The following is a 60948-nucleotide window of genomic DNA, read 5'->3' on the forward strand; positions in this document are numbered from 1 at the left end:
CAAAAAATGAGAAATTTTCCTGCGTTTTCCCCCCCGCTCAAAAAAAAAAAAAAAAAAAATGGGAAGGGAAAAGTGGGAAAGGAAAATCTGGATGGATTTGGAGAGGGTGGAAGAAAAACTGGGAGTGGTGGAAAAAAAATGGGAATTTGGGAGAAAAAAAAGGGAAATCTGGGATGAATTTAGAGAGGCAGGAACGGAGGAAGGGAAGCTGGGACGTAAAAAAAAAAGTGGGAATTTGGGGAAAAAAAAGCAAAATTGAGTGAACTTTTGGGGGAGATTGGAGGATTCCCGGGTGAGGTTAAAAACTGGGAATTTGGGATTAAAAAAAAAAAAACCCAAAAAAACCCAGAAATGGGATGAGAGACAGGAATGATGGGAGGGAACTTGGGAAGCTCCCCAGGTTTTTGGGGTTTTTTTTTTATTATTATTATTATTTTTTTAGGATTTAAAAAATTTGGGAATTTGGGACAAACCCGGCCCTGGCGTTTTCGCCGTCGATTGAACGGAGCCCAGCCCTTCCCAGCAGGGAATTTTGGGGAAAATTCTCCAAAAAAAAAAAAAACAAAACAAAAAAAACAAAAAAAAAAAAAAAAAAAAAACCAAAAAAAAAACGAACAAAAAAAAAAACTTCTTGGAACAGCAGGAAAAGCAGCTTTAAGGAAGGGGAAATTCCTGGAATTCTGCTGCTCCAGGGCATTAAAAAAAAAAAAAAAAAAAAAAACAAAAACCGGGAATGACAAAAAAAAAAAAAAACACAAAAAAAAAAAAGCTCAAAAAAAGCTACCTCAGGTGCGATTACCTCAGCTGTGGAATATTCTGATTTTTGGGTTGTTTTCACTTTATTTTGTTTTGTTTTTTTTTATTTTCGGGGCTTTTCGCTGATATTTTATATAAGAGGTGCTAACGGGGAAGATTTTATTTTTTTAATGAAAAAGAGGAAAAAAAAAAAAAAAAAAGAGAGAATTTTTTTTTTTTGGAATTTTTTCTTTTTTTTTTTTTTTTTTAATGGAAGAATCCAGGCGTTCCGGAGAGAACGCCGGGAATTCTGGACCTAGTGGAAAAGATGGCAGCAGCTTCCTTATTTTTGATTTTTTTTTTTTTTAAATACATTTTTTTTCGATATTTTGGATGGAATTTTGGGGCCCTTTCCCAACCACTTGAGGAATTTCAGCTCTCAGGCGTCGTCGCTCTCCAAAAAAAAAAAAAAAAAAAAAATTAAAAAAAAAAATCCGGGAAAATTCCAAATTCGATTTTCCCAGCAGGAAAAACTTGAATTTTTTCCTTTTTTTTTTTTTTTTTTTCCCTTTTTTTTTTTTTAATTTTTATTTTTATTCCCCAGGGATTTCAAGGAATAAAAAACCAAACCCGAACCCGGCACTGGCTGAGAGGATTTTCCCAATCGGATCCAGCCAAATCCATGGATTTTTTTTGGGAATTTTTTTCCACTCCTGGGCAGTGTTTTCTATGCAAAGTGGGGTAAAAAAAACAAAAGTTTTTTTTTTTTTTGTGCTGGTTTTGTTTTCACACTCTGAAGCCATAAAGAGGTTTTTTGTTTTGTTTTGTTTTGTTTTGGTTTTTTTTCTGTATTTGATAGAAAATTCCTAAAGATCCCAGAATCCCAGGACGATCCCGACCTTCCCGGAATTCCAGGGGGGTGGTTTCGATCCATCTTCTCCACTATGGTGCTGTGAAATTAAAAAAAAATAAAATTTAAAAATAAAATTACAAAAAAAAAAAAAAAAACCACAAAAAACTGCAAAAAATAAATTTATTTTAAAATAGTTGTTTTTTTTTTTTTTTTTTGCCTCCGTTTTACCGAGGGAAAAAAAAAAAAATTAATTAAAGGAAGAAGTTAATTTTAAAAAGTTAATTTAAAAAATAAAAAAGGAAAATTTTAAAAAAAGGGAAAATAATTTTTTTTAAAAGGAAAAAAAAAATAAAAAAGGAAAAGAAAATTTTAAAAAAAGGGAAAATAATTTTTTTTAAAAGAAAAAAAAATAAAAAAGGAAAAGAAAATTTTAAAAAAAGGGAAAATAATTTTTTTTAAAAGGAAAAAAAGAATTTTTTTAAAAAAAGGAAAAAAAGATTTTTTTTTAAAAAAAGGAAAAAGTAATTTTTAAAAAAAAGGAAAAAGTAATTTAAAAAAAAAAGGAAAAAAAATATTTAAAAAAGGAAAAAATATTTTTTAAAAAAGGAAAAAGCTTAAAAAATATTTTAAAAAATCATTTTTAAAGACGGATGAGGAGAGAGATAAATTAATGAATGAATTCCTTCGTTAGGTGGGAGCCAATTTTTTATTCCCTACAAACGCACAGGGAGGAGGGAGGGGAGAATTCCCGACAGGAATCGGCCTCTGCCTCCTCCAGAGCCTTCACAGGGTGACTCTTGGGGAAATCCCTTCTTTTGGGTCAAATCCCATTTTTTTGGTGAAATCCCAAAAAATTAATTTTTTTTTTTTTTTTTTTGTGTTAAATCCTATTTTCTTTTAGAGAAATCCCGATTTCCCTGGTAAAATTCCTCTTTATTTTGGGTGAAATCCCAATTTCTTTTTCTGCTGAAATCCCTTTTTTTTTTGGTTGAAATCCCATTTTTTTCCCTTTTTGTTTTTTTCAGCCCTGTAGGAAAAATCCAAATTTTCCACGAAACATTCAACAAAAAATAACCCAAAAATGCCAATTTTGGTGCTGTTTTCCCCCAATCCCATCACCTCATCCCGAATATTTGGGATTGGGGAATGTGGGATCCCCCCCCCCGGGCAGGGGGGCAGATTCCCAAAATTTTTTGGGGTGAAAGGAGCCGGATTTGGGCCCCCCTGGGGGCGTTTTCCTTGGAATTTTCACCAGAAAAAAAGTTTGGAATACTTGAAACTCCGATTCCCAACCTCGGCAATCCCAAACTTTTCCCATCCCAGCGCTAAAAACGGGGAATAACAATTCCCAAATCCCTTTTTTTGGGATCTCTGGGAAGGTCTGGAGGTAAAATTCCAATAATTCAGGGAATCTTTGGTGCTTTTCCCACCCTTTTCCCGTTCCCGGGTCCCGTTGGCGCTGTCGGAATTCCCAGGGGAATTCCCCTTGTGTTTTCCAGAGGGAAATTGAATCGATTTGAATTGATTTGAATTTTTTGATTGAATTGAATCCAAGAGATTTGTGGGAAGGAAGAGACCTCGGAGCATCTCCCGCTTTTGTCTGGAAAAAGATGGAAAATCGGGAGGGGGCAGGAAAATGGGAGAGAGGCCTGGAATGGAAAACTGGGAAAAATTCCCAACAAACCAGCAGGAAAACGGGAATGAGACGGATCCGGACTGGGATGGAAGAAAAAAAAAACAGGAAAAAATTCCCAAAGAACAGCAGGAAAATGGGATTGAGACGATCCAGACTGGGATGGAAAAAAAAAAAAACCAGGAAAAAATTCCCAAAGAACAGCAGGAAAATGGGATTGAGACGATCCAGACTGGGATGGAAAAAAAAAACAGGAAAAAATTCCCAAAGAACAGCAGGAAAACGGGAATGAGACGGATCCAGACTGGGATGGGAAAAAAAAAAACGGAAAAAATTCCCAAAGAACAGCAGGAAAACGGGAATGAGACGGATCCAGACTGGGATGGGAAAAAAAAAAAACGGAAAAAATTCCCAGCCCCACAGGAGCTCCTCCATCTGTGCCAAGAAATTGAGGGAAAAGCAAAATTTAAGGAAAAGCAGAATTCAGGGATGAGCGTGTCCGGCAGCTCCGGGGATTTTTATTTTAGTGGGAATAATTTGGGATTGTTTTATTCCTTGGGATTTTCCCCTTTCCAGGAACAAGGGAATCCTGGAATTTCCTTGTCCATGGAATTAGGAGGATTTGGGAAGGAGGTAAAGGAATTTCGGGAAGCTGGCGGAGCAGAGCCTTTCCCTGTGCCTCAGTTTCCCTGTGTAGGGAATTTCGGGATTCTCGCCTTGGATCTGCTGGAATGAGCCTTGGGAAAAGCTGGATTTAAAGGGATCGGAGCCTCCTTCCACCACCCAGCCGGAAAAAAAACGGGGAAAAATGGATCCCAAATCCCAAAATCCCAGTGGAATTTTTGTCTTCTGAGCTCCGGCGCCTTCCCGGAATTCCCTGGATTTGGATGAAGGGCATGGAGTGGATTCCTGGAATCCCACAGGAGCAAAATCCTGAAGAAATGACGGAAAAAGGAACTTCCTCCCCACTGGATTTTCCGTTCCTTGGGAATTCCCAGGGATTTGGGGTCGGGTTTGGTTTTGGTTTTTTTTGGTTTTTTTTTTTTAGGGCAGAAAAAAGGAAAAAATTCCTCCCCCGAAAAAGAGGAAAAGAAAAAGCAGGAACAGCTCAGCAGTGCCTGGAAGAAAGAGGGATTTTTGGAATTCTCTGCTCCCAAACTTTTGGGGTTTTTTGGGGATTTTTGGGGGTTTTCAAACTCCGAGGAAATGGCTCCGGAATGGGATTTGCTCCAAGACTTTTCCTTAATTTAATTCCCTTGGTTTTCCCTGCCTATCCCTGCTGCTCCACCCAATTTTTATTTGTTTTGTTTTTTGGGATATTGTGGGAATTTTCCCAGAAAACTGTGGAATTTTTTTTTTTTTTTCATTTATGTAGGATTGATTTCCTTGGCTCATTCCCAATCCCTTTTTTTTTTTTTCCCCTGTCACCATTTGTTTTTTTCCGGATGGAATCTCGATGATCCCAGGAAATCCCTTTGCTCCCGGGATGGATCCTGGGACGTTTTTTCCCGGGATTTGGTTCTGGATTCTCTCCGGGAATGGCGGTGCTGAAGCTTGGTTGGATTTTTCCACGTGAATCCTGGAAACCTTGGAATAACGCTTGGAATTCCTTGGGAATTCCTCCAGGGAGAAGAATCCCCCCCATTCCCTGACCCAGATTTTCTCTGTGTTTTATTGGGATTTTATCCCAGGTTTCCTCGCGGAGATTCCGGAGCGGAACCATCCGGAGGCTTTTCCATCCTGAATTTTTTTTCCTGGCTTTTTTTTTTTTTTTTTTTTTTTTTGGGAAGTGCTTCCAGCTGGGATCACACACCTGGAACTACCTCAGAGCCGCAGGGATCTTCCCGCTGGAGGCAGAATTTTGGGATCGCTCCGAGGAAGAGGAGGAGGAGTCGTGGGGAAGCTCTGGAACATTCCAGGAGGGTGGTGGGGTGGGAGAATTCCCGAGAATTCCTTGGAAAAATCCGGCTGACCGCAGCGCCTGCTCCACCCTTATCCACGGGCCGGAATTCCTGGTTTTTGTTTTTTTTTTTTTTTTTTTTTTTTTTTTTGTGGGAGTGGAATTCCCAGGAGCTCTTGGATGCTCTTCCCAAAATCATGGAAATGTTTGAGCCGGGCTGGGATGTTCTGCGGGATTTTGGGAATGCTCTGATGGACCCCGCTGGGTTTGGGAAGTTCTCCCGGACCGTGAGGATTTGGGGATGCTCCAGAAGAACCTGTGGATGATTTCTGGGATGGTTTTGTGGATCCCGGGTTTGGGATGAATTCCTGGATCCCGGCACTGGGATGGTTTTTGGGGATCCCGAGATTTCAATGAATTTTTGGGATCCCAGGATTGGGATGAATTTTTGGGATCCCGGGAATGGGATGAATTTTTGGGATCCTGGAATCGGGATCGTTCTTGGGGCAGGGAATTTTCAGGGTGGGAAGAGCTGATCCAGAGCAGGGAACGCCTCTCCCATGGCTGATCCCAAGAAATCCACGGGATTGACCAGAGCCAGGCGGGAATTCATCCCGAAGAATCCGCGATCGTCGCCGAATTCCGTCGGCTCCTCCAGCATCCAGAATTCCATGGAATTCCAGGCGGAAATCCGGCCTTAACCTGTTCCAGAGACGCCTCTCGGGGTGAATTAAATCCCGGGAAAACCACAGAACCGGGAATCCATCCTTAAAAATCCACGCTGGGCCCCGAATTCCATCGGCGTCACCTTGGGATCCCGAATTCCTCGGAATTCCGGGAGGAAGCTCGGCCTTAACCCGCGAGACCTTTTGGGAAGAGGGGGTGAAATCCCAGGAAACCGGGGGAGAGGGAAGCGGGAGATGATTCCGAGAGCCCCGGAACGCGCGGCGCCCACGGAGCCGGGAACGACCCCGGGAGCGATCCCGGGAATCCTCACCCCCCCCCCCAGGCCCGATCCCAAATTTTTTTTATCTACCTCTTAGCCGTAGGTGACTCTAGGTAGGGGCGACTCCCCGGGCGCGTAGTTTTAGGGAGAAAAGGAAAATTAAATTTAAAAAAAAAAAAAAAAAAATTTAAAAGTTAAAAAAAAAAAAAAAGTTGGAAAAAAAACAAAAATTAAAATTTACACTTTTTTTTTTTTTCTCCAAAGAAAAATGTTCTTTAAAAAAAAAAGAAAAAAAAATAGGATTTAAAAAAAAAAAAAAAATAGGATTTACGGGATTGCTTTTCCAGGTTTTTGAGTCCTCGGAAGCTCCAGACCTCACCAGTCCCAGATTTGGGCTGTGACTGATTTTATTTTTTTATTTTATTTTTTATTTTGATTTTTATTTTATTTTTTATTTTAATTTTTATTTTTAATACTCGATTTTTTTATTATTTTTTTTTTGGTTGTTGTTGTTGTTTTCCTCCTTCCCTTCATCCTCCTCTCTCCTCCGGCCTCCCCGCAGGTCTGGGGGAATCCAAGTTGATAATTTTGGGGTTTTTTTTTCTATTTTTCCAATGGTTTTGGGTTTTTCTTTCGGGGTGATGGCAGCAGGGAGGGAGGGAGGGGTGGAGCTGAATTTTGGGAGCATCCAAAGGTTCTGCTTTTCCCAGGGAAATTCAGGCTCTTTATGTAAAAATTGTGATTTCTGGGATGTGGTTTTGCCTTTTTTTTTGAGTTGTTTTCACCCTTTTTTCCCCCTTCTTACCTCTCCCGATTCACGTCCTTTTTTTTTTTTTTAATATTTTTTTTTGCCACAAATCGCTTTATTTCCACTGTTTCGTTGTGAAAAATAAAAGAGAAAAAAAACACAGAAAGAAGCAAAAAAAAAAAAAATACGAGTGTTTGTGTGGATTTGTGGGATTGGGGAAAAAAGGGGGAAGTGAGGAATTGGTGGGGGAGAAAAAAAATAACGGGGAAATTTAAAATTAAAATTTAAAAGGAAAGAGGAAGAGAGGGGAAAATGGAGGAAAAATAAATGGGGGAAAAGGAAAAATTAAAGGGGAAATGGGGAGGAAGAAATAAAGGGGAAAACAGGAGGAGCAGAGGAAAAAAATCGAGAAATGGGGAAAAGTTAAAGGAGAAATGGAAAAATAGGGGAAATAAAGGGAAAATAGATACATAAAATAGGGAAATAAAGGGGACTAGAGGGAAAATGAGTAAAGGGGGAGCGGGGAGGAAAAAGAAAGTGAGGGGAAATTCAATAAAAATAGATATATAAAATAGGGAAATAGAGAAAGAAAGGGGGGATAAAGAAAGGGGAATGGAAGAAAAATGAGATGGATAAATGGAAGATGGAGTGGAAAAGAAAGAAGGTGGGAAATAGATGAAACAGAGAAAGAAAGGGGGGAAATAACGGGAAAACTCCAAAGGAATAAAGGCAGAAATAAGGAAAAAAACACAAAATTGAAGGCGGAAATCGGAGGGCCGGGCACGAGGCTGCCGGCGCCGGAGCTCGGGGCTGTCCCAGAGGGAAATCCGGGGTTTCGGGGGGATTTTAGAGCCGGGAACATCCCGGGATTCCCGGAATTCCCGGAATTCCTGATGAACGTCCCGGACTATTTCCCGCGGGCGGAGGGATAGGGTGGGCGCGCGGCGCCTCTCGCTACACCCAGCGGTCCCATGGTGTAATGGTTAGCACTCTGGACTTTGAATCCAGCGATCCGAGTTCAAATCTCGGTGGGACCTCGCGTTTCTTTTTGCCCGCAGCCTCCGCCGCTCCGGGCCCGAGCAGGGAAGAGGAAAGGAGCGGAGGAGGATGAGAGGCTGCGGGGGCCGCACCGTGAGGACCGGGCCCGCACCGGTGCCCGTCCCGCTCCATTTTCTGCGCGGCCGCCGGCGCCTCACGGCGCAGGCGCGGGGAAAAGGTCCCGGATGAGAGCCGGAGGGCGCTCTCCGAGGTCCGTCGCTGATTGGTTGAGCGGGCTGTCACTCTGGAAACCCTGCGTTTCTATTGGTTGTCCTCGAGCCTCACCCCGCCTTCTACAGGCGCGGCCCGGGCCCTGAGGGGAGAATCGCCGTCTCTGTTTTCTACTGCTGATTGGCTGTTCGGACTGTCACTCTAATAATATCGATTTTTATTGCCTGAGAACGTTCCTTGCACCGCCTCCTCCTTCAGCAATGCTGAACCCCCCCGGAGAAGGTTCCCGCTCTCCGGTTCCCATCGTTGATTGGCTGCGCCTTCTGTCACTCCCGCAGCATCGCGTTTCTATTGGCTGCAATCCTGCTTTGTACCACCTCCCACTTCACAATCCGTTTCCCCGGGAGCCGCTCGGCGCTCTCCGTTCTCCAGCGCCGATTGGCTGAGAGGGACGTCACTCTGCCAATCCCACCCTGCTATTGGCTGGGAGCTGCCTTTGCCTCGCCTCCCCCTCAGCAGCCCGGAACCCTCATGGCGGTTCGGAACCCTCATGGCGGTTCGGAGCCCTCACGACGCTGAGCGGCCCGTGCGGCCCTGCCCTAAGCTGCTGCTGTGCCGGCATTGTCCCGAATCCCCTCCGAGGCAGCTTAGCCGGCTCTGCCCCGGCTCTGACGCACGTTCGCAGGCGTTTAACGTCGATTAACGGCTCAATCCCCTCAGGCCGCGGCCCGGTTCTCGGATGGATTAAGGGCAGCTCAGGCCCCGGTGGAGCCGATCACCTCAAGGCCATGATACGAATATAGGATTTTTATTTTTATTTTAACCTAAATAGCCTGAAATTGTCATGGAGCGGTGGCCAGGAGAAGAAGCAAACCCCGAATTAATTATGGAGCATCTTACAGTCAGCTCCATCACCCACCCCCCCAAAAAAAAAAAAAAAAAAACAACCCACCAACTTCATCGAAAAATTGGATTCTGCTTTCCCAAAACGACCCCAGCAGAACCATAAAAAACTACACCAAAAAGCAGGATTCAGCCCCACTGTGCATCCAAGTTTTAGAGTAAAAAGAAAAAAAAAAAAAGGATGTATTAAAAAAATAATGCATCCATCCCAAGCCGACATTTGGGACTGTGAGCTGCTACTCACAGCTTTTATTTGCTTTTAAAGCAAATTAAAAGTGGCTTTTATTTGCTACTGCAGCTGTAGCAAATAAAGGCCACTTTAGAGCAAAGATAAAGCCCCTAAATTCTATTTTTTTTGGAGAGTATTTCCTGCAAGAAACGGAGGCCGTGGCGGTGCTGGCGGGTTTATTGAGCATCTGCGAGATAAAAACAAAACCACCTCGATCTGGGATATTTGGGGAGAGCAGGGAGGGGGTTCTGGCTGCAGGGGAGTGGGAGGACTCCCTACTTGAGGAAAATCCACTTTTTTCTGTCTTTTCTTCCCATTTTTAGGGTGCCCGAAGTGCCTTTGCCTTGTGTGAGCAGAGATCCAGCAGGCTCCAGGTGGGAACCAGGGGGATTTCCTGGGATTTAAACTGGTCTGGGAGAAGAGGAAGAGTGGGAGAGGGTTGTTCCTCTGGGATGGGGACAGCCCACAGCAAGGGCAGCGCCCTGAAGGACTCCAAAATTCCAGTTGCTGTTGCTGCTTCTCTTGTGGCGTTCATGGTCTTGGAGCAGTTTTTATGGAGCTGGAATGGATTTTTAAAAAAGCAAAAAGGCTCCAAACAGCAAACCCCGCTGAATTCAGGTGCTGGCTCTACCCTGGGTTTTTTTAAATTAAGATAAATTAAATTTATCCTAATTAAAAAAAAAAAAAAAAGAAACAACAACAACAAAAAAAACCCCTTTGGGAGCAGGTTTGTAGTGCTCCAGGGATGGCTCCAGGTGACACCACAGCCACAAGCTGATTTTCCAGGAGTTTTCCAGAGGAGGAAGCGAGACAGGAGGAGGAGGTGGGATGGTGGTGGTGGCATCTCCCTCCTTCCCGAGCTGATCCCAGGTGGAATCCCGAGGGAAGGGAGCGCTCTGGGATCTTGGGGATCAGGGGAACAAAGCTCAGAGCCCGGAGCAGGTGGGAATTCCAGGCTCGGGGGGTTCAGAGCAGACACAGCTCAGTGTTTCCACCATCCCCCTCTTGCTCAGGCTGTTAAAAATGCAGAAGTTTTGGGTTGGTCTTTTTTTATTTTTTGCTCGTGGGAAAGCAAAGCTCAGCTGCGAGCTCCGGCCGCAGCTCAGCCCCCGAGGGGGGTGGGGTTGGTTTTGGTTTTTTGTTTTGTTTTGCTTTGTTCGTGGTTTTTTGGTTGTTTTTTTTTTTTTATTCTTCTTCCTTCTTTTTCTCCTTTTGCTGCCCTCTAACTGCTCTAGGGTTTGGTCAGGCTGGAGGGGAAGCCGACAGTCCTGGGATGGGAGAGGGGGTCAGCTGATGGTGCAGCCTCCCTTCTCCTTGAAGGGGTTCTTGTCCTCGGGCACGCCCTTGAGCAGCGGGTCCTCGCCCGCCATGGACTCGATGTACTCCTTGATCTCCTTGCCTGTCTTGGAGACCTGCCAGGGACACGGATGGGACACTGGGATCGGTGCAGGCCCGGAGAGGGGAACACCCTGCTGGGATGGGGCATCCCAAACCACCCCTGGGCTGTGCCAAAACCATCCCTGGGGTGTCCCAGACCATCCCTGGGGTGCGCCAAAGCACCCCTAGGGCACCCAAACCATCCCTGGGACATCCCAAACCACCAAACCACCCCTTGGCTGTGCCAGAGTATCCCAGATAACCCTGGGGTGCCCCAAACCATCCCTGGGGTGCCCCAAACCATCCCTGGGACATCCCAAATTAACCCTGGAGTATGTCAAAACCATCCCTGGGGCATCCCAAACCATCCCTGGGGCACCCAAAACCACCCCTGGGCTGTGCCAGAGCATCCCTGGACTATCCCAAACCATCCCTGGGACAAATAACCCCTGTCCCGAAAGATCTGTGTCCCAAATAACCCCTGAGGTGTCCCAAAGGACCCCGGGGGTGCCGTGGGTCCCAAAGCCCCTCTCAGGTGCCCGGGTGCTGCCAGGGGTGCAGTGAGGAGCTCAGGGAGGAGCTCAGGGAGGAACTCACCATTTGCCTCTCGTTCTTCACCTCCTTCTTCAGCTGGTCCAGCTCCATCTTCAGCAGCTCCTTCTCGGTCATGTCCTGAGCCATCCTGCCCTGGAACTGAGGGAACAGGTGACTCTTGGGATTATGGCTGTGTGCCAATGGGATTGGAACGCCACCCCGCAGTGTCCCTGAGCAGTGTCTGGGAACATCTCCCCGGCTTTTCTAAGGAATTGAACCCATTCCGGTTTTCATTTCCTCCAGGATTTTACAGCACGGCTCCTCCACCACCCTGAACTCCACTATTCCCACACCCCTGGAAGTTTCTGGCACAGTGGAGGTTAGGCAAACCCAACTCCTTTTTACCAAAAAAAAAAAAAATAAATAAAACCAAAACCCCTATGTCACAAGTTCCCCGTTGACACCAGGTGATCCCCGAGGAACCATAAAACGTGGGGAAAGCCATTCCCGATGCCAAAATCCCCCCGGGAGGCAGCAGAGCACTCACCTGGGGGGGCCGGGGGGGTGCTCAGAGCCCCATGCGAGGGGAGAGCTGCTCCTGCTGCTGCTGCCCGGCGCTCTGCCTGCAGCTGATGTCTTTGCTCCCTAAGCTCATAATGGACTCAGGAGCCTAAGCCGGTCAGGTGTTGGTGGAATTAGCCCCAAAGTCGGGCTAATCGCCCTGGGGAGGGGCCCGCGGCAGGAAGGGTGGGTGGGGTCCGGCCGGGACAGCCGGGGAGCCCCCCGGGCTCTGCTGAGCCTGGGACGTGTCCAGGTCCTGAGCCCTGGGAAAGGTCCCTGGGAATGATCCTGGGAATGATCCCTGGGAATGAACTCTGGGAGTGATTCCTGGGAATGAACTCTGGGAATGAACTCTGGGAGTGATCCCTGGGAATGATCCCTGGGAATGAACTTTGGGAGTGATCCCTGGGAATGAACTCTGGGTGTGATTCCTGGGAATGAACTCTGGGAGTGATCCCTGGGAGTGAACTCTGGGAGTGATCCCTGGGAATGATCCCTGGGAATGAACTCTGGGAGTGATTCCTGGGAATGAACTCTGGGAGTGATCCCTGGGAATGAACTCTGGGAGTGATCCCTGGGAATGAACTCTGGGAGTGATCCCTGGGAGTGATTCCTGGGAGTGATCCCTGGGAATGATCCCTGGGAATGAACTTTGGGAGTGATCCCTGGGAATGAACTCTGGGTGTGATTCCTGGGAATGAACTCTGGGAGTGATCCCTGGGAGTGAACTCTGGGAGTGATCCCTGGGAGTGAACTCTGGGAGTGATCCCTGGGAATGATCCCTGGGAATGAACTCTGGGAGTGATTCCTGGGAATGAACTCTGGGAGTGATCCCTGGGAATGAACTCTGGGAGTGATCCCTGGGAGTGATTCCTGGGAATGATCCCTGGGAATGATCCTGGGAATGGTTCTGGGAATGATCCTGGGAATGACTCCTGGGAATGATCCTGGGAATGATTCCTGGGAGTGATGCCTGGGAATCGTCCTGGACATGATCTCTGGGAATGAACTCTGGGAATGACCCCAGGAATGACCCCTGGAGGGTGGCAGCAGCTTCTCCCCAGTTTGGGAAGGGAACCGTCCCGAGGGGAGCTCTGGGAGCAGCGGGAGCAGCTCGGTGCCGGTGCCGAGGGTGCGGCGAGCGGCAGCGGAGGAAATCCATCCCTTCCCTCGGGCCTGGGCTTAGAGCGGGCTCAGGACGGGCTCAGGAAAGCCCGGCCCAGCCTCAGGGACTCTCCCGTGCAGCCAAGGAGGCACCTGGGGGAGGAGCAGCAGCAGGACAGGGTGGAGAGGCTTTCCAAGCACCGGGGAAGTGGGAATTTCCTGCGGCCTCGCCCGCGGGGGTGTGAAACGTCCTTAGCCAAGGACGCGCTGTCCCCGCTGTCCCCTCGGGGCTCACCGGGCGCGTCCCGCTGTGCCCTGAGCGCTGCCAGCTCCGGGAGAGCCTGCACGGGGCTGTTCCCGGGAGGGGCACCTGGCACCGGGAGCATCCCAGAACATTCCCTTCCCTTCCCTTCCCTCTGCCGGGCGCGCGGCCAAGGGCAGCGGGAACTCCGTGGGTTCCTGGATGTGCCAGAGCCTGGCTCGGCCCCAAGCCCCGGGATGGCAGCGGTGGCTCCTGGATGCTAGGCACAGGTGGCAGAGATGGAGGGCAGGATGGTTTTGGGGTCGGGATCCTTGTGGGGTCAGGATGATTTCAGGGTCAGGATGATTTTGGGGTCGCTCCCCGGCCCTGCGGCCCCGGTTCCCGTGACTCACATCCTTCCACAGCCCAGGGCTGCCCTCACACCCGTCCCTCGTGGGGCCGGGGCCCCTCGGCTTGTCCCGGGCAGGGCGGGGTGTCCGTGCTGGGGACGGGGACACGGCGGCGCCCGCGGGCCCTGCGTCAGCACCGCCGGCAGCCTCAAATCGCGGCAGCGGGGAGGAAGTGGGAGCCGAGCCCGGAGAGATGTCGGAGCTGGAGCGGCTGAGGCTGAGCGACATCCCCGAGGGTCGGCAGCTGCTGCGACAGCAGCACGACAACCTGCTGCGGGTGGCCGAGTACTGCCACGGCAACTACCTGCAGGTCAGGGCACGGCGCTGGGCTGGGGTGATGCGAGCCCTGCTGGGTGTCCCTGAGGGGTGGCTGATGGGGCTGGGGTGATGCGAGCCCTGCTGGGTGTCCCTGAGGGGTGGCTGATGGGGCTGGGGTGATGCGAGCCCTGCTGGGTGTCCCTGAGGGGTGGCTGATGGGGCTGGGGTGATGCGAGCCCTGCTGGGTGTCCCTGAGGGGTGGCTGATGGGGCTGGGGTGATGCGAGCCCTGCTGGGTGCTCCCAAGGAGCTTTTTTATTTTTTGTAGCTTTTGCCCTGCTAACCCCGAGCATCCCTGCTGGCTCCCAGCCTGGCTGCCCCGGCCACCCTCTGCTGTGTTTGGGTTCTGCTCTTGCTCCCCAGCGGCCCTGGCAGCGGGTTTGGGGTGGAGGGAAGGTTCTCCAGGGCGTTGGTGCCTCTGGAGAAGCCTTGGGAGAGAGCTGGGGACAGCAGCGTGTCCTGGGTTGTCACAGGGGTTGGGAGGTGGCACCTGGCAGGGCCTGCACACTCATGGATGCTGGTGCACCCCTCCTCCTCCTCCTCCTCCTGCCTGGCTCACTGAGGGACAGGGATCAGGAGAAGGAGAATGCTGTTCTGGCTCCTCGTGTGCCCCACCAGGGCTGTGGCCGTGACCCCTGCCAGCCCCAAGGCCCGGAGCCACCGGGGCAGAACAGAGGGGAAATGAGCTGAGCTATTCTGAGAGCTGAGACAGCTCCCAGCACAGCTGCCGGCACCACCAGGTGTCCCACACGTGGCCTCCTGCTGTCCCCGGAGGCTGAGCTGGGCACTCGGTGACCTCCGGGAGCATCATTCCCGGCAGGAATGCCGATGAATCCCTGCACCCTCCCTCCTCGCTAGCACAGCCAGGGGAAGTCTGAGACATTTGGAAAGCAGAAGGAACAGTCTGTGGTGGCAGGGCCTCGTCTCACGGTCCCCTTTGTCCCCTGCAGGCCAGCGACAAGAGGAAGGCTCTGGAGGAGACGATGGCTCTGAGCACACAGTCCCTGGCCAGTGTCACCTACCAGGTCAGCAGCCTGGCCACCGCCTTCCTGCGCCTGCTGGACCTGCAGGCGGCTCAGCTGCGCCAGGTGGAGGCTGACATCACCTGCGTGGCACAGGTGAGGCCGTGCCGCGGGGCTGGGCTCTGGGAAAGGGGGGTTGGAGACCCCACAACCACTCTTGGAGGGGCTGGGGAGGAATCGCTCTCGGGGGTGTTTTCCTGTCACACCTACAAATCCCAGAGTGTCCCGAAATCCCGGAGTGTTGGCCTGGGGTCACACTGTCCCCGTGCTGGGGCCTGGCCTCGTCTTCCCGGAGTTCGGGGACACTGCTGCAGAGTCCCGTGGCCACCTGGCCTTTTCCTGGCACTCAGAAGCCACCTGGAGCCTGGCCAGCCACAGGAGGGGACAGGCCCACTCTAGAAGCAGCAGGAAAAGGGCTCAAGGGGGTGCCTGAGCCCCTGACACCCCCCTGCCACAGCCATCCCCCCATTCCTTGCCTTGGGTGACATCAAAGCCATGGGGGCTGTGACAGGGGCAGAGCGGGATCTGCCCTTGAGCAATCCCAATGCTCTCCTCCCTCCCGGGCGGGGACACAGGGCTGGTGGCACCTGGGGGAGAGGGGAGAGCCCCGGGCTGGGGCTCTGGGGACAGTGTCACCTCCACAGAGAGTGGACATCCACAAGGAGAAGGTGTCACGGCGTGAGATCGGAGCACTCACCGTCACCAAGAGGTTCCCAAACAGCCAGAGGGTCGTGGCCCCCCCAGAGCCCCCCGTGCTGGAGCCCTATTACAGGAAACCCCTCAACTTCAGTGTCCTGGATGGCATAGGCCATGGGGTCAAGGTCAGCTGGGGTCCCACAGTGGGCTTTGGGTGACATTTCTTGGTCCCTAATGTCCCAAATATCCCAAATGTTCCCAGCATCCCCAGTATCCCCATCCCCAGTATCCCCAGTATCCTCAATATCCCCAGTGTCCCCATTATCCTCAGTGTCCCCAGTGTCCCCAGCACTGCCCTGAGGATGCAGGGGTGGCCCAGACCCCCCCCCTCCATGGAGAAGTGGGGTCTGTCTGTCTGTCTGTCTGTCTGTGCCCTGCAGCCCACTCAGCTTTGGGGCCCTCCACCCCACAAGAGGGGTTTGGAAGCCCCACAGCCCCATGGAGCCTTTCCCAGCTCCGAAAGGTGCCCACAAAAGGGGTTTGGAGGCCTCCCAGCCCCACAGAACCTCCCCCAGTCCGGAAACCCCCACGGGAGGGTTCAGAGGCCTCCCAGCCCCAGCAGGGCCAGGGGAAGTGGTGGCGCGGTGGCCGCTGTTCCCACGGTGCCGGTGGCCGCCCCCGCAGCCCCGGGAGCTCCGGGGGCTCCTTCAGCTCCTGCTCTGCTCCCCTGAGCCCCGGGGCTGAGCCCGTGGAGAGGGAGGGAGAGAGGGAGGGAGGGGGTGTCACAGCCGTGGGGTGCCTGGAGATGTGGGGCAGGGATGTCACCCTCCCGTGTCCCTGTGTCCCCGTGTCCCCGTGTCTGTCTGTCTGTCCCCCTGTTCGTGTGTCCCCGTGCCACAGGACACCAGCACACAGCTGTCCCGCACGGGCACCCTGGCTCGGAGAAGCACCAAATGCTCCTCGGCACAGCCCGCGGGGACACTGGGGTGAGACGGGACACGGGGCGTGGGGTGGCCCTGCCGCGTCACCGAGGGGTGGTGGCACGGGGTGTGGGTTCTGTGGGGGTCCCACTGATCCCAGTGATCCCAATCCACTGATCCCATTGATCCCACTGACCCCCATCCCATCCCATCCCATCCCATCCCATCCCATCCCATCCCATCCCATCCCATCCCATGATCCCACTGATCCCACTGATCCCACCGATCCCATCCCTTCAGGAGGAGCAGCCGTGTCCCCGAGCCCATCCAGCCTCCCGTGGTTCCCGAGGGAAAGCTCTCAGCCACCTCCAGCTCCTCACTGGGGTCCCTCAGGTACCAGGGGGCCCCAGCAGCTCCTGGTGCTCGGCACTTTCAGGGGGCAGTGAAGGGTTTTGGGGCATTTGATGGGATTGGGACAGGGGTTGGGATGGAATGGGACAGGGGGTGGGAGGGAACGGGACAAGGATGGGGAAGGGTTTGCACATCTTCAGTCTCGTGCCACACGGTGCCACCTTGTCCTGGCACGGGGCAATGTCTGTGCTCAGGGTGGGCACAGAGCCAGCCCTGACACTGATGCTCCTCCACCGCAGCTCCAGCAGGGCCCCGGCAGCTCCTGGGGAAGGAATTCCTGCCCCTCCACCCCCTCCAGGGCCACCCCCTCCAGGGCCACCCCCGCCTGCCGCTGCCATCCCACCTCCACCACCCCTCCCTGGGCACCTGGCCGTGCCCCCAGCGCCCCTCCTGCCCCCAGGTGAGTGCTCGTTGCTCCAGGAGGGGTCACAGGGACATGGGGGGAGCTGCTTGTGACCCCTCCCCATCCATTTTTGGGGTTGTCATCCCCTTCATCCCTCACCCCTTCGGGGGTTTTGGCAGCCCCCGATGATCTGGAGCTGCTGCCACCACCCCCAGCTGCGCCTGAATTTGGGGACCTGGCCCTGCCACCACCCCCAGCTGCTCCTGAATTTGGGGACCTGCCCCTGCCACCACCCCCAGCCTCAGAGGATCCCCCATGGGCTCCCCAGAGCTACCTGGAGAAAGGTACCCAAAATCCCAAACCCCTGGATCTGCACCCTTGGCACGCCCAGCGCTGCGGTGGCCGCTCCTGTCCCCTCCTCCTGTCCCCTCCTGTCCCCTGGGCGGGCTCCATGTGTCCTGTCCCCCCTCCCGCAGTGGTGGCCCTGTGGCCCTACACGCCACAGAAGGACAACGAGCTGTCCCTGGAGCCGGGCGCGCTCCTGTTCGTCACCCGCCGCTTCTCGGACGGCTGGTGCGAGGGAGTGATGGAGCAGCACTCGGGATTCTTCCCCGGGAATTACGTGGAGCCTTTCTGAGCCTGCCCCGCTCCCCGCACCTCGGGATTTCCTTGGAATTCCGGCTTTGGCAGCGCAGGGAATGCGCGGGGCTGCGCGGGGCTGGCACTGCTGGCACAGCTTCCAGAATATTCCCCCTCTGCCCCGTACATGCTTGGGAGTGTTTGGAGCCGGGAATTTTCGGGTTTTGGAGCTGGGAATTCCGGCTTTGGCAGCGCTGGGAATGTGCGGGGCTGGCACTGCTGGCACAACTTCCAGAACATTCCGTGCTCCCCCGTGCATCCTTGGGAGGGTTTGGGGCCGGGATGTGGCGCTGAGAATGTGGCAGCACGAGCTGGTCCCGGGGTGCAGCCCTGGATCCCAGCCCTGGATCCCAGCCCTGGATCCCAGCCCAGAACAAGACCCAGGGCACGGAGCACGGTGGGCACAGCAGCCACCCGCTGTCCCTCGTGGGCTCCAGGGATGCTCCAGCCCCAAAATCCCCACCCCAAATCTTTCCCTGCTCCTCCCCTGACCCCACTCGGCCGCTCCAGTGCCATACCCCAAAATTCCAGCAGCCCGAGGAATATTTTGCTGCAGCTCAGAGCTGTTTCCCAGGTGGGTTCATGCCCTGGGCTGGTGTTTTCTGCAATACAGAGAGCTCTGTGTTTATAATACACTGATTTGTATTTTTAATTCCATGGCTTTGAGTTCCACACGGTCGAACAGGAGGAGGAAGAACAAAGGAGAGGGGATGGGACAGAGGAGGAACAACTCAGGGCTGCTTTGGTTATTTCCTGCTGGGCTTTGGGGTTCCAAGGGTTTGGAGGAGTCAGGGCCACCCTCGAGGGCCGGTAAGGCTGTGGATAAATCCAGGAAAAATCCAGGATAAATCCAGGAGGAGCCAGCCCCAGAGAGCAGCGGGTGCTAGAGGTGCCCCCTGCAGAGTGCAATTAGAAGGGGTAATTAATGAAGGGGTAATTAATACTGCGGTGGGGAGCTGGGGTGGGGTTTGGCCTCTGGGGACGAGGTGCCAGAAGTGCCACAGCACCACGGAACCCCCCCGGGGGGATTTTGGCACCTCTCAGGTGCCCAGGTCAGGGGGGAATTGTCCCTCCCTGGGGTAGGAGGGGTCTCACACGATCCAGGAAACCGCTGGGGCACGGAGGGGACACGGGGACACCGCGGGGACACCGCGGGGAGGAGCAGGGATGGAAGGGGCGAGGCAGGGTCCCGCTCCCGCGGGGGATGTACCGGGGTGGGACGGGGCTGGAGAGGCTCTGCCACATTCCCAAAGCTTTCCTGCTGCTCCCGGCACGTTTGATCCCGAGAGTAAAGTCCCGGGAACAAGACGCGGAGTGGGGTGTGGAGGGCCAGGGATTTCCCAGCCAGAATTCCCGGTGGGATCAGGAAGGGAAAAGGAGGCAGGGCTAGGCAGAGGATGGCAGGAGCGAGGACGTGCCCAGCCCACGGGGGCCGGCTTCCGGATTTTTAGGAATTCTCTTTCGAGGTCAAAAGGGAAAGGAAGCAACAACTCCACCAGAAAACCCCCGTCAGCGTTGGCGAAAGGTGCAGGGTCCGGCTGTGCCTGCAGGATCCGGCTGTACCTGCAGGGTCTGGCTGTGCCTGCGGGGTCCGGCTGTACCTGCAGGGTCCAGCTGTACCTGCAGGGTCCGGCTGTACCTGCAGGGTCCGGCTGTACCTGCAGGATCCGGCTGTACCTGCAGGGTCCGGCTGTACCTGCGGGGTCCGGCTGTGCCTGCAGGATCCGGCTGTACCTGCAGGGTCCGGCTGTGCCTGCAGGATCCGGCTGTTCCTGCGGGGTCCGGCTGTACCTGCAGGGTCCGGCTGTTCCTGCAGGATCCGGCTGTTCCTGCAGGGTCCGGCTGTTCCTGCAGGGTCCGGCTGTACCTGCGGGGTCCGGCCGTGGCTGCAGGGTCTGGCTGTACCTGCAGGGTCCGGCTGTTCCTGCGGGGTCCGGCTGTTCCTGCGGGGTCCGGCTGTGCCTGCGGGGTCCGGCCGTGGCTGCAGGGTCCGGCTGTACCTGCAGGGTCCGGCTGTTCCTGCAGGGTCCGGCTGTTCCTGCGGGGTCCGGCTGTTCCTGCGGGGTCCGGCTGTTCCTGCAGGGTCCGGCTGTACCTGCAGGGTCCGGCTGTTCCTGCAGGGTCCGGCTGTTCCTGCAGGGTCTGGCTGTTCCTGCGGGGTCCGGCTGTTCCTGCAGGGTCCGGCTGTTCCTGCAGGGTCCGGCTGTACCTGCGGGGTCCGGCCGTGGCTGCAGCTCGGTGACCCCGTGGCTCAGCAGGGCCTGCAGAAAGTGCTTTCTTTATTCACGGGAGAGCAGAGCTGGGAAAGGCAGGAGAACATCCCAGGATCGAGGCCAAGCGAGCAGCGCTGAGCAGGGAGCCGTGACGCCCCCGAGCCGAATCCCAAATCCCTCAGCATTTCCTCCTGAGCAGCTCCTGCAGGTACCGCGCCACCTCCGTGGCCGACTCCCAGGGCACCACGGCGGCCTGGAAAGCTCCAGGCTGATTCTCGTGGCTCTCCTGGATCAGCCTGTGCATGGGGTAACCCTTCCTGGGGAAAACCACGTCCGACGCCGTCAGAATCCCCGAGGGACAGAAATCGTTGGCTCCGTCCCCCACGTAGAAGACGCGCCGGAACTCCGCGTCCTCGCGCGCCCGCTCCTCCAGGTACTCGCTGAGGATCTTCCTCTTGCACATGTTGGCCGGGCACTGCGGGCACTTGTGGCTGTGGTAGGGCCCCAGCGTGAGGAAGCCGCGGCGGTCGAAGCTGGCCGGGTTGCTGAAGATCTTGCGGAACAGGGAGTGCACGCCGGCCGCCCGCAGCTTGGCCTCGATGCCGAACACGTTGGCGTCGGAGATGAGCACCAGCTCGAAGAGCTCGTGGTGCTTGGAGAGGAACTGGAAGAGCTCGGCCATGCCGGGGGACAGGGGGATGTTCTCGTAGACGGCCCTGAAGTCGGCGGGGCGCACGCCCTGCTCGCCCAGGAAGGTCAGCACTCGCTGCATGTGCTCGTTGTAGGAGCCGCCCCGGGGGCTCTCCCGCAGCGGCTCCGGCAGCGCCCGGCCCCGCACCACGGAGTCGTCGCTGTTCTCGTCCACGATGGTCTCGTCAAAGTCAAACACCAGCAGGAACCGGGGCGGCCGCGCTCCGGCCATTCCCACACCCTGGGAGAGGAGAGGAGAGGAGAGGAGAGGAGAGGAGAGGAGAGGAGAGGAGAGGAGAGGAGAGGAGAGGAGAGGAGAGGAGAGGAGAGGAGAGGAGAGGAGAGGAGAGGAGAGGAGAGGAGAGGAGAGGAGAGGAGAGGAGAGGAGAGGAGAGGAGAGGAGAGGAGAGGAGAGACCCTGCTGGTATTGGGGTGTGGGTCACTGACCCCGCCGGTATTGGGGTGTGCTGGCACCAGCCATTCCCACACCATGCTGGGGAGCAGGGACCCCGCTGATACCGGGACCTGGTGGCCACCCCTGCCCACCCCGGGGCTACCTGAGCCCGGGCTGATTAGCCCAGCTGCGCCGGGAGGGGTTAATCCCCCCTGCCAGGCCCGGCCTAACCCTTCATCCTGCCCATAAAGGGATCACCCCGTGCCGCTAATCCCGGCCCGAGGTCACTGTGCCTCCGGGGACAGCAGCGGGGACAGCGCGGCCCCGGGCTCGGGGAATTGCCGGGCTCGGGATCAGCGAGCCGGGAGCCGGCCTTTGACCCGGCACACCTGGCTTGGAACGGGGGCACGGGGGGGGGACAGCACAGCCTGGCCCTGCTGTGACACCTCTGGGACAGGGGGGACAGCACAGGGAGGGTCAGGTGGGATTTTAGGGAGAAGTTTTTCCCCCGGGAGGTGGCATAAGCACAGGAACAGCTCCCTGGGGAACAGGCACATTCCCAAAGCTCCCAGGGGTGCCCAGGGTGGGATTTTGGGTTGTCCTGCAGGGCCAGGAGCTGCTCTGGATGATCCCTGGGGATCCCTCCCTCCAGCTCAGGATATTCCACAAACCCAAAATCACCCCGGCCTGGCACCCGCAGCCACTCCAGGCCGGAATTCTGAGTTTGGGGAGGCGATCCCTGCCCTCCCCAAGGACGAGGGGGTGGCAGAGGTCACCTGGGCAGGCAGGGGACAGTGACACTGACCTTAAACAGGCATGGCAGCCCCACGCCCTGGCAGCACCTCCTCATGCTGGCACCATCCCCGGGGCTGAGGGCTGCAGAGCACAGAAAAGAGGGAATTTGGTCAATCCTGGGGGCTTTTCCCTGGATATTCCCAGCAGTTCAAGAGCTTCTGGTTGAGGGTGGAGGAATTAAAGGAGAGCAGAGGCTGCTTAAAGACTCTGATCTCTCCTAATCCTCAGTGAGGGCAGAGGAGGAACAGCAGGGAAAAAAAAAAAAAAACAAATGGGAACAGCAAAAATACCCTTGAGGAGCAAAAAAAAAAAAAAAAAAAAAAAAGGGAATAGCAAAAAGAAACTGGGATTAGCAAAAAAATCGGGAAGAGCAAAAAACTCCGGGTGGAGCAAAAGACTCCAGGAAGAGCAAAAAACTACTGGAGCAGAAAAAAAATGGGAACAACAACAACAACAAAACGGGAATACCAAAAAAAAAAAAAAACAACAAAAAACCTTGGGAACAGCGGCGCTGCTCCAAATCCCCCCCGATTTTCTTCCACCCTAATTGGTTTGGGGTGTTCCTCTGGATGCAGGGAATCCTCCTGGATGACACCAAAGCCGGAATTCTGCCGACCCCTGGTGTCCAAAAAACCGCTGGAAATTCGGGAATATCGTCCTGGGAATTGCAGCTGGGCTTAGCCGGGCCCGGGAGGATTCCCGTGATTTGTCAGCAGCAGCAGGAAGAGTTTTGCGGCTGAAGGTGATTTGTGGGGGATTTGGCTGGACCGGAGCCCGGCTCCCAACTATTTTGGGAACAAACACGATCCATGACTCTGCTGGAATTAAAATCCAAACCACGGCTGCGGCGGCACCTGGCGCAGGGAAACGGAGCCAGGGATGAAATTTTGGAAAAATCCCTTTTTTTTTTTTTTTTTTTTTGGTGAGGCCTGGAACCACACACTGGGTGTTTCTTCTCTAAAAATATATAATCAGAAATTTAGGGTTTATTTACAGACAAAACCTGGAGCCAAATAATGCCACAGCCAGGCTGGGAGTGGCTTCCAAAGCGGGAGAGATGGGAAAAAAAAAGGGATTAAACAGGAAAGAGGAACTGAAATTTTGGTCACTGCTTGGTCACTGCCAGCAGGGAGAAAATAAATTTGGGATGAAGCCTTAGGGAGAGTTTGTGGTGATGAGAAAAGAGCTCCGGGGGACATTGGGGACACCAGGGAGCTGTGGGGATGTGAAACTGCCCCAAAAAACTCCTCTGGGCCAAGGGTTTGGGGTTGGAGGAGTGGGAAAGGTTCCAGGGGCAGAATTTGGGGTTTTGGGGCAGGTGAGGTCAGGCAGATTTGTCCCAGGACATCAAAACCTGTCTCGAGCTGGGCCAGAGCCCCTGGGGCCCCTTTGGGCTCATCCCGAGCTCCAGGAGCTCATCCCGGGATGAACCCGCAGCTCAAATTCCCATCCCCGGCTCTCCCGGCATCGATCCCGCTGCTCCAAATCCCTGGAAAACTCAACCCGAGCCTCCCTGTCCCGGGGTCCCCACCCTGAGCCCTCCGGGATGGTTCCTGGGGGATTTCTGAGGGATTTCCAGGGATCAGAGGGACAATCCCAGCCCATCTCCCCACAGGAGCTCGGAGCATCCCCGAGATGTGGCTGCAAGAGCTGCTCCCCCAAAACCAGCCCGAAACAGCCCCAAAATTGCCCCAAAACCGGCCCCAAAATTGCCCCAAAACCTACCCAAAATCGGCTCCAAACCGATTTCGGGATAGAATCCCAGGTGGGTTGTTTAGGGATTGAAATCCTTTGAGGGCTGGGGGACACCTGGAATCCTACGAAATCCAAAATCCTTGGGACACGGAGAAGGAAATTCCAACCCAATGAACCAGAGCTCAACCAGCCCGGGGGTCTGGAATTCCCAGCTCCACTCCTGATCCTGCTCCCACGGGAGGTGGGGGGAAAAAAGAGATTTAGGAAATCTCCCGGACCTAAATTAACCCACGGACACACCCAGCCGGGAGTGGGACAGAGGGAAGGGAAATCCCGGAGGGAGCGGATCCCGATTCCTGCTCTGGGATGAGACACCCAAAAAAAAAAAAAAAAAGTAGCGCAGCCGGAGAGTCGGGACGGAAAAGAAATGGGATAAATTACTCAGGAATAAAGGTTTCAACTCCCCGAATTTGGGATAAGGATCAGAAAACGCCGGGGAATTGCTGGGAATCGATTCCTGGCGCGCTTTGCGCCCCGAATTTTGGGGTCTTTGGGGAGCCGGAGCCGCCTCCGCACTCCGAGGGTTCCCAGAAATCGGCACCGGGACCGAGCCCGGAAATCCCGGGATACCGGGAGAATTCCCGGGACAGCGGCGCTCTCTCCCCGGTACTCCCGGTTTGGAGGTTTTTAACCCCAAAGGCGATTTGGGTTAAATATTCGGGTTTTTAAGGAACTCGAACCAACTTCTGCTCTCGAGCGAATTCCAGCTCCGGGACAGAACTCCTGGGAAACCGAGCGGGGAGAATCCCGGTGCCCCAAAAGCCACGAGGGGAGAACCGGGACCGGGACTCGATCCCAGCGCCGCTGGATTTAAACCGGAGCCGCTCCGAGCCCCGAAAGAAGAGGAAATGCGGGAATTAACGGGAAAGAAATCCCTGGGAAGGAGCGCTCGGAGCCGGTCCCAGCCAGCGCCGGGGTCCCCCCGGCCCTTCCCGGGCTCCGCTTTCCCCCCGAATTCCCGGGCACGGGACCGGGCAGACCCTTCCAGGTCACCCCGGGTGACCGCGCTGCTCCGGCTTTTCCCGGTGTTTGTTTTTCCTGCCGGGAATCCGCGGCGTTCCCGCAGCCCCGGGCTCGGCAAAGCGCCCGGTCCGGTCGCAGAACGCGGCGGTTCGGGGGATCCAGCCCCGCATCCCCGGATCCCACCGTGGCCTCTCGCCCGGTGCAACCGGGCCGGCAGCGGCTGCGGCTCCGGTACCGGCACAGCCCCTCCCCGAGCTCCGCGGCTTCTCCCGGTACCGGCGGGGCTCCATCGGGGCCGCTCCGTGCCCGGCCGGCATTTCCCGGTACCGGCAGGGTCCGACCGAACCAGGACCCCCCCTGTACCGGCAGGAGCCGCCCCGGTACCGGCAGGGTCCGACCGTATCGGCACCGCCCGGTACCGGCACCACCCGCTCCGCATCCGGCAGAGTCCAGCGTGGGGGGACCCGCCGGTACCGGCGGCAGATCCGGTATCTCCCGGTACCGCTGCGGTGCCGCCTCTCGCCTCCTTACCGGGTCGGAACCTGCCGGGATCGCCCGGTCCGCCCCGGTGCCGGAGTGTGCGGGGGCGGCTCGGGGACAGCCCGGGCTCGGGGCCGTTCCGGGTCCGGTTCGGGGCCGGTTCGGGGCCGCCGCCGGCGCTGCCGCGAGCGCGGCCCCTTTAAAGCGACGCCACCGGGGCCGAGCGGAGCCGCCGCAGTGCTCCGACGTCATCGCCGGCTCAACCAATGGCGGCGCAGCTTCCTCGCCGCGGAGGGGCGGGGCCCGACCAGACCACGCCCCTTTCCCGAGGGTCCCGCCGCCCCCGCCCCGCTGCCAAAAGTTGCCAAATCGGGAAAAGCGCCAAAATCCCGAATTCCCCCCCCAAATAAAACCCGTCCTCCCCCAAAACCCGCTCCGGTGTTGCGTAACCGAATCCCCTGGGGGGGGGGGGGGGGCGGGGGAAGGTTCTGCCCCCAAAGCCGAGCGGCGCCGCGGCTCGGGGTGAGCAGAACGCCCGAATTGTCCCCAAAATAACGGCGGGGCCGCTCGGGCCGCAGGCGGGCGGGGAGCGGGGCCCCGGCGCTAATTCGGGACGGGCAATGGCAGGGTGGCAGTGCCAGGGCGGCCCCGCCCGGGCTCCGCCGAGATAAAAATACCCGGGCGGAGCCCCCGGAGGCACCGGCTCGGGAACGCGGAGGGGAGAGGAAAAAAAAAAATAAAAATAAAAATAAAAGCCAGCAGGGGTTGGGGTTTTGCGCTGGGTTTTAATTAAAAGTGTCCGGGAATGGGAAGGCGCGGCCGGGATTCCAAAGGTCGGGAAGAGCCGCGGGTCGCGCTCCCGGCTGCGCTGGAGCCTGGCGGTGCCACGTTGTCGCCGAGCCCCAAAAGCTCGGGGTCTTCCGAGCCCCAAAAGCTCGGGGTCTTCCTCGCTTTGGGGAAATTGAGCTGGAGAGAAAAGCTCGGAGCGTTTCTGGGAGCTTCCCTGGCTCCCCCCGGCCGGAGGTGCCGACCCTGCTCCAGCGGCTGGGGAGGATCGGGGAATTGTTTTAGGGAATTCTTTTGTCCCCTCCTCAGCCTGGGACACTCCGGCTCTGGGATTCGCTCTCGCTTTCCCCGGGACATTTCCCCGCCTCTGGAACCGCTCCAGCCCCGCTCGGAGCGGGAGATTCCAAAGGGCGAATTCCCCACGGGCTCCTGCCCCTTCCCACCGGGATCCAGCGGGGCAAAGACCATGCCGGGATCATCCCGGGATCATCCCGGACGCTCCCGGTGATTTTCCACTGCGGAGAGCCCCGGGGAGCAGGCGAGGACAGAGCCCGGGGCGGGCGCTCCTGGCAGCTCCAGAGAAACCACCGGAGCCTTTTCCCAACCTTTGGAATTCCCGCAGCTCCCGGGCCAGCCCAGCTCGCTCCAGGTTCTCGTCCTGGGTTTTGGGGTTGCGTCAGCCCCGGCGCTGGCCCCGCGCGTCCCTCCGGTGCTGCGGCATCCCCAAGGTTGGGAATTGGGAATCCCATGGGATCAGAGCTCCCGGAGCCCTCCGGGTTTTGGGGGAATTCTGGAGCCGAGGCCTTGCCGAATTCCCCAAATTCCCCCTTTGGAGCTGGGATTCAGTCAGGACCCACCGGGAAACAAGAGTTTTTCTATGGAATCATGGAATATTTTGGGGTGGGAAGGACCTCAAGTCCCATCCAGGGACAATTCCCACCATGCCAGGGACAATTCCAGGGATCCAGGGGCAGCCACAGATTCCCTGGGAATTCCAAAATCTCCAAATCCCCGCCCTCTGTCTGCGGGAAGCCATTCCCTGTCCCGGCCCCTTCTCCTGCTCTATCCCCGTTTATTTTCTGCTGGATAAAACCCCATGGAAATCAGGGAACAAAATGGATTTTATCCCCCCGGAAAAGCTCCCGGAGGCTCAGAGCCATCCCCGCATTCCCTGGATTTACTGATCCGGCCGGGAATGCTCCTCCTTCCCATGGAAAAGCTGCTGCCTGGACAGAAATCTGGGAATTCTCCTTTTCCTGCCGGGAACAACACCTGGAGCACATCTGGGACTGGAGCTGCTGGGAAATTCGGGAAAAGGAGGAGAGGGAACTCCCGGGATCTGTCCCGGAGCATTCCTGGAGGGAGCTCTGCCCGCGGGGATTCCGGGAAAAACCAGCTTAAAAAAAAAACCAAAAAAAACCCAACTTGAGACTTAAAACCGGGAGAATGGGAGGGAAATCCCAGGGGAATCGTCCTTGGAGCACGCCGGGATCAGGGAGGGACCCCGGGTGGGATTTCAGGTCCCTTCCCACCCAAACATCCCGGGAGGATCCCATTCCTGAGGAGGAATTATTGATTTAGGAATTACTGATTTAGGAATTATTGCTTTAGGAACACGGGGATCGTTCCCGAATCCAGGGAATGCTCCAGGAGCGATCCCGGCAGCTCCATCGCCCTCTCCTGGCTCAGCCTCCCCAAAACGTGGCTCGGGTTAAATCCCAAAGGCTCGGGAAGGAATTCCCGGGAAAAATGCGGAGCTCTGGGGGCGCCGATCCCGGGAAACATCGAGGAATAAAACGGGGAAAAGGCAGGGAAATAAAACGGGAAAAGGTGAAATAAATGGGAGGGGGGGGGGGGGGGGAGGGAAAAGCGAAATAAATCGGGAAAATAAGGCGAAATAAAATGGGAAAGTAAAAATAAAATGGGGAAAGAAAAATAAATTAGGGAAAAAAACCAAAATAAAATAAAACGGGGAATGAAAGCAAAAGTGACAGGTGCAGAAATGAGGGAACATCCGAGCAAATCCCTCGGAGTTTCCCATCCCTGTGGAATTCTGCGGGTGCAGCAAAAATGGAAATTAAGAAACCACAATAAATCCAAGCCTTGAATTCCCTGCACTTGAAACTCCATTTTCTTTTTTTTTAATTTTTTTTTTTTTTTTTTTTTTTTCCTGGATTAAATCCCACCCCTCCCTCCCAGCATCTCACATCACGGCCAGACCGGGAAGAGGGGTTGGAATTTTTAATCTTCTTCCACAGAAAGGAAGTTCATAAATTCTCAGAATGATCCGATACAGAGCGGAGCTGAAGAACAGGAAAAAAAAAACCCCATCCCAGATTCTGGAATTCTTGGAAGAGCAGCCTGGAATCCTGGAGGATTTATTGAGAAGGGAAAGAAAAAAAAAAAATCGCTTTGAAACCTGGATTACAAATTATGGATTGGAAAAAAATTTTTTTTTTTGTTTTTTTTTCAGCGTTTAAAAATCAGATTATGCCAGGGCCTGGGCAGGAAATTGTGGCACCACTGGGGGTTGCAGGAGTGGAATGCAGAGAATTCCAGGGAATTGCATCGGTTGGGAATTCAGGATCGGAATTTTTTCCTGCCAGTAGGGAAAGGGGGGGGGGGGGATTTAAATATTCGGGAGAAAATGATTTAAAAAAAGTCATTCCTTTCATCAGGAGGGGCTTTCAGCTCAGCCAAAAATGAGATTTTGGGGCCCAAAATGGCCCCAGAGTTCCCAGTGTTATGGAAAACCCAAATCCAGGATTAGGAAAACTTTGGAGAATCATCCAGGGAGGAGCAAATTCCAGAGGTTTTCTCCTGGGGGGGAGAATTCCACATTTTCTGGCTAAAAATGAATCCCAAAGACCAGGACCAGGGCAGAATTCCACCCCTGGGGATCTGTGGATGTGGAGTTTGGTGGGACTGGGGTGGGAAAAGCAGCACCAAGAGGAGAAATTCCTGGGAAAAAAAAAAAGGAATTCCTGGGCACTGCTCCAGAGGAGGGAAATTCCAACCTGGGGGGTTCCAAGGGATCCCAGAGAATCCCAGCCCTTGGAACGGGGCAATTCCCACGGGAACTGCCCCAGCTTCCCAAAATCCCCGACCCTGACCCTAAAACCCCTCCCGGATTCCTGGGATGGAGCTGCCTGGGAATATCCAGGGCTGTGGAGCAGCTTCATCCCAAAATCTCCCTGTCCCAAAAACCAGGCACGAGCTCGTTCCCTGTCCCTGATCCCACTGAATTCCTCTCTCCAGGAATTCCAGGAATTCCCTGATCCCATTGAATTCCCTTCTCCAGGAATTCCCTGATCCCACTGAATTCCCCTCTCCAGGAATCCCAGGAATTCCCTGATCCCACTGAATTCCCCTCTCCAGGAATTCCCTGATCCCACTGAATTCCCCTCTCCAGGAATTCCCTGATCCCACTGAATTCCCCTCTCCAGGAATCCCAGGAATTCCCTGATCCCACTGAATTCCCCTCTCCAGGAATCCCAGGAATTCCCTGATCCCACTGAATTCCCCTCTCCAGGAATCCCAGGAATTCCCTGATCCCACTGAATTCCCCTCTCCAGGAATCCCAGGAATTCCCTGATCCCACTGAATTCCCCTCTCCAGGAATCCCAGGAATTCCCTGATCCCACTGAATTCCCCTCTCCAGGAATCCCAGGAATTCCCTGATCCCACTGAATTCCCCTCTCCAGGAATCCCAGGAATTCCCTGATCCCACTGAATTCCCCTCTCCAGGAATTCCCTGATCCCACTGCACTCCCCATTCCCAAGAATCCCAGGAATTCCCTAAATCCTGAGAGCAGCACTGGATTCATCCCTACTTTACCCAATCCCAAGGAAAGTCACCAAAATCCTGCCCCAGATCCAATCCTTGGCTCGGGACACTTCCCTTCCCCCTTCTGGCTGATCCTGCTTTTTTCCCTGCACTTCCCATTCCCGAATTTCCTGACCTGGCAAGACAAAAATCTCCCTCCCCAAACCCATCCCAATAAAATTCCTGAATCCACATCCAGCAGGAATATCTGATCCCAACAGCTGAAGAGAAACCGGGAAAAGGGAAATAAAAACAAATAAAAATAACAAGACAAAAAGAGCCCTAAAAAAATAAATTAAATCCAGAAATTGCCACTGGTTTTTCCAGAGGCCTCGGGGGTTTTTTTTTCCTCTCTTCTCCGAAGCACCTTGGAGTTGTGGGGTTGGGGAATTTGGGAAAAGCATCTTTGAGGAATCACATTTGGGCTGATTATAAAAATTTCTCTATTGTACAACAGAGGTGCAGCTACACTGAAAAAAATTACACCGTTTATGGAAATACAATTATTATTATTATTATTATCATCATCAATTTTTTTGGGCGTTTTTTTTTTTGTTTTGTTTTAGTTTTAGAAACAGACTCTACTAAATAGGATCTATACAAAAAAACCTCTAAAATAATTTCTGTAGTAAAATAAAGAAGTGTGTTAGGAGAGCTACACAAAAAACAACGGGAAGGGGAATTTTTTTTTTCCTTTTTTTTTTTTTGGTGGGTTTTTTTTTTTTTTTTTTTTTTTTGCTTTTCTGGATGAACGCTCCGAGCTCGGGGTGCTGAAAGGAATCATTACGTACACAGTGATCATTAATGCTCTGTATTAATTAACTCACAGCCTTTCCCATTAGTACAAAGAGCCCCGTGCCCACCTCCTCTTTGAGGAGGGGGCCGGGATATAAAAGCCAAGCAAACCTCGTCAGCTGATATGAAATTAGAAAATCCCACCAGTCTCGGGAGCTGGGGTTTAGAAAAGTCACTGGGAAAACACAAATTTGGGGGAATTCAGTCCTGGGGGGGGGTTGGGGCAGGGCTCGGCCCAGCAGAGGGGTGGGAGGGGGGAGCAGAGCCAGGTGGGATCCCAAAGGTGGATCCCAAACCCTGATCAGAGCCAGGTGGGATCCCAAAGGTGGATCCCAAACCCTGATCAGAGCCAGGTGGGATCCCAAAGGTGGATCCCAAACCCTGAACAGAGCCAGGTGGGATCCCAAAGGTGGATCCCAAACCCTGAACAGAGCCAGGTGGGATCCCAAAGGTGGATCCCAAACCCTGATCAGAGCCAGGTGGGATCCCAAAGGTGGATCCCAGATCTCAAAGCTGGATCCTGGATCCCAAACCCAGATGCTGGATCCTAAACCCAGATCCCAAATGAGGCGTGGGGTGGCAGGAGGGCGGATCCCAGAGCCCAAAGCCGGATCCTGGATCCCGGATCTAGAATCCCAAACCTGGATCCCAGATCCAGACCCCATCCCATCCCAGGGTGTGTCAGTGTGGCTGTGCTGGCCTGGCCTTGTCCAGGTGCCACAGGAAGCCTTCGCTGTGGTTCAGGGTCTCGATGCCATCCCAAATCCCAAACCCAGATCCCAGATCCCAAACCTGGGTCCCACGTCCCGGATCCAAGATCCCAAACCCGGGTCCCAGATCCCCCATCCCGGATCCAAGGTCCCAAACCTGGATCCAAGATCCCAGATCCCCCATCCCGGATCCAAGACCCCAAAGCTGGATCCCAGATCCAAGAGCCCAGACCGCGTCAGCGTGGCTGTGCCGGGCCGGCCTCGTCCCGGCCGTCGCCGCCGTGCCCGTGGCCGTGCCCACGGCGGCTCAGGGCCTCGGTCCCATCGCAGATCCCCCATCCCAGCCCCCAAACCTGGGTCCCCAGAGCGTGTCAGTGCGGCTGTGCCGGGCTGGCCTTCTCCAGGTGCCTCAGGAAGCCGTCGCTGCCGCCGTGGCCGTGGCCGTGGCCGCGGTGGTTCAGGGGCTCGCTCTTGAACAGGGCAGGAGGAGGGGGCAGGTGCGGCACGGGGGGCACGGGCAGGTGCTGGGGGTGATGCCCGTGGGGGTGATGCCCGTGGGGCTGCAGGGCCAGGGGGCCGTAGGGGTGCGGGACGGGCCGGGGGGGCGCGGCCGGACCCAGCCCCAGCGCGGCGCCCGCGGCCGGAGGGGCCGGGCAGGGAGCGGGAGCGGGGCCGGGGAGCAGAGCGGGGCCGGGGCTGGCGCCGGGGCTGGTGACACGGAAACATTTCTCCTTGTGGGCTTTGAGCATGTTGGAGAAGCGGAAGCGCTGGCCGCAGACGTCGCAGGGGTACGGCTTCTCCCCGGTGTGCGTCCGCCGGTGCCGCTTCATGTTGGGCCGGCTGGTGAAGCTCTTGCCGCAGATCTCGCAGATGAAGGGCTTCTCTCCTGGACAAGGCACGGGGGAAAACCTCTTATCTGTGAGAGAACCCCTGGAAAAATTCCCTGATCCATGGGGGAGCCCCTGGACAAACTCCCTGATCCATGGGGGAACCCCTGGAAAAATTCCCTGATCCATGGGGGAGCCCCTGGACAAACTCCCTGATCCATGGGGGAGCCCCTGGAAAAATTCCCTGATCCATGGGGGAGCCCCTGGGAACATTCCCTGATCCATGGGGGAACCCCTGGAAAAATTCCCTGATCCATGGGGGAACCCCTGGAAAAATTCCCTGATCCATGGGGGAACCCCTGGGAAAATTCCCTGACCTATGGGGAACCCCTGGAAAAGCACCCTGATCCATGGGGAACGCCCAGGGAAATCCTGGCTCCCCTCAAGGGTAAAGGGTTTCTCTCCTGGACAATGCATGGGGGAAAACCTCTTATCTGTGAGAGAGCCCCTGGAAAAATTCCCTGATCCATGGGGGAACCCCTGGAAACATTCCCTGACCTATGGGGAACTCCTGGAAAAATTCCCTGATCCATGGGAGAGCACCCAAGGAAATCCTGGCTCCCCCAGGATTTAGAGCCAAAAGCATCTGAAATCTTGGCTCAGTTGGGATTTGGGACCAAAAGGCTCCAGCCAGGACCTCCTGGAAACACCCAGGAAACAAATCCCACCTCCCATTTCCCCCACAGAGAATCCCCGTGAAGATTTCTACACCACAAAGGAACCAAGGCAACGAATTAACCTTTCCCAGGCCATCTCCCAGCTGGAAAACCCCAACCCCAATTCCCCCGAGGGAATTCCATGGGAATCTCCTCATCCAGGAGGGTTTCCCCAGCCCTTACCTGTGTGGGTTTTCATGTGCTCATCAAAGTACTGCTTCATGTTGAAGTCCTTGCCACACCACTGGCACATGAACTGCTTGTGCCCGATGTGGATGCTCATGTGGGAGCGCAGCTGGTACTTGTACTGGAACCTCTCGTCACAGTTCTGGGGGGAAAAAACAGGAATTCCGGGAATTTGGGAAGCTGGGAGTGAGCCCTGGAGGGGGATGGGAGGGAGGGTCGGGTCGGGTGAGGAGTAACTCACAGGGAAAAAAAAAAAAAAAAAAAAAAAAAAAATCAGGGGTTTTATTGAGTTATTGAGGGCTGGGATAAAGGTGTGGATCAGGAGGGTGGAACGGTTGGGATTGGGAGGAAAAAGATGGGATTGGGTGGGAAAAACTGGGATTGGGGGGGAAAAACTGGAACTGAGCTGGGTGGGAAGAGCTGGAATTGGGAGGGAAAAACTGGGACTGGGTGGGAAAAGCTGGGACTGGGTGGGAAAAGCTGGAATTGGGAGGGAAAAGCCAGGCAGGGATAGGGCTGTTCCAGGAATAAAGGAGTTTTTTCTGTGGCTCTGGAGCTCAGCCCGCTGTCTCTCTCCACTAGAGGACTCTGCCTCCCTCCAAACCAGATCCTCACAGCTCTTTTTGGGATTTGTTTCCCCTGGAATTGTCATTCCCAAGCCTGTACCACCCACTGTTCCCTCTCCCAGCCCCAGTTCCCCTCAGAATTCCCTGAGGATGGATCTGTGCTGGGATCACCCCTCACTGATTCAGAATTCCCAAACTCTGATGAGGCCACCCTTCATCCCCACCCCACCCCAGGCCATTCCCACTTCCCAGGAACATTCCCGTGGATTTTCCCCGTGGATCCAGCCCTCAGGAGCTGCCTCACCTCACACCTGAAGGGTTTTTCCCCCGAGTGCTGCAGGGAGTGCACCTTGAGGGACATGCTGCGCTTGAAGGACTTCCCACAGGTCTCACAGGTGAAGGGCATGTCCTTGGTGTGGGCTGCAAGACAGGAAAAAACAAACAAACAAAAAAAAACCAAAAAACCATGGAGATCCCAGAGGGCAAATCCAGGAGAAAAAAGGGGGCTTGGGAGAAATATTCCTGGGAATTCCAGGCAGGGAAGTGGTTGCTGGTGGTGGTTGGTGAGCACAGCCCTGCTCACAGCCAGGGATTGGCGCTGTCCAGCCGTGGCTTTTGTGCCAGCAATAAACTGGGACAACTGGGATTGCTTGGGTTTCATGGAATCCCAGGATTTGGGGCTTGGAAGGGCTTTAAAGATCCATTCCCACCTCCAGCTATCCCAGCTGGCTCCAGCCTGGCCCGGGGCACTGGTGGGGATGGAACTAATTGAGTTAAGGATTAATTGCTGTCACTGAGAGGAAGCACAGGTGAGGACAGAAATTCAGTGAAGGTGCTGATTGTGAAGGGTGAAAAAGCAGAAATTCCCTGGAAAAAACAGCTTCTCTGGGAATTCCTTCACAGCCCCTGCCCCACCCTCCCAGCCAGGAATTCCATCCCTAATTATTAATAATGTAACAATAATAATCTTTGTGGAGTACCACACTGGGGAAAGAACAGGGGATGAACCAAACAATGCCTGAATAATAAATAATAATTTAAATTTCCCAGTTATTTTAACTCCCCCTGACCATTTTGAGTCCCCCTGACTACTTTAATTTTCCCATATAATTTACTCCCCCGGCCATTTTAGCCCCCCAGATAATTTTAATTTCCCAATTACTTTAACCCCCCACACCATTTTCATTTCCCCATTTCACTGTAACTCCCCCTGACCATTTTACCTCCCCCTGACCACTTTAACTCCCAAGATCATTTTCATTTCCCTATTTTAAACCCCCAGATAATTCCAATTTCCCCATTATTTTAACCCCCTTTAACCCCCCAGATAATTCCAATTTCCCCATTATTTTAACCTCCTTTAACCCCCCAGATAATTCCAATTTCCCCATTATTTTAACCCCCTTTAACCCCCCAGATAATTCCAATTTCCCCATTATTTAAACCCCCTTTAACCCCCCAGATAATTCCAATTTCCCCATTATTTTAACCCCCTTTAGCCCCCCAGATAATTCCAATTTCCCCATTATTTTAACCCCCTTTAACCCCCCAGATAATTCCAATTTCCCCATTATTTTAACCCCCTTTAACCCCCCAGATAATTCCAATTTCCCCATTATTTTAACCCCCTTTAACCCCCCAGATAATTCCAATTTCCCCATTATTTAAACCCCCTTTAACCCCCCAGATAATTCCAATTTCCCCATTATTTTAACCCCCTTTAACCCCCCAGATAATTCCAATTTCCCCATTATTTTAACCCCCTTTAACCCCCCAGATAATTCCAATTTCCCCATTATTTTAACCCCCTTTAACCCCCCAGATAATTCCAATTTCCCCATTATTTAAACCCCCTTTAACCCCCCAGATAATTCCAATTTCCCCATTATTTTAACCCCCTTTAACCCCCAGATAATTCCAATTTCCCCATTATTTTAACCCCCTTTAGCCCCCCAGATAATTCCAATTTCCCCATTATTTTAACCCCCTTTAGCCCCCAGATAATTCCAATTTCCCCATTATTTTACCCCCCTCCCCAGTGCCCCCGGAGTGGGACCCCAAGCCACGTGCAGGACTCACCAACCATGTGTTTGCGCACGTGGGCCATGGTGTAGAACTTCTTCTCGCAGATCTCGCAGGAGAATTTCTTCTCGGCGTAGCCGTGCACGATCTTGATGTGCTCGTGGAGGGACCAGAGCTTCTTGAAGGATTTGTTGCAGGACACGCACTGGGGTGGGCAGAGACCAGACAGGGGATCGGGGTTAGGGAGGATTGGGATGGGGGTTAAGCTCAGGGTTGGATTTAAAAAGGGTGGGAAAAGGTGCCTGAGAAGGAGAGGTTTGGGATTTACACCTGAGGGGAGGCTCCAGTGCCTCCTGATCCCCCAAAATCCAACAGTGTGGGAGCTGCACACGGACAGCTCCACAAACACAAAGTGCTCAGTGACAAAATCCAAACCCTTGGAGAGGGAAAATCCAAACCCTTGGAGAGGGAAGGATCCAAAACCTCGGAGAGGGAAAATCCAAAACCTCGGAGAGGGAAGATCCAAACCCTCGGAGAGGGAAGGATCCAAAACCTTGGAGAGGGAAGATCCAAAACCTTGGAGAGGGAAGGATCCAAAACCTTGGAGAGGGAAGGATCCAAAACCTTGGAGAGGGAAGGATCCAAATCCTCGGAGAGGGAAAATCCAAAACCTCGGAGAGGGAAGGATCCAAAACCTTGGAGAGGGAAGGATCCAAATCCTCGGAGAGGGAAAATCCAAACCCTCAGAGAGGGAAAATCCAAACCCTTGGAGAGGGAAGGATCCAAACCCTCGGAGAGGGAAGGATCCAAACCCTCGGAGAGGGAAAATCCAAACCCTTGGAGAGGGAAAATCCAAAACCTTGGAGAGGGAAAATCCAAAACCTTGGAGAGGGAAAATCCAAAACCTTGGAGAGGGAAGGATCCAAAACCTTGGAGAGGGAAGGATCCAAAACCTTGAAGAAGGAAAATCCAAACTCTTGGTTGGAGAGGGAAAATCCAAACCCTTGGAGAGGGAAGGATCCAAAACCTTGGAGAGGGAAAATCCAAACACCTGGAGAAGGAAGGATCCAAACACCTGGAGAGGGAAAGATCCAAACACTCGGAGAGGGAAAATCTAAACCCCTGGAGAAAATACAGTCTCTTGGAGGGCAAAGAATCCAAACCCTTAGAGCGTGAAGAATCCAAACTCCTGGAGTGGGAAAATCCAAACATTTTCAGTGGGAAGGATCCAACCCTTGCAGAGGGAAGAATCCAAACCCGTGGTGCAGAAAAAAAAAAAAAATCTGAACCCTTGGAGTAGAAAGAATCCAAACATTTTCACTGAGAAGGATCTAAACCATGGATGCAGAATGAATCCAAACTCCTGGAGTGGGAAAATCCAAACTCCTGGACAGGGAAGAACCCAACAGAGCTGGAGGAGGCCGACACCAATAAATTCCCAAAGCCCCATCCAGCCCTTCCTGACCCCCCAAATCCAGGTGTGACCAGTCCAGGTTCTCAGGGGCCTCTGGATCTCCATGGAATGCAGCTCCAACCTCTCTGGATCTCCATGGAAAGCAGCTCCAACCCCTCTGGATCTCCATGGAAAGCAGCTCCAACCCCTCTGGATCTCCATGGAAAGCAGCTCCAACCCCTCTGGATCTCCATGGAATGCAGCTCCAACCTCTCTGGATCTCCATGGAAAGCAGCTCTGATCCTGCTGGATCTCCATGGAAAGCAGCTCTGATCCTGCTGGATCTCCATGGAAAGCAGCTCCAACCCCTCTGGATCTCCATGGAAAGCAGCTCTGATCCTGCTGGATCTCCATGGAAAGCAGCTCCAACCTCTCTGGATCTCCATGGAAAGCAGCTCTGATCCTGCTGGATCTCCATGGAAAGCAGCTCTGATCCTGCTGGATCTCCATGGAAAGCAGCTCTGATCCTGCTGGATCTCCATGGAAAGCAGCTCCAACCCCTCTGGACATTCCAGGATCAGCTCCTGGATCAAATCCAGCCCCAGCTCCTCCTGCTGTGTTCTCCTCGCTCATTAAAGGCAACACTGGAGGTCCACAGTGACACTGGAATGTGAGAATTCCTTCCCAAAACTCCCGTGGAATGTCCAGGAAATTCAGCCCCCCGAGGATTTCAGCTCTTCCCAAAAAACTTCATTTAAAAAAAAAAAAAATAAAAAAAAAAATCCGTGTCCGAGGTGGAAATTCCAGCTGGAAATCCTGCTGTGTGAGGAAACCAAATCTTCACCTGGCAGGGCACAGGCAGGAATTGTTCCTTATTTTGGGATTTTTGGGTTTTTTTGGGATATTTCCACTTCCCAGCCCATCATATCCCACCCCTGCCCCATCAGTCAGAAGGGCTGGGTGCTGGTTAATTAACAAATTAATCAATCCTGCTCCTTTGGGATTCTGCTTCTTCTCCTGCTGGAATCTCTGCAGGTTTGGGAATTCTGGGGCAGCTGGGAATTCCCTTCTTGGGAGGTGGGGGGGGGAAATTCCTAGAGAGCAGAGAGATTCCAAATCCTTGGATTTACGGTGAAAGGAGCCCCTGGAGGGGTGAAGTCTACAACAGAATTCAAGATTAAAACAGCAACACTGAGAGGAACCACACAGAGAGAGACGAGAGAAATTCGGTGAAGCTGCTGATTGTGACGGATGAAAAAGCAGAAATTCCCTGGAAAAAACAGATTTATTCCATCCCCGGGATGAAAAAACTGGGAGGAGCCAGCCTTGGTTTGCATTTCAATCCAACATTAAACCATTTTTATTCCAGGACAAAGCTCCCCATTGACACATTTAACCCTGAATTAAGGGAAATTTTAATTTTCCCTCAATCCTGTTGGCAACTGGAATAAAAACACATCAACAGGCAGTTGGAAAACACACTCCAAAGGTCAGGACAGAACGAGAATTGCTGGATTTATTCCTGGATATTGAGGATTTGAAGGTGACTCTCAGTGCTGCTGGCACTGGGATGTTTCTGGACCAGGTTCCTCTGGATTTAAACCACGATTTCTAGAATTTCTCCTTTTCCTATCACTTTTGCACACGTGTGTGGATGCACACAGGATTTTTCTCCATTTTACGTGTTCAAAATATTCAGGAATTCCCGTTTCGATTCCTTTTTTTTTTTTTTTTTTAATTCCTGCTTCAATTTTTATGCTGTGAATAAACCCCCTCCATGCTGGGGCATCTCTTAAATTCCCATTTAAACGTACCCTGATGCAGTGAACTTTTAAAATATTTCTTTGAAAAGCTGCAAGAATTAAATATATACTAATAAATCCTTCCTTGAGTTGAAACATACGGGAAAAAAAAAAACAAACAAACTAAATCCAACCCAGCCCAGAGTTAAACAGAGCTGGGAAAAGAGCTTGGAAAAGAGAAATTGCAATAAATATTCCACATGTCCCCCACAGCGGGAGCTGAGGATCAACCCAGCCCAGCATTGAAAACAAACAAACAATGAAAAATGTGCAATTATTGTGTGCTCAAACTCTCTCTCTCTCACACACACACACACAAAAACCAAACAAAAAACCTCCTTGCCCTCCAAATTCCAGCTGCCCAAAAATCCAACTGGGGCTGCTGCTGCTGGGAGGATTTCAGGAGGAGGGTGAAAAGAAGGCCAAAAACAAAAAAAACCAAAAAAACCAAACAGATTTGGGGTGCCAGAGAAAGGAGCAGCACCCCAATTTACTGGCACAGAGCTGCCCAGGGGCCAGGAAAAAAAAAAAATATCCCAAAAGGGAGCAGAAACTCTGGAGCTCTTCCCACAGCTCCCAAAATTCCCCAGCACAGCTGCTCCTCCCATGGCTGGGGGAAATCAGAATTAAAAAAAAAAATTAAAAAAAAAAAAAAAATTTTTTTTTTTTTGTGTCTTCAAGGAGCTTTGCAGGGGTTTCCTGCCAGGGAAGGGGTGCAGGTGCAGAATTCCAACCCTTCAGGAACACTCTGGGAATTGCCTTTGTCTTGTGCTCTCAGCGGGGTTTAAATCCCATTTTAAGCCCAGCTCAGGTCCTGACTCCGCTGCTGCCTCTCTGGGATCTCACAGATTTCCCATTCCAGGGAATTCCTGGAGTTCTGTTTCCCCTGGACACCTCACCTGGCCACGCTGTGAGGTTTTATTGTCCTGAAACCCCTGGAATTCTCAACTCAGTGAGAGCTGTGGGTGCTCAGCTGCAGGACGAGGAGAACGATTTACCACAGAAATTCAGATTTTTGGGACCAGTTACTCCGGATTCCGACCCTGCTAAAGGAGCTTTGTGTTCCCGACTCACAGTTTACTCCTGGAGTAACTGCTCAGAGCAGCTGAGCACTGTTTCCCCTGCCATCCCCTACTTTTGGGAGACCCCAAAATGCGGGATAAAACAGAGCCCGGGCCTGGCTCAGCACCCGGGGCTGTGCCAAAAGAGATTTTTATTTTTTTTTCCCCCTGTGAAGCTTCCACCAGCCGGATCCAGGAGGTGTGGGGACCTGGCAGGAAGGCGAGCAGACCTACCTGGATGTTTTTTTCACAGTCAGTTTGCTGGTGGAGGGACAGCTCACTCTCTAGCACAAATTTCTTCCCACATTTGTCGCAGATCTGCATCCGCCTGTGGGTGACGTTCATGTGCTTCTCCAGGTACCAGCGTGTGTTAAACACCCTGGGGCACTTCTCACAGGTCAGAGTCTCCTTCTCTTCACACTTTGATTTCTGCACAGGTGCCTTGGGCTCCTTTGCAGTTTTCTTCTTACGTTTTGGGGGCTCTGCGCTCTTTCTGCGCCCCCGCGTCGCTCTGGGCGCCGGGGAGGCGGCGGCGGCCGCGGCCGAGGCTGCTCTCCTGCTTCTCCTCTGGCCAACACTAACCTTCTCCACTCTTTTCTCCTTTTTCTTCTGCCTCTCATTCTCCTCATAATCATTACTGTCTTCCGTGGCCTCTTCCCCACTGTCACCCTCCTCTTCCTCACTGCTGCTCTTAAGGACAGCAGTCTCTTTGGATTGGGAGGGGACACCCTTCTCCCCTTTGGACACATTTAAGGTTTGGTTGTTAAGGTTTACCTCCACTATAATCTGCTCCCTTTTGTAAGTCACTTCATCTTCCTCCTCTTCCTCCTCCTCAGAGTCGTCAGAGTTTTCCCTGTCTTCTTTCACAGCCCGGACCTCTCCTACCGCTCTGCTCTCCCTGAAAAACGGCTGCTCCTCCCTCTCGTGGAGGTGGCCTTTGCTCACTTTGCTGTCCACCAGCACCGAGAAGGGGCTCCCTGACTCCCTCTTGTACACCTTGGTGGACAGGTCGAGCTCCTGGCCGGGGTAGAAGGCAGGTGGCCCCTCCTGTGCCATGCCGGCCCCGGGTGGGGGCTCGCCCTTGGCTGCCTGGCTCATCTGGGGGGGCTCATGGGGCGCCCTCCGTCCCGCGGGGCTGCGGCTCGGGGGGGCTGCTCCGGCCCGGCGCCTCTTCCATGGGAGCCCGGCGGGGTCGGGGGGGTCCTGGACGGGCTGGGGTGAGGTTCGGGATCACGGCAGGGGCAGGGCAGGGAGGGATCCTCGGCAGGAAGCGGAGCCCTCGAGCATTTTATCTGCAAGAGACAACGGGGGGAGAGAGAGAGAGAGGGAGAGAGGGGTCAGGTGGGAAATCCCTTCGGATTTTGGGAGGTTTGGGGAAAGCCCGGGGGTGTTTCAGTAGGAGCTGAGGGTGGGTGGGGTTGGGAAAGGGAAGGACAAACATCAGGGATCAGGAGAATTCCCAGCAGCAGATTCCCAAGATGTGGAAATCCAGGCAAGGGATATTCTCCATCCACCAGACATCACCACAACCATTTCTCCTGGGTTTTTTTGGGAGCACTGATGGCCCCACAGGGATCAGGAGAATTCCCAGGGAATGGAAATCCAGGGAAGGAATATTCTCCATCCACCAGACATCACCACAACCATTTCTCCTGGGTTTTTTGGGAGCACTGATGGTGCCACAAACATCAGGGATCAGAACTGGCAGCAAATTCCCAGGGAATGGAAATCCAGGGAAGGAATATTCTCCATCCACCAGACATCACCACAACCATTTCTCTTGGGTTTTTTGGGAGTACTGATGGCCCCACAGGTATCAGGAGAATTCCCAGCAACAGATTGCCACGGAATGGAAATCCAGGCAAGGAATATTCTCCATGCACCACAGACCACCCCAGCAGTTTCTCCTGGGTTTTTTGGGAGCACTGATGATGCCCAAACCCTGCTCTGCTCCCACGGACACGGGGCACCCCCACCCCAAAACACCCCAAACCTCCCCCAGCCCATCCTCACATATTCCAGAGTCACATTCCAACAAGGGCAGCCACGCCTGAGGAATTCCAGCAGAGCCGTTCTCACCTTGCAGCACTAAACCAGACCGGGAACACCGCAGCGATCCTGGATTTCCAGGGATTTGGGGAATTCTCCCTTTGTCTCTCTGTCCCTAAATCCCCACCGCACAGTATCAGTTTGCCCATCCACATCTCCCCCGCGGTTTTCCAGGCTGGAATTTGCCCGGGACGCTGCCACTTCCTCCTGCAGGAAGCGCCACGTGGTCCCTCATGGACACAAAGCAATCAATCCCCCCACATTTCTATTTTTTTTTTTTTTAAATTTTAAATTTACTTTTTTTAACACCGGGACAATTCCACTTTGGGAGTTCGGGATGGCAGCATGAAGCCCAAGGTTTTGGGTTGGGCTGATCCCATCAGGAACAGCCTGGGAAGTCCTGAGCTAAACCTGGGATCAGAGGGTGCAGGGAAGGAGGATTAAGGACAGAATGGGATGGAAGGGACAAAAAAAAATCCCATCCAGGGACACCTTCCATGATCCCAGAGGGCTCCAGCCTGGCCTGGGACACTTCCAGGGATGGAGCAGCCACAGCTTCCCTGGGAATTCCATCCCAGCCGGGAATTCCTTCCCAATCTCCCACTCAATCCCCCTCTCTTCCCGAGATTCCTGTAGTATCCTTTCTGTTCCACCAGAATTTCCCCCCCTTTTGGAGTGAATTTTAACTGGACAGGAGATGAACCAACCAGCACCTGAATAATTAATTATGAATAACAATAAAAAGAATCTTTGTGAAGTGCCACACTGGGGAAAGAAAGGGAAAATAACCAGTTTGTTTATGAACTTCATTAAAACATCTTCTTGAGCACTTCTCCAAATTTTTTTTTTTTGAGGTTTTGGGTTTTTTTTTAAATTATTTTTATTATTTTCGTTTTATTTTGAATTATTTCTTGAGGGTTTCCAAATTATTCCAGAGCATCCTAAAGGTGCCTGGCAGTGACTGCAGAGCCCATTCCCACTGCTCCAGCCTCAAATCCCGAATTCCCAGCCCCAAAGGAAATCCCAGGAGATGGGCTGATAACCCTGGCTTGTGGTCACAACTCACATCCAGACAGAAAAAAAAATATAAAATAAACTGGTTTGGACCAGACAGAATTCCCAATTCTACACCCAGGAAGCTGTGGGAAGGAAGAATCCCAGTTTAGCTTTTCCTAAGTGGTGATGAATTATTCAGGAACTCAGAAAATTCCCTGTTCCACATAGAAAATACCTGATTATTTCCTCATAATATTAAGCATCTCTAGGATGGAAATCAGGAATTTTACTGCAGAGCCAGGAAAGCACAAAACTTGCCAGGAAAAGGAAATTTCACTTTCTCCCCCCCCCATTTATCAAATGGCAAAAAAAAAAATTCTGCCAGTATTTTCACCTCTTCTCACAGAAGGGATATTATATGTTAAAAAAAACCCTTTTTATCAACAGGTACCACCTCAAACCAAGCCCACAGTGGGGTTTATTCTGAATTATCAAAGGTGTTTGCTCTGAAAACCACTTCACTCTGCAGCATCAGTGGCTTTGAACCTTTCACTGCCACCCTCAAGGGACCCACAACTTTCAAGTCCATTATTTAAATAAAACCCAAAGCTCTCTTTAGACATTTAGCACAAGCAGCAGCTCTGAACCACTGCCCTCAAACTGCTCTTAAAACACTTTTTTTTTTTTTTTTCACCCCCTCCTTTTAAATTTCTAATCCCAAAGCAGCGTTTGGGTGTTTTAAATGCCAAAACACCCAAACGTTTTTTAATCATTTTAAAGGTGAATTTAATTTTATCAAGGCCGATTTTTCCACAGAACAAATTCCAGTCATGTTGCCTAAGGGGAGATGCAAGCCCTGATTAAGATGTAGAAAGGAAACAAGAGTTTTAAAGAGATTTTTGATGCTTATCAAGCCCCAAACCTGGGGAATATCTGCAGAACGAACCGGGAGCAATCAAAGGTTTGCAAAGTCTCAGGCATGAAACGCTCGAATTCTGAAGGGAAAAAAAAAAAAAAAGCACAATTTGCAGACAAAAGAGTGGGTGGAGGAAGCTGGTGAGTGTGTGGGAGCAACTTCACACCGAGCTTCTGAAGAAAAACCGCATTTTTTGGTGTTATCTGCGCTAAAAATAGAGATTTGGTTCGCTTGGGGAGGCCTCGGCCTGGCCTGAGGGGAGCGGGGCCGGCCCCGCAGGAAAAGGTGAGGAAAAACTGAGGGAAAAGTGGGGGAAAAGTGAGGAAAAAGAGGATTTCAGGAGAAAGTGAGGACGTGAGGGGAACGGGGCTTGAGGAAAAACAAGAGTGTGGGGAAAAGCTGAGGAAAAACTGAGGGTGTGAGGGAAAAACTGCGGGAAAAGTGAGTGAGGGTGTGAGGGAAAACTGAGGGTGTGAGGAAAAGATGGGGGGAAAAAAAATGATGGTATGAGAAAAAAATTGAGGAAAATCAGAAGGTGGGAGGAAAAAAATGGGGAAAAGATGAAGGCGTGAGGGAAAAACTGAGGAAAAACTGAGGGTGTGAGGGAAAAACCTGGGGGGAAACTGAATGAGGGTGTGAGGAAAAGATGGGGGGAAACTGAGGGTGTGAGGAAAAAAGAGAGGAAAACCAGAAGGTGTGAGGAAAAAAATGAGGAAAAGATGAGGGTGTGAGGGAAAAATTGAGGAAAAGATGAGGGTGTGAGGGAAAAATTGAGGAAAAACTGATAGAGGATTTGAGGACAACTGAGGATTTCAGGAAAAGCTGAGGGTGTGAGGAAAATATAGAGGAAAACCAGATGGTGTGAGGAAAAAAACGAGGAAAAGATGAGGGTGTGAGGGAAAAATTGAGGAAAAACTGATGGAGGATGCGAGGAGAACTAAAGATTTGAGGAAAAACGAAGTGTTTGAGGAAAAATGAAGACTGTGAGGGGGAAGTGAGGATTTCAGGAAAAGCTGAGGATATGAGGAGAAAACTGAGGATTTTCAGGAAAAACTGAGGATTTCAGGAAAAGATGAAGACGTGAGGATGTTTTCCCACTGAAACTCTGTGAAATCCCCAGGTCATGAGAATTATGGAGAGTGAAGCAGCAGGAAACAAGCACAGATTGCACCTGGAAAACACAAAGGGAGGGCTAAAATGACATTTTTGGGGTGTCCAGTACAGGAATTGGACTCGATCCCTTTAGCAGGATATCCCCACGGTTCCACAAACAGCTCAATAAATCTGAGGTATTGCAATAAAAAAAAAAAAAAAAAAAACCCTCAATAAACTCTCCCAGCTGGAAGCACAGGTGCCTGGAACAGGCCCAGCCATTCCCAAACAGTGGGAAAAAACATCTGAAAGGAATTATTTCGATTATTTCTCTCTGCCCCCAGTCCTTACTTTCTTGTGCATCCTTGCTGCTTTAGGTGCAAACAACCCTGAAAATCTGTTTTTAAGCAGGGAAGTTTTATCTCCCAGAGCCTCATCCCGGTGCTTTTGCATTTCCATGGGAAGTGCTGGAGCTGCCTGAGCCCGTGGAAATGCAAAATAAATGCAAAACAAATGCAAAATAAATGCAAACTAAAGCGCTGAGTGCTGCTAACGACCCTATTCCTATTCCCAAACCTCAGATCATCAGGAAAATAATCCTGAAAGAGAAGCAGGGAAGAGAAATCTCCTTGCAGTTTGGGAATGGAGGGTGTCTGGGAGCAGCATTCCCAATTCCCGTGGAAAACAGGGAATTCAGAATTCCCTCTGAACAGCTTTTCCATCACTTCCACAGATCCTGGACACAAAACCCTGGAGAACAACAGCCTGGAGAGGAGATAAATCCTGGAAATTCTGGAATTCCAGCCCGAGGATGCAGCTCCCACCTCATCCTGCTGCTTTTCCAGCTGCTTTTTTGTTTGTTTGTTTTGTTTGTTTTGGGTTTGTTTTTTTTTTTTTTTTTTTTTTTTTTGGCCATTCCCAAAATAACCCTGGGCGGGTATTTTGCTGACTCAGCAGGCAGCACTACTTTGTCTGGAGCTGGGAATTTCCCCCGAAGTGTTCCTCAGATTCCCAGAAAAAATATCTCTTAAAAATCCCAGAAAAATATATCTATAAAATCCTGCCACTGGAACAGAAAAATCCAAGAGGAAGAACCCTCAGGCTTTCCCCCCCCCCCTTTTTTTTTTTTTTCCTTTCAAGAGGAATGATCTGGCTGCATCCAGATTTTTGGGAGACACAAAGCCTTTCCAACCAGCGATTCCTGGATTTTTTTCAAGCATTATCTGCAGGAAAAATCTGTTCCAGAGGTTTCCATTTGGGAATTCAGCGTTAAATTCCCTCGGATTTTGTAATAAATGAGGGTTTGTTGTTTTTTTTTTTTTTTTTTTTAACTGAATCTGGCGGAGTTTGAGATTTAACAGCCACAAACTCAACGTTTTTCTTGAAGTTGGAAAAAAAAACTTTAAAATAACTTCTAGTTCTTTGCCCTAAAACCACAACTCCAGACTCTTCCCATCACCTGAAATATCTAAAAATTAAAAAGCTATGGCTGAGTTAGGAAATTCCAGGTATTCCAATCTATTCCTGCATCCTTTAATGCAAAATAAACCCAAAAACAACAACAACAAAAAAAACCTGAAAATAAGATTACAATGCCCCCAGGTGATTCACTGGTTCACATTTCCCATTTATCACTTTTTATCATCATTATTTGGTCATTTTGAGATAAAAAAAAGCTTTTCAAGGGTCTTTTGACCCTTTAAATCTGTAAATATATCCAAATAGGTGCCAAAATGTTGTTTGGCTTTTTTTCCCCTTTAAAACCGCTTATTTTCATCCCCCTCTGCTGATCTATCTTGAGGAAAATTAAAGCTGAGCTAAGATTTTACTCAGATTTTATTTCAATTATGGCACTTCCCATTAAGCATCACTGAAGTCCAGGATCCTTGGAAACCTCAAAAAGGAAATCTGTCATTAAGATCTCTTGCCCAAAATTAACAATTTTGTCCCCAAAGAGGCTCTGGAGGTGTCTTTGTGTCTTCGGATATGCAGAGGTGTAAATGAAGTGTGAATATCCTGCCCCAAAGCCTCCCTAAAACCGGCATTTCCAGGGGGAAAAAAAAATCCCAAGAGGAAAAAAAATCCCATTTCCAGGGGAAAAAACATTTCAAGAGGGGCAAAAATCCCATTTCAATGGGGGGGGGGGGGGGGGGTGGAAAAAAAAATCCCATTTTCCAAGGAAAAGAAGTCCCTTCTCCAGGAGGGAAAATCCCATTGCCGGTGGGAAAAAAAAATAAAAATAAAAATCCCATTTCCACAGGGGAAAAAAAAAATAAAAAATGTCCATTTCCAAAGAGAACAGGCCCAGCAGAAGGTGCTGGAAAAGCTGCTGGGAAATGCTGGGAAATGTGGCAGTGTGAAACCTCCCGAGGGAAGGGCAGGAATCTCCTGGAGCTGCCAGGGTTTCACTCCCTGTTTTCCAGGAGGGAGGAGCAAGGCACAAAATTCCAAAATCACCTGGGAAAGGAATGGAGTTCAAAAATTAGGTACATTGGGAGGTGGTTTTTTTATTATTATTTTTTTTTAATTTTTTTTTTTTTATTTTTATTTTTTGGGGGGGAAGTTGTGGTGAGAACGACAGGAATTCTGGAAAAAAAAATTTCCTGGAAAAAGGCACAAATCTGGGTGGGATTTAGCTCATTACTATGAGGATGTGTTTAAAAAAAACCCAATCAGGTTTTAAATCGGGCACCAAAACCATGACAGATCCCACCCAAAACATCTCCTGGGGTCAAAAGATTCCTGAAGTTTTGTCCCAAATCCTGGGAAGGTTTTTAAGGCCTTATGTTTACAGTGGGAACAGTTGGGATCCAAGGAAGAATGGGTTAAAAAAAAAAAAATCCACTTTTTTTGGTGAAAAACACTGGGAAAATGGGATTCACGGAAGTATGGGTTTAAAAAAAATCCACATTTTTTTGGTGAAAAACTGGGAAAATTCAACCACATTCCCCTGAAGGAGCTCAGGACACAGCAGGGGGATCTCACCTGGATCTGCTTTAATATTTTAAGTGTGAAACTTCATGAGTATAAAATTAACAGAAAAATCCATGTTTTTTCTCCCTAATTCTTGTGGGGGAAAAACCTCCAAATATTGACAAAATAAAATTCTGAAAGGGCAGACAGCACAGATTGAGCAAAGTGTAAATTAAGGCTGGTTTTGAAAAGTAAAATTATGTTTAAAAATTGACTTCATCTCCCTTTTAGAAGGCCTGGACCTTGCAGGGAGAGAGTCTGTGCTGGAGGAACTGAACCAAGAGAAATAAAACTTTGTATTTTATGTGCTAGATATATCATAAAATACATCAGATATAAAGCATTATATACAGCATATTATAAAACATAATGTATACAATATAATACATAATGTATTAATTTAATCATATATTAATACATAATAAGCAACATATATTATAAATAATAGTCTATATTGTACATTATAAAATACTTTAATAATTATTCACAGAATATTGGAGAAATCTCCCTCTCCTCAGCTGCCTTTCACTTCTCCCTCTTCATTTTCTTGTAGAACCAGGAATAAATTTAATGTAATTATTCTTTTTATTTTTTTTTTTTTCAGGCCCCTGAGAGAGGCAGAGAGAGAGAGAAATAGGTCAGTGAGGAGTTTTGTAAGCACCTGAAATCCACCTGTGCCATCTCAGGTGTGCTCTGGGCACGTCCCTGCTCCTCCTGTTTACTGCAAAAATCCTCTCACAGCTCCGGGAGTCCTTCCCAAGGCATTCCCACATGGAGCCTGCTGCTCTGATGCCAAAAGCAAACAAAAAAAAAGCTTTTGGATAGGTAAAAACTTTGAGGTTTTGGGTGGAATTGCAGCTCTCGGGGTAAAATCCCCACATTCTGTGATTGGGGTGGAGAGGAGGAAAGCACAGCACCCCAAAAATCTTCCATTTTTGGGTGATTTAGCCCAAACTTCCACCCTTCCTACAGCAGGATTTCCTCTGGAAACATCAATTAAAAGATTGCCTGTATCATTATTAGATAATAAAGTCAATTAAACACTCACAGTAACCTCGGACACCAAAGCCTCTTTTGATCAGGTGAGCATTCCAAATCAGGTGAACATTCCAAATCAGGTGAACATTCCAAATCAGGTGAACATTCCAAATCAGGTGAACATTCCAAATAATCCCGAGCCACAAAAACACCCCAAATCCTCATTCCAGCAGAAAATAAAAATTATAAACAAGCCCTTAAACCCCCTGGCAGCCCAGGAAACGCAACTGCTTAGCTGGAAAAATCAAAAAAAGCCTTCATGAATTTGCACTTTTCTTTCGCACAGCCTCTGGAAAAGCTCTCCCAGTTTGCGCTGTGGGGTGTTTGTGATCCAAATTTTGCGGTCACACCTGGAATTTCAGCGGGCTCCGCATCCCTGCGGGATTGCAGATCGGTGAAAAGCCACCACAGCAGCAGAGGAACGCACCTGGCACACAGGTAAGGGAGGTGGAAGGGGCAGAACCAGAGGTGAACGATCAGATCCGATAAACACCAGGGGAATGATCAGATATCAGACACAAAACCGTTTTAAAAATCACACCTGGGCAACTCCAAACCCTTCCAAAAAAACATCTCTAAAAATATCCATTTATTAAAGGAACAGGCAGCGAGAAACAGAACTTCCAGCCGGGAATAACCCAGGTGCTTCCCAGAGCTCATCTCCATCCCCTGCCCACAGAGCCGGTGCCAAACCCTGGATAAAAATCTCTCATTCCTCACATCCCTTCCCTCACTTCCACCAAACCCAAGGTGGGTTTCCAAATCAAGGTTGGTTTCTTTTTGTGCGTGTAATTCTGTTAAACCCGCCGAGACGCCACTATCGCTGCACCGGGACACCCAAAGTTCGAAAATCACGCCCAAAATCCCAACCCCGGGGCGCACACGAGCCGGGAGCGCAGGGAAGGGAAGGAGGAAACAGCTGAAGGAAAAGGCTGAGGATGAGAGAAATCCCCCCGGTTTTACAGCCAGAGCACGGCACCGGGAACCGCTGAACCCTCACCTCGCCGGGGACAGCCGCGGGTGACACCGAGCGGGACACGGCAGGGGCCGAGGGGACACGCTCCAAACCCCAATTGCAATTCCCGCAGGAATGTCGCGTTTGCTCCGGGAACTCACCTTCCCTTCCCCTTCCCTCGCCCAGGCAGGTGATACAGCCCCGGGACCGCGGGGAGGGGACACAGAGCCCCGGGGACACCGGGGAGAGAATCCAGCCCCGGGGAGAGCCTTCGATACCGGGCAGAGCCCCCAGACAGAGCCCCCGATCCCGGGCAGAACCCCCAGACCCCGGGCAGAACCTCCAATCCTGGGGGATACCCCCGGACCCCGAGCAGAGTCTCCAACCCCGCGCAGAGCCCCCGGTAGAGCCCCCCGAGCTGGGGCAGAGCCCCCGGACCGAACCTTCAACCTCAGGGGAACCCCCCACCCCCCCCCGATCCCGGGCAGAGCTCCCGGCCCCATCCCTGCCCGCCTGCCTCCTCCTGCCCCGGCGTCCCCGCTCCCCTCCGGGCCGTGCGGGGCCCGTGCCCCGCTCCCCCCGCCGCCCACCGCCGGGCCGGGCCGGGCCTAGCGCTGCTCGGCTGCGCCGCCAGGCCCGGGGGAAGGGAAGGAAGAAGGGAAGGAAGGAGGGAAGGGAGGAGGGAAGGGAGGAAGAGGGGGAAGGGGCTCGGCGGCCGCGCGGGCGGCCCCGCACTCACCCAGGCCGGTGCCCTCGGGGCCGCCCCCGCCGCCGTCCATGCCGGGCGGCGCGGGGAGGGGGGGGGGGGGGGGGGGGGCGCGGGCGGGCGCGGCGGCGGAGGGCGGAGGGCAGGGCGGCCGGGGCCCTCCCTCCGTCCCTGCCTGCCTTCCTTCCCTCCGGGCCCCTCCGCTCGGCCCCCGCGCTCCGGTGGCCGCCGCCGCCGCCGCCTCGGCCCGGGGCCGGCGCTCAGGCCCAGGCGCTGCCGCCGCCGCCGCGGGCGAGCGGACGCGGGTCCCGCTGCCCCTCGGCCGCCGCCGCAGCGCTACGTGGCCGCCGCCGCAGCCGCCGCCGGTCCTCGCGGGGGCGCGCGCGCGCGCGGGGCTCGGTGCTGTGTGTATGTGGGGAGAGGAGGGGGGGGAATGACGGATCGGTGTGCGGCGGGAGCGCGCACGGGGGTTCGGCGGGGGGGGGGAGAGGCAGGCGGGAGCGCGCGCGGGCCGAGGCCGCGTTTGAAGGGCCGGGAAGGTTGAAGGGGGGGTGGGGGGGGGGGGGGTGAGTGAGTGAGTGCGCGTGTGCGGGAGCGCGCTCGGAGGCGGGGAGGGAACGCGCACTGCCGTGAAGGGAGGGGGGAAACACCCCGTAGGACAAGGGGGGGGCGGCGAGTGCGCGCGCGCGGGGGCGCGCACGGACGGCGAGGCGGCGGTGGCGGTGACGCGCACGGAGAGGCCGCGGGAGCGCGCACAGGTCGGTGCGGTGAGAGGGGGGGAGAGGCGGCGCTGTGCGCATGCGCCCCGGTGCCGCCGTTCCCGCGCTCCCGCCCCTTTCCCGCCGCTGCTCCACCTGAGGGCCGCAGGTGAGGGGGGGGCCATGCGCATGCGCGGGGGGAAGAGAGGGGGACTCGTTCTCCCGCGCCGGTAATTAGCGACTGTGCCCTAATTAACGCAGGAAGGTGGTTGCGGGGTTGTGCGAGGCTGAGGCTGTGTGAAGGAGCGAGGGGCGCTCCGACTTCTCCTCAGCTTGTTCGTCCATTATTCCTCGCAGGTAATCAGCGCAGCCAGGTGAGGCGGGCAGCCCGGCCTGAGCCCTGAGGGATGGCTCCAGCCCTCGCAGGGCGCGGAGCTGCCCCTCAGCACCAGGTAAGGCCCCAGAAGCAGCAGCAGAAGCCGCCGCAGGCGCTCCCTGTGCCAAACCCCAGCTGCCGCTTGCCCGAACCTTCCTCTCTCTTTAACACGCTAATTACCGCTTAACCCCAGCCTGCGGTTTGCTGATTACAGCCCGATGCGACAAGAAGCAGCACCTGTGGCAGGTAGCTGGTGACAGGTGTGGGAGGGGCTGGCCCTGCCCCTCGCCAGGCTGGCATCGCCTTCTCCATTGCCGTCACCTGCCCTGGGAAGCTGCGGCGCCTCGGCCACAGCCCCAAAACCGCTGCTGGGGCGGTGTAGGAGGGGACAGCGCTGCTGTGGTTCGGGTTTGGCAGCCGTGCAGGAATTAGCGAGAGCAGCAGGAGCCCGCAGGGGGAAGGGCACCAACCCCTCTCAGCTTTGTGCTCCTTTCCTCAACCCTTCAGTCTGCAGTCTCTACCTGGGGTTTGTTTCCTCACCTGAAAATTCCCCCTGCCCAACCCGCAACAGCGGAGGGCACTGGATTTGAGATTCCGCCAAACAAAAACAACTCCCTCCCCCAAATCTGGTATTTGGAGTTCCAAATTTCAAATTCCAGAGGGTTGGGCTTGATCTGGATTCCTGAGCAGAACCCCGGCAGGGATTGGGGCTGGCAGAGGCGAAGTTCAGGATGGAGTTAAAAGGGCAGGGCGGGCTGGGGAAGCCCCGGGGTGGGATCAGAACAATGCTCCCGTTTGAATTCCTTGCCCGAGTTGTTCCTGGAGCAGAACGGGACACGCTGACCCAGCCCTGGGGGAGCTGGTGGTTCCTGTCCCAATCCAGAGCTGGAAATGGTCACCTGGAAAAACCCTGGAGTGCCTGGACACTCAGTGCAGCTCCTGGAGGAAAACCAGGGGGAGGATACTGGGGCAGGTGCTGCTGCTGCTGGAGAACTCTGGGGATGAGGGTGTGCTGGAATTTCCTGCCTTGGAGAGGGAAGTGCATCATCCCCATTCCTGGCAGGAAGATCCTCGGGATAACTCCTGGAGCAGCCCTGGCCCTTCACCCCGTGCCTGGTGGTTTGTGAGGCCGGTTCTGCCTTGGGGACAGCCTGAACCAGGCCTTGGCACCCTCGGGACAATTTATCCTCCCCCAGAATGGAAGAGCCCTTGGAGCTGCTCAAGGATCCTGGGAAGAGAAACTGAGGCACAGATGGTGCTGGCACCTCCAGCTCTGCAGCCCAGGCAGGCTCTCGGGTTTTCTCTCCCAGATCTCCTGCTCAGGGTGCCCTGGAGCAGCGGGAGAGGAAGCAGAAGGGAAACAAAGGGATTTTCCTGCTGGATTGTGCCACAGGAAGCCCTGGCTGCACCGGCTCGTGGCACTGCAGAGAAGTTCAAGCAGAGGAAATTCCTGTCCCAGTTCTTCTCCTTTCCCTGTTCGATGTAAAGGCAAAATTAAACATTAATTACCTGTAAATAGCAGAGCAGAGCTCACACCCACCAGCATCTCCCCGTGCCTGGGGTTGGGGAGAGCTGGCAGCTCCGTATGGGGGTTGTTCACTTTTTGGGGGGGGGTCCTGGGGAACGTGGCTGCATCATCAGAGCCAGCAGCCTCTGGACAAAAAACACCAGAAAAGAGGAGAAGAGGAAAAGGGAATCCCTGGAAAAGGTCTCCTCCCACCCTCGCTGTCCCAGAGAGCAGCAAAGCTGCAGAACAGCCCCAGCTCTGAGATGCTGGTGGAGATTTCAGATGATTTGTTGGAGAATCACAGAACAGCTGGGGCTGGAAGGGACCTGTGGAAATGCTCTGGTCCAAGCCAGGGGCGCTGGGAGGAGCCCCCACGATTCAACACTTACCTCATTACAGAAATCCAGGCTCACGCTCACATCCCAAGCTCTGGAGTTGTCAGGATGGATCCCTCTTGGCCAAGACCTTTCCCAGCACCGAGCCCAGCCTTCACTTCTCCTGAGACAGCAGCACATAAAGACAAAAAAAGCCACGACCCACAGTGCCAGCCTTGGGGCTGTGACATTTATTGAAGGCTGCTTACACAATCTCACAATTCTACTTCCCTCAGGAAAAGGAGCAGGGATGGAATAGAGGATTTCTGCTCCTGGAGCAGCCAGGGGCTGGGACAGGAGCCCAGGAGAGGGACAGCTCAGGGAAAAGATGTCCCAGTTCCAGAGGGGTGTCCTGCAACAGAACTCCCCTCTCCAGCAAGCCAAAGGGAATCTGTGTTCCTCTCACCCCACAGAGCCCCTGCCCTGAGCTGTGGTGTCCTCAGGCTCTCAGTGACACCTGGACAGGTGTGGGGTGGCTGAGGACCCAGGGGCTGCAGGTGGGGACAGCCCCAGCCAGCCTGAAGGCACCGAGGCAGCTCTGAGACCTGATGGAAGCAGCGCCCCTGGCCAGGGACTCACCTGGGCTTCACCCCAGGAAAACTCTGCTCCTGCTGCTCCCACTGCCCGGAAAGGGCCAAGTCCCAAACCTCACTTGCTGAACTCCCAAAGTCAGAGTCAGTGAAGCCACCACTGTGACCACACAGGGGAGGAATCGCAGACCCGATGTCGCGTTCGCTTTTATTCAATTACCCATCCAAAAAAAAACCAAAAACCCAAAAAAAAAAAAAAAAACCCCACAAAAAACCAACCCCTCCAATTTCCAAATTTCCATTTCCTCGGCGAGAGGAAATCACAATGATTTTTTTTTTTTCCTTTCCTTTTCTGTTCTTAAGGTGCGTTTTGTCCCTGGCGGCTCACTGGGGCAGCTGCAGCAGCACGGACTGGCCCGAGGGCAGGTAGGTGATGTTGCGGGAGCGCGAGAGCTGGTACGCGATGTCCTCGGCCGCCTCCAGCTTGCGCAGCTCGATCAGCCCGTCCCCGGCCGTGGCCAGGGAGTTGGCAATGAGCTCGGCAGCCTTGGAGTCCCCCTCTGCTGAGATCACGGCCGCCTTCTTCTGCTGCTCGGCCTGGGGGGTTGCAGAACGTTACAGAGGGGGGTGGGTACAGGTACACGGACAGGACGGACGCACAGACACAGGTACACGGACAGGACGGACGCACAGACACAGGTACACGGGACGGACACACAGACACAGGTACATGGACAGGACGGACACACAGACGCAGGTACATGGACATAACACAGACAGACACAGGTACACGGACAGGACGGACGCACAGACACAGGTACACGGACAGGACGGACGCACAGACACAGGTACACGGACAGGACGGACGCACAGACGCAGGTACATGGACATAACACAGACAGACACAGGTACACGGACAGGACGGACACACAGACGCAGGTACACGGACAGGACGGACACACAGACGCAGGTACACGGACATAACACAGACAGACACAGGTACACGGACAGGACGGACACACAGACGCAGGTACACGGACAGGACGGACACACAGACACAGGTACATGGACATAACACAGACAGACACAGGTACACGGACAGGACGGACACACAGACACAGGTACACGGACAGGACGGACACACAGACGCAGGTACATGGACATAACACAGACAGACACAGGTACACGGACAGGACGGACACACAGACGCAGGTACACGGACAGGACGGACACACAGACACAGGTACACGGACAGGACGGACACACAGACACAGGTACATGGACATAACACAGACAGACACAGGTACACGGACAGGACGGACACACAGACGCAGGTACACGGGATGGACACACAGACACAGGTACACGGACAGGACGGACACACAGACGCAGGTACATGGACATAACACAGACAGACACAGGTACACGGACAGGACGGACGCACAGATGCAGGTACACGGGACGGACACACAGACGCAGGTACACGGGATGGACAGACACACAGACACAGGTACAGTTACATGGACACAACAAACATGCATGGACACAGTTACAAAAAGGTATAACCAAACTCAAAAAAAAGGAGAAAAGGCAATTTCAGTTCTTATTTGGGTAAAGGAAAAAGGGCAATTTCAATTCCTGGTTGGCTAAAGGAAAAAAAAAAGGCAATTTGCAGCTGAATTTTGATCTCTCCATCCCACCCAGAGATCCCAATTATTTTGCAGCTCCCTGGGGATGCTCCCAACCCCAGAGGTGTTTTCAGAGCTGAAATGTGAGATGACACAAGAGACTGAAATGCCCGAAGTTCATCTGCTGGAGATCCCAGGGATCATCCAGTTTGGATCCAGGAGCAGCCAGCACCGGGGGGTGGAAATGAGAATTTTCCAGCAGGGTTTGTGTTGGATATTGGGGAAAACTTTTCTGTTCAGCACTGCTGGAAGGCTGGCATGAGGATAATTAAAGGGAAAACGCCTGGAATGGGAAGCAGAAAGCAATCCCAAATTTCCCAGGAGGAGCAGGTACCTTCTCCACGATGAACCTGGCTCGCTCTGCCTCCTGCTGCGCCACCTGCTTCATCTCCACGGCCTCGGTGAACTCCTTGCCAAAGGTCAGGTGAGTCTGGGGGACACAAAGCACACCTGGTCACTGCAGGGACAGGTGAGTGTGGGGGACACAAAGCACACCTGGTCACTGCAGGGACAGGTGAGTGTGGGGGACACAAAGCACACCTGGTCACTGCAGGGACAGGTGAGTGTGGGGGACACAAAGCACACCTGGTCACTGCAGGGACAGGTGAGTGTGGGGGACACAAAGCACACCTGGTCACTGCAGGGCCAGGTGAGTCTGGGGGACAGAAAGCACACCTGGTCACTGCAGGGACAGGTGAGTGTGGGGGACACAAAGCACACCTGGTCACTGCAGGGCCATGTGCCAGCAGCTCTGCTGGGACAGTGACACTGCCATGGGGACAGAATCTGGGATCCCTGAAAACAAATCCTACTGGGATCCCACACCCAGCCCAGCCTGCTGGGACAGGGGAAGGCTCCAGAAATTCAAATTCCCTCTTTGGAGAAACAAAGTCAGGGCTGCAGAGGCTTCCAAGGAAAGCTCCAGGGAAAGAGGGGATCCTGCAGGAGCCCAATTACAGCAGTGACTTTACAGAGGGACAGATCTCATTCCTAAAGGGAGGTGGGAGGACACGGCTCCCTCCTTGGATGTCTCAGCAGAGGAACCAGTGGGAATTTCCTGCTGTCCAAGAGGGATTTTTCTGCTTTCCAAGTGGGAATTTCCTCTCCTGGTGCTTCCCCGGGGCTGCATGTGGAGCTGCTGCCAAATGCCACAGCACCTGCAGCCCAATCCATCCCCCTGAGCTGCATCTCCTCCTGCTGGAGCCACCAAATCCCTGCACAGCCAGGGCTGGGGCCACCCAGAGCCACCCAAGGTCTCGGGGACAAAGCTGTGACCACGGCGTCCTTCCAGACATGGCCACGCGTGTCCAAAAATCCACATGTGTCCCAGTGCCCACATGTGTCCAAACATCCACGTGTCCAAACATCCACACATGTCCCAATGCCCATACGTGCCCAAATGCCCACACGTGTCCAAGTGTCCAAACGTCCACACGTGTCCCAGTGCCCACGCTCTGGGCTGTGACCCCCTCCCGTCCAGGGGAGCGGGGACAGGGACACTCACCAGGGACACGTCGTCCAGGATGAGCCCGAAGGTGGCCGCTCGCTCCGTCAGGTCCTCGCTCACCTGCCTGGACACCAACTCCCGCTGCGTGATCAGCTCACCTGCGTCGAAACGGGCCTGGAACGGGAATGGGAACGGGGTGAGAACGGGGATGGGAACGGGGTGAGAACGGGAATGGGAACGGGGTGAGAACGGGAATGGGAACGGGGTGAGAACGGGAATGGGAACGGGGTGAGAATGGGAACAGGGATGGGAACAGGAATGGGAACGGGGTGAGAACAGGGACGGGAACGGGGTGAGAACGGGAATGGGAACGGGGTGAGAACGGGGATGGGAACGGGGTGAGAACGGGGATGGGAACGGGGTGAGAACGGGGATGGGAACGGGGTGAGAACGGGGATGGGAACGGGGTGAGAACGGGGATGGGAACGGGGTGAGAACGGGAATGGGAACGGGGTGAGAACGGGAATGGGAACGGGGTGAGAACGGGAATGGGAACGGGGTGAGAACAGGGACGGGAACGGGGTGAGAACGGGGACGGGAACGGGGTGAGAACGGGGACGGGAACGGGGTGAGAACGGGAATGGGAACGGGGTGAGAACGGGAATGGGAACGGGGTGAGGACGGGAATGGGAACGGGGTGAGGACGGGAATGGGAACGGGGTGAGAACGGGGATGGGAACGGGGTGAGAACGGGAATGGGAACGGGGTGAGAACGGGAATGGGAACGGGGTGAGAACGGGGATGGGAACGGGGTGAGAACGGGGATGGGAACGGGGTGAGAACGGGAATGGGAACGGGGTGAGAACGGGAATGGGAACGGGGTGAGAACGGGAATGGGAACGGGGTGAGAACGGGAATGGGAACGGGGTGAGAACGGGAATGGGAACGGGGTGAGAACGGGAATGGGAACGGGGTGAGAACGGGGATGGGAACAGGAATGGGAACAGGGTGGGAACAGGATGGACATTGCTGGGAATGGGATGGACACCTCTGTGACCAGACCCAGCCCCAGGCTGCACCAGCCAGGACAGCAGCAGGAATTCCCCCATGGGAAGGGGCTTCCAGCAAGGTTTGAAGTCCCCACCCCTGGGAATATCCAAGGCCAGGCTGGATGAGGTTTGGAACCCACAGCAGGGGTGGAGCCGGCTGAACTTCCAGCCCCCTTCCTACCCCAAACCAGGCTGGAATTCCACAATTCCAGCTCGCAGCACAATCCCCAGTCCCTGCCAGGCGAGGCTGGGGGAGCCCAGCAGTGCTCACCACCACGGACTTGAGGATCTCGGTGGTGATGGAGGGCAGCACTCTCTCGTCGTAGTCCTCGCCGATGCTGGTGAAGATGCGGGGCAGCTGCGCCGTCACGGGCCGGAACAGGATCCTCAGGGTGATGTTCACGTTCTGCAGGTCTGGGGGAGCACCAGCTCGCTCAGGGAGCTGCCCTGAGTTTGAGCAGCTTTGAGCTCCCCACTTTGCTTTACCAGGAGTAAACGAGTTGGTTTTGTTCCCCTTTGGGGTCTGACTCTGTGCTGTTGTCAAAGGAGAACTCCGAGCCCACCTGTGTCACCTGGCCCAGGTGAGCCTGCCTGGGACTGGGTGAGCTCCAGAGGTCCCTTCCCAACCCCAGGTGCTCAGCATTCAGTGACACACAGCACCAAAGGAAGAGTTCTTTAGTGAAAGAGACCAAACCATTCCCGTGTCAAACTGGGACCTGTGGGATCACCGCAGGGTCGAAGAATCTCCAGAGATCCCTCCCAACCCCAAATATTTGGGACCAAAGGAAGAATTCCTTAACCTGTCCTTTATTAAAAACCTCAAAGCATTCCTGACTGTTCCAGGAGCAGCTGGGGTTGGAAGGGACCTCTGGACACCACCCAGCCGAGGCAGGGTCACCCTTGGCAGGTGACACGTGTGGGGTTGGGGTGACTGGCCCCACACAGGGACACTCCAGACCCTTTCTGGTCACTGGCCCAGTGCTCGGCCATCCTTGCCTCACTTGTTCCGTTTGTGGCCACTGCTCCAGGGCTGGGCCTTTAGGACCAGAATTCCAGGTGCAGAAGGACAAACCCAAGCCCCTGGAAACCCCTGGATGTGGTGTCCCGGGGCCAGCACCCACCTTTGCTGCCGGTGATGACGGGGACGTTGCGGGGCCGCGAGCGACAGTCGAAGATGATGGGTTTCTGCACCCAGGGGATCAGGAAATGGGTCCCTTCTCCCACCACCACGTCCTGCACCCCTCGGAAACGGTCGAAGATCACAGCTCTGTGCCCTGCATCCACTGCGGGGGGAAAAGGGGACGTCAGGGGGGTCACTGCTGCCACCAGGGCCACGGGGATGGGGCATGGCGGGGGTTAGAGCCTGAATTAACAGGAGAGCAGGAAATTAATGGGGTCATTAGGAGCGACAAAGCAAAGAGAAGCTGTGGATGGAACTCCAGAACCTCCCAGCGTGCTCCGCACGGAGCAGCTGCGTGCCTTTGGGAGAAAGGAACTCACAGTGCTCGTGGTATTGCAAGGCCTCGGTCAGTTTTTATTGGGCAGTAAAAGCACCGAGAAGTCAAGATTTGGACAGAAATACAAAATAAAGTGATCTGGGGGCGCTCAGCCCGCGCCACTCACCGTTGTAAAGAGCAGAGTTGACAACTCCACCCGCCACCGCCAAGCCCAGGCCGAGCTTCCCGATGCTCTCGAACACTTTGGCAGCCATCTCACAGCTCCAGCCTCAGCTCCCGCTCCAAAACCCTCCTGAAAATACCCCCGGAGGGTCAAACCTCACCGGGCACAGCTGTGGGGATCCTGGGGAGCGAGCCCTGCCCAGAACCCCCAAACCACAGCATCGCCTGGGGGCTCCTTGTGCCCCCAAAAAACATCTCAATCTTGGGGGGCTCCTTCTGTCCCCACAAACACCTCAACCCTGGGGGGTTCCTCGGCCCCGGGGCTCTCCCTCCCGTGACCTCTCCCTTGGCCCCGCAGCATCCCGGGCCCCTCTCCAGGACTCCCCCATCTCTCCCCATGCCCCCACAACCCAACCCCACACCCCGCACGCCCCCCAGGCCTCCCCATCCCGCTCCCTCCTAGGCCTCTCGCCCCCAACACGGGCACCCCACGGGCCAAGGCCTCCTTGTCTCCGCTCTGCCCACCCGCCCTCAGCCCTCGGCTCGGCCCGGCTCAGCTCAGCTCGGCCCGGCTGTCCCGGACCCACCGCCGCCCTCCCGTCCGCCGCTCCCACCGCGCCGCTGACCTCCACATGAATCCGCGGCCGCCCGCCCCGGCGCGCCTGCGCGCCACGCCAAGACTCGCGCTCCTCATTGGCCCGCGTGTCCCGTGGCCTGCCGGGATATGTAGTTCTCTGCTGCCGTGCCTCCTGCTGGCCGCCCCACAGTTTCCGGTGTACCTCCCGCTGGCTGAGCAAAACCGCGCGCTATTGGCTGGAGCTCAGCAAGGGCTCTTGGGAGATGTAGTCCTGAGAGGGGAGACACGCGGGGGGCGTGCGGGGACAAGGGACACGCGGGGGACAGCGGCGTGGGCAGCACTGCCCGCTCCCAGAAAAGACTTCTGAAGGTCACGCAGTCCAAGCCCCTGCCCAGGCAGGGTGTCCTGGAGCAGGTGACACGGGTGGGGTCCGCAGCGACACCCCTGGACACCTGTGCCAGCCACCCCCCGTGGACAGCTCTTCCTCCGGGGCAGGTGGCACTCGGGGTTTAGTTTCTGGCCGTTGCTCCTCGTCCTGACACCACTAAACAGAGTCTGACACCTCCAGGAGATATTTCCATGCGTTGGTGGGATCCCTTTCCCAAAACGAGAGATTTCCATGGATATCTGAGATATTTCCATAAAAATACGGGATATTTCCACTCTCAGCCTTCCCTTCTCCAGTCTAACCAAGCCCAGCTCCCTCT

At 53.7% G+C, this 60948-nt stretch overlaps 5 protein-coding genes, 1 long non-coding RNA gene and 1 other non-coding gene across 10 annotated transcripts; 2 read left to right on the forward strand and 5 right to left on the reverse strand.

The window, feature by feature from the left end:
• The first annotated feature begins 7780 nt into the window (after positions 1–7780).
• Positions 7781–7852, forward strand: TRNAQ-UUG (transfer RNA glutamine (anticodon UUG)). Its single transcript has one exon. It is a non-coding gene; the product is annotated as a tRNA-Gln (tRNA).
• Positions 7853–9977: 2125 nt separating this feature from the next.
• Positions 9978–11595, reverse strand: GNGT2 (G protein subunit gamma transducin 2). The gene is made up of 2 exons (XM_062508382.1): positions 11131–11595; positions 9978–10568 (listed from the first exon to the last, which is right to left on the reverse strand). Exons 1-2 carry the CDS (start codon positions 11212–11214, stop codon positions 10443–10445), a joined length of 210 nt encoding a protein of 69 aa, XP_062364366.1. The 5' UTR covers positions 11215–11595; the 3' UTR covers positions 9978–10442.
• A 1981-nt stretch (positions 11596–13576) lies between these two features.
• On the forward strand, positions 13577–17669 carry ABI3 (ABI family member 3). The gene is made up of 8 exons (XM_062508323.1): positions 13577–13693; positions 14651–14818; positions 15367–15543; positions 16259–16344; positions 16579–16671; positions 16929–17089; positions 17212–17376; positions 17509–17669. Exons 1-8 carry the CDS (start codon positions 13577–13579, stop codon positions 17667–17669), a joined length of 1128 nt encoding a protein of 375 aa, XP_062364307.1.
• Positions 17670–19121: 1452 nt separating this feature from the next.
• On the reverse strand, positions 19122–19646 carry LOC134053383 (uncharacterized). The gene is made up of 3 exons (XR_009933941.1): positions 19577–19646; positions 19311–19329; positions 19122–19215 (listed from the first exon to the last, which is right to left on the reverse strand). It is a non-coding gene; the product is annotated as an uncharacterized LOC134053383 (long non-coding RNA).
• A 25-nt stretch (positions 19647–19671) lies between these two features.
• PHOSPHO1 (phosphoethanolamine/phosphocholine phosphatase 1) lies at positions 19672–25205 on the reverse strand. Of its 3 annotated transcripts, none has more exons than XM_062508353.1 (4): positions 25013–25205; positions 21774–21844; positions 19881–20815; positions 19672–19804 (listed from the first exon to the last, which is right to left on the reverse strand). In XM_062508353.1, exons 2-3 carry the CDS (start codon positions 21816–21818, stop codon positions 20063–20065), a joined length of 798 nt encoding a protein of 265 aa, XP_062364337.1. In that variant the 5' UTR covers positions 21819–21844; positions 25013–25205; the 3' UTR covers positions 19672–19804; positions 19881–20062. The 3 variants fall into 3 exon arrangements, with proteins under 3 accessions (XP_062364337.1, XP_062364339.1, XP_062364338.1); XM_062508355.1 differs by lacking the exon at positions 25013–25205 and adding an exon at positions 22259–23412; XM_062508354.1 differs by lacking the exon at positions 25013–25205 and having other exon boundaries at positions 21774–23412.
• Positions 25206–31449: 6244 nt separating this feature from the next.
• ZNF652 (zinc finger protein 652) lies at positions 31450–51265 on the reverse strand. The gene is given in 10 exon segments (XM_062508048.1): positions 31450–31964; positions 32805–32949; positions 33678–33793; positions 35453–35600; positions 39886–40848; positions 40851–40943; positions 41833–41930; positions 49450–49538; positions 49832–50088; positions 50594–51265. Coding segments are annotated over 10 exon segments (3096 nt in total).
• A 2235-nt stretch (positions 51266–53500) lies between these two features.
• Positions 53501–60333, reverse strand: PHB1 (prohibitin 1). 2 transcript variants are annotated; one of them, XM_062508345.1, is made up of 7 exons: positions 60291–60333; positions 59669–59794; positions 59167–59328; positions 58317–58459; positions 57054–57170; positions 55884–55979; positions 53501–54458 (listed from the first exon to the last, which is right to left on the reverse strand). In XM_062508345.1, exons 2-7 carry the CDS (start codon positions 59754–59756, stop codon positions 54246–54248), a joined length of 819 nt encoding a protein of 272 aa, XP_062364329.1. In that variant the 5' UTR covers positions 59757–59794; positions 60291–60333; the 3' UTR covers positions 53501–54245. The 2 variants fall into 2 exon arrangements, with proteins under 2 accessions (XP_062364329.1, XP_062364330.1); XM_062508346.1 differs by lacking the exon at positions 60291–60333 and adding an exon at positions 60252–60263.
• Between the last annotated feature and the right edge of the window lie 615 nt (positions 60334–60948).

This window comes from Cinclus cinclus, chromosome 24 (assembly GCF_963662255.1).
Source record: "Cinclus cinclus chromosome 24, bCinCin1.1, whole genome shotgun sequence".
Taxonomy (NCBI): domain Eukaryota; kingdom Metazoa; phylum Chordata; class Aves; order Passeriformes; family Cinclidae; genus Cinclus; species Cinclus cinclus.

What these genes read in the sequence shown, in the direction of transcription:
- GNGT2 (XM_062508382.1), bottom strand. Translation starts at nt 11,214, where the DNA reads ATGGCTCAGGACATGACCGAGAAGGAGCTGCTGAAGATGGAGCTGGAC. An exon ending in TGAAGAACGAGAGGCAAATG is followed by an intron (nt 10,569 to 11,130) that starts GTGAGTTCCTCC and finishes TGTCCCTGGCAG; the next exon opens with GTCTCCAAGACAGGCAAGGA.
- PHOSPHO1 (XM_062508353.1), bottom strand. Translation starts at nt 21,818, where the DNA reads ATGAGGAGGTGCTGCCAGGGCGTGGGGCTGCCATGCCTGTTTAAG. An exon ending in GGCTGCCATGCCTGTTTAAG is followed by an intron (nt 20,816 to 21,773) that starts GTCAGTGTCACT and finishes CTCCTCTCCCAG; the next exon opens with GGTGTGGGAATGGCCGGAGC.
- ABI3 (XM_062508323.1), top strand. Translation starts at nt 13,577, where the DNA reads ATGTCGGAGCTGGAGCGGCTGAGGCTGAGCGACATCCCCGAGGGTCGG. An exon ending in AGCGCCCCTCCTGCCCCCAG is followed by an intron (nt 17,090 to 17,211) that starts GTGAGTGCTCGT and finishes GGGTTTTGGCAG; the next exon opens with CCCCCGATGATCTGGAGCTG. An exon ending in CCAGAGCTACCTGGAGAAAG is followed by an intron (nt 17,377 to 17,508) that starts GTACCCAAAATC and finishes CCCCTCCCGCAG; the next exon opens with TGGTGGCCCTGTGGCCCTAC.
- PHB1 (XM_062508345.1), bottom strand. Translation starts at nt 59,756, where the DNA reads ATGGCTGCCAAAGTGTTCGAGAGCATCGGGAAGCTCGGCCTGGGCTTG. An exon ending in CGTCATCACCGGCAGCAAAG is followed by an intron (nt 58,460 to 59,166) that starts GTGGGTGCTGGC and finishes GTGCTCCCCCAG; the next exon opens with ACCTGCAGAACGTGAACATC. An exon ending in AGATCCTCAAGTCCGTGGTG is followed by an intron (nt 57,171 to 58,316) that starts GTGAGCACTGCT and finishes TTCCCGTTCCAG; the next exon opens with GCCCGTTTCGACGCAGGTGA.